The sequence below is a fragment of the Diabrotica undecimpunctata genome, chromosome 8 (genome assembly GCF_040954645.1).
Source record: "Diabrotica undecimpunctata isolate CICGRU chromosome 8, icDiaUnde3, whole genome shotgun sequence".
Taxonomy (NCBI): domain Eukaryota; kingdom Metazoa; phylum Arthropoda; class Insecta; order Coleoptera; family Chrysomelidae; genus Diabrotica; species Diabrotica undecimpunctata.
Window position 1 is genome coordinate 142,923,012 of NC_092810.1, and position 62,723 is coordinate 142,985,734.

At 32.4% G+C, this 62,723-nt stretch overlaps 2 protein-coding genes across 2 annotated transcripts; one reads left to right on the top strand and one right to left on the bottom strand.

The window, feature by feature from the left end:
- The first annotated feature begins 945 nt into the window (after positions 1-945).
- Positions 946-3,679, top strand: LOC140448635 (cytochrome c oxidase subunit 4 isoform 1, mitochondrial-like). Its single transcript, XM_072541733.1, has 4 exons — positions 946-1,071; positions 2,316-2,534; positions 2,968-3,160; positions 3,350-3,679. Exons 2-4 carry the CDS (start codon positions 2,322-2,324, stop codon positions 3,484-3,486), a joined length of 543 nt encoding a protein of 180 aa, XP_072397834.1. The 5' UTR covers positions 946-1,071; positions 2,316-2,321; the 3' UTR covers positions 3,487-3,679.
- A 5,229-nt stretch (positions 3,680-8,908) lies between these two features.
- Positions 8,909-53,071, bottom strand: Adss (adenylosuccinate synthetase). Its single transcript, XM_072541254.1, has 8 exons — positions 52,674-53,071; positions 51,485-51,587; positions 31,657-31,942; positions 19,402-19,607; positions 18,426-18,580; positions 13,248-13,499; positions 12,973-13,093; positions 8,909-11,000 (listed from the first exon to the last, which is right to left on the bottom strand). The coding sequence occupies exons 1-8, from the start codon at positions 52,836-52,838 to the stop codon at positions 10,945-10,947; spliced, it is 1,344 nt and encodes a 447-aa protein (XP_072397355.1). The 5' UTR covers positions 52,839-53,071; the 3' UTR covers positions 8,909-10,944.
- Between the last annotated feature and the right edge of the window lie 9,652 nt (positions 53,072-62,723).

The window sequence follows — 62,723 nt, forward strand, 5'->3', positions numbered from 1 at the left end:
TAAATCCGAAGAACATGTTAGGGATGAGATGAAGAACCCTTTACGGAGTCATGTTTCCCAAAAATTTAAGAGAGCTTCGCGACATATTGGTGCAGGAATAGAACAATCTTCCGCAGAAGGTAATCCAAAATCTTACCCAAGCAGACCTCGTCGTTTGAAAGCTGTTATCACTACCAGAGTAGGGAGTACTTACTAATTAAGTTCTTAAAATTTCTTTTGTTTCAACAAAAAGCAAATCAATCTTTAGTATATCAAAGAAAAATTGTTTATTTTCATTACTTTCAATAAACTTTAAAGGGCAAAAACGTTGCAGTCCGCTAGTTACCTATGCAACAACTGAAAATAGTAAAAAAATAATAATAATTTCTAAAATAAATTCAAATTAACAGGTGACCCTAATTTTAAAAGTTTCATTATAAAAAGTGCCAAATGTGTGGGAAAATGAATGGCACCAGTCAAAATCGTTTCTACACACTATTAAGCCTACAAAAAATTCATGGTGTTCAACAAACATTGACCGTCAGCCAATTGACCAAAGAATATAGACGCTTCTATATTTTGTGGCTATACGTTAAGTCGCTAGTTAGTCAAATCGCCCCTTATATGAGTATTGTAACTGCAGTATGTCTGTAGCACATATCATGGTAGATTGTCTCAAATACACCGACGAAAGAGACAAACACTGAATACCTGACAATACATATATCACAAGTTTTAGGACCTATAATATAGTTGTAATTTTAAAAATTTAAGTAACTATCTAAACGACATCAATATCCTTAAAAAATTATAAATTAGTTTTAAATTTCATAGATTTTATTTAAGAACATTTATTAGAATACTTTATTTATAGAAGTTTAAAGTACTTTGAGTTTAAGTAATTTCCTAAATTTTGTATAAAATTTTCATTTTTGTTACGAGTTTTGTTGAAAATCGTTTAAAAGAATCGATTAAAAGAGAAGAAGTCAAGCTGGCAACCTCGTGCTCGTGCATTGTGCTGACACCTTTCTGTCATCTGTCATTTAAGTCGGCACCATCTTGATAATTGAGAACAACTAGTGAAATAAGGAGGCAAGTAAATTAACTTCTTTTAAATCAATTAATGTACGATTTTGTACCTTATATTTTTCTGTCCAAGAAAACTTTTAGATTTATGTACAAACGTTTTTTGTGAAATTAATATCGACATTTTGTGATACAATGGGTTTACGTAATACTAGTCTTTCCAAATGCTTATCTGCATTGAATTTATATAACTAAACATTAAACTGATTTTGTGAATGTCTTACATTTGTCTATCCTATTTTTTAGAATTAAATAAACGTTAGATATCAATTTTATGTTTAGAAAATCTACTTATATTATTTTGCTAATAAAACTAGGAATACTTTTTTTTATTTAAGATAACTCCCTATGTGTAATTCAGCAACATGTTTGAATACTCTTAATTTTAAGTTTTTAAGTCGTATAGATTCATTTTTATATTCATATTTTTTTAAATAAATCAACATCAAATTTTATTATCTATGTATTATTTGATTTTAAATAGTATTCAGTGCTCACTTGTTTTCATATATGAATTATACTGTAATTATTTAGAATACAATCATTGCCAAGTCTCCAGTTTTTTCACACTCTCAAATAATATTAAAGAAATGCATATAAAAATTAATAGGAAATGCATTGAAATTATATAAAAATTCATAGATTTTAGTTAAATTAAAGATAATCAAATGCATATACAATAAAATTGATTACAATGATATAAAAAATTATTAGTATTAATTAAATTACCGTATATAATAGAAATGCATTGAAATTATATAAAAATTCATATATTTTAGTTAAATTAAAGATAATCAAATGCATATACAATAAAATTTATTACAATGATATAAAAAATTAATAGTATTAATTAAATTACCGTATATACTATTTGTTTTATACTTATTTAAAACTTGTAGCTTCTCATAACACAAATTATAATTTCATAAAAGTAACTTATATGTTAAACCTTCGTATACATTTTACAAAAAAAAATATGGCAAGTTTTATACTTATTTAAAATTTGTAGCTTCTCATAACACAAATTATTATTTCGTAAAAGTAACTTTATATTTGTAACATTCATATACATATTTTACTAAAATAAATACGGCAACACTGTGACGCGGTGCCTTGAGGAAATATATTTGGTTAGGTTAGAGTGCCTTAAAATGCGAAATGCCCCAATCATTTATGTTTTTATTCAAATAAATTTATTGTTATTAAAATTACCTGAAAGATTTTTTTTAATTGAATTGCATTACTTTTAGATCAACATGGCATCAACCTTGTTGGCTCTTACTGCAAGAGCAATAAGAAATGTTCCAAAAACTTCTGGACAAAGTGCTGCTATGAGCAGCTATGCCCGTACCTTAATTGGAAAAAGGGAAATAGTAGGTTTTGGATACAATGGAGAACCTAATTATGCAGATAGGTCAGATTTCCCAATGCCAGCTATTAGGTGGAAAGAACCCTCAGCTGATACACAAGTAAGGACAGTCTTTATAGCTAACATGAACAATTACGCAATTAGGAAAACATGGTTTTTATTAATAATTCAAAGAAAGAATTCAATTGTTAACAATAAAATATATATAATGTGTCATAATACATATCTGTATGTATTGTAATAATCAAAAGTATCTGGATTTATAAAATGTAGTATGTAATATATTTGGGCATAGAAAAGCTAGTAAATATTTTGGAAGATTATGAATGGTGTTACATGGGTATTAAGCATCATTTGTGAATCATGGGAATGGTTTTTTAGTAGGCCACAAAATATCAGGTTTCTGAGGGCATATAAATATAATTTTTTTTTCTGTTTAATTTCATCAAGTTCAATTTGATATTGTTATGTCAAATTTTACATATACTTGCTTAAATATTAAAGGACATCCATTAAATATACTATTTTTATAGGCTTTGAGAGAAAAAGAAAAGGGTGATTGGAAAAATTTAAGTTTGGAAGAAAAGAAAGCTTTATATAGGGCTTCTTTCTGTCAAACTTTTTCTGAATTTAAAGCTCCAACAGGAGAATGGAAATCAGTTGTTGGCTTGGGATTAGTATTATTATCTGGAGCTTTTTGGATATTCTATTTCTTTAAAGGATTCGGTAAGTACATTTATAAAACTTTAATAATAGTGTTCATTATAATGAACATAATAATTTTTAATTAAAAAATATTAACTTTCTCCTCTTTTTAGTAATTTTTTCTCATGTATATACAATAGGTTATAATGCTATACTTATATTGCTTTTAAAATATTTTTTAATAGACTTCTAATGATGATCATTTTGTAGTGTACAGTCCTCTACCTATTACTTTTGACAAGGAGCACAGAGAAGCACAACTAAGACGTATGATTGATCTTCAAGTAAATCCTGTGCAAGGTCTTGCATCTAAATGGGACTATGAAAAGGATGATTGGAAGAAATAGAGATAATTTAAAAGTTTATATATACATGTAAAAGGATTGCTAGTGTTTGACAGCCACTAGCTCTTCTTTCTTTTTAATAAATATTAGTAATATAATCATCTAGAACCTTATTTATACCTTTCCGTGATATAATGATACAATGTTTAGTGTTGATATAGATTGCTAAGTATGAATAAAGATTTTTTTCTTTAAACAGTTTCTGTACCCCTAATGTTTGCCTTTTAATCATAGTAAAAGTATGAATTGGTAGATATAACATTTTTCATATAAAAATGCTTGGAGCTCATTCAAGATTTATGACTAGAACCCCACAGCGTTGCCAAAACATCAGAATAGTTATGAAATAGTAAGTGAGGAATTTTGAAAATGTCAACTATTTGTCAAAGTATTATATTAACAGTAAATACACTTAGTTTTAAGACTACTGCAACACACTAAAATACATAAGAAAACATTTTAATACAAAATTATATATTCTAAATTTTAAACTTACCTCTAGTTTTAGGGCTTTAATAGTATAAACGTCCCGCCATTATTTCTTGTTCAAAATAAATCTATCTTATATGAAAGCTTATCAGCTTTCTACAGACTATTTGTTTTGGCATAGCACAATCACAATACACAACAATATAATTAGTTTTTAAAGCTGTTAATCTTAATTTAATATGTATTTATAAATAAAATTTATTAATATATATTATGATCAAATTGTGTAAGAAATCAAAACAAACAAAATTCTTACTCCAAAAAAGCGGCAACACTTTAAACAATTTTGCCATACACTGAACTGTAAAAAAATTTGAAGTAATCCCTTATCAGTTGTGTACAATTGTCTAATATATTTAATTTAAATTATTATTTTGTGGAATATTAGACTTTGAGTTATTTCATACAATTTATTTTATTAATAATAACAAATGTTTTTGGTTATTTAATCAATATAATTCTAAAATTCCCAATATAATGATGATTACATTTTTCTAATTATTATACTATGTTGATGCCTATGAAAGGTCAAGCAGTTCCGTATGGGTTTTGTATTATTAGCTGTGTTAGGATAATTTGAACTCTAAGGTTGACGTTCTGGAAATTTTAAATATAAGTGACATGCACACATTTTTATATGAAAAATACTATATCTACACAAGATAAGAAAATTACACTACTAATAAATGGTATAATTCAAATCTTACACCTTTACCATCATGAAATTCTGACTAGGGATGTAAAAAAGCTTTTAATTGGTATAGAAATCTGAAGAATAAGATGGAATACAAAAACTTAAGACAAAAACTCAACTGTGAATTAAAAAGACACAAAAAATCAAGTTGGATGAAATATATTTTTAATATATTATGCAAAATTTCCAATTTCTAACAGTCTTCCACAATACCAAGCCTGAAGGTGAATAACCAAATCAATACATAGCACAAACGACCCTGTTTTTCTCAAAAATAAAATTGTAGTACACTTTCATCTATTAGAGATTTGAAGAATACTAGTTCTGGATCAGATGATATACCATCAATTTGACTGATTTCCCAATTCAGCCATAAAGGTACCAGTACCCCACAATTAGAACTAAGGCCATTGTTCTTCCACTTCTTAACCTTTGAAGTTCCTGTCTAGATCTAAAGTCCTAGAGACCCATAAGTTTGATGAGCTTCATAGTTAAATTACTAGAAAGAATTGCCAATTAAAGTTCTTTAATTGTCAGTCCTATTACCAATTAGCCAGACGATTTTTCTCTAACTATAATAATTTTATCAAGCTTTTATAAGTCTCAATAATTTTGGATAGTACCGGTAGTAAGGCAATAGGACCTTTTTCAAAGGAATCACATTTTTTGGAGGTTTGAGAAATCTTTTATGGATAGTCCATCAGTACTACAGGAAGATACTATTGTATTGTTTTGTATATTGTTTTGATTAGTTCAGATTTATCAGGGTTTGGAAGAGAAAATTTTTGAGCTGTGTTAGTTTTATTTTGAAGATCCTTTATTATGGACCAAGTTTCTTTTGCAACCCTTTTAGAGCTTCCCAGAAGATTTTGATAGTACATTTTTTAGCTGTTTTGATAAGTTTTAGATAGGTTCCTCTGTAGTTGGTGATATATTCAATGACAAAGACGTTGGTAGTAAATTTCTTGATGTACAGTAGTGAACGCATATTCTTGGCTGATATGCGGGTAACCTTTGGTATTTCAGGGTTTATGATGGTTTGGCTTAATTGTAATTAAAGGAAATGCCTTATTGAAAATATAGACAAGCCTATCTAAAAAATCACTGAAATTACAGTCCATAGAAGGAAAGTGCCACTTTTCAAGTTTAACACCAAGTGTTGAACTTGGTGGACACTGCTTCATGATCAGATAGTCCTTCATTAATAATTGTACTTGTTCTTTTACATCAAGGGGTGAGAAATCTAAGACAATATAATCAATGATCAATCAAGGAACTGTCTACAGTTTACTTACAACGTAGAACATTTCCAGTAAGAGTTCAAACTTCACATTCTAAAAAACGGGACTCTCCCAAGATTTTATAATTTTATAGTCTGACGTTATTCCTAACCGCTATAATGGTCAGTATAACCAATTAAAATTTTACAAAAACCTTTGAAATCTCGTCTTTACGCAGATATTTTATAAAAGAGCTAGAAGAATGGCCCTACGGCACTGGATTTACATTTTCTGTATAACAGTGGGAATGACTTTCTCCAATAAACATGCTTTCAGTAAACCAATACTAAAATTTTGCTAAACTAATAATAGGAACATTATCTAATAGACATTGGGGCTGTTTACTATACTCTAATTCGTATATAGAAAGCATTATTTATATTTAAAATAGATTATGGCCCATTGAGTACGCATCTGCGTCCGACAAAAACTTAAAACCATTGCATAGTCTAGAATGAAGTACTAAGACTTGCCCTGGGAGCATTTTGAACAACACCGGAGATCCAACCATCTTTACTAAACCGTCGCATTTATTTGCGCTTGCAACTTCTATCACGTCCAATCAAAAGAAATCTCTTTTTATAAAAGATATTTAAACTTAGAATTTCCAAATTAATGTTCCAAATAAATTTGGACATCCTCAATCTCGGAAATCTGATATCCCCCAAATAAATTATAATCTTACTGCATTTAGTAGGCGTTAAACAAATTCGGCTGTTTATAAAAATAATCTCAATTGAATTGTAGACAAATATGGAAAAAAAATGTTACAGAATATAAACAGATGCATCCAAATGTAATATAGGAGTTGGTGTTGCATATGTAACGACCAATAACCAATTTCAATTTAGACTTCCCAAATATTTCAGCATTTGCAAAACCAAAGTAAAAGACGCAGGAGAACATGCTGCCAAATTAAAATGGAGCTTCGCAGGACACAATGCCCGACTGAAGGATAAAAGATGGAACCTCAAAATACAACAATGGAGACCATGGTTAGGATAGAAAAGCAGAGGAAGACCACAAATGAGATGGGCTGATATTAAGATGATCGGAGTACACAACTGGAAGCAAGATGTCCAAAGTTGGATTACTTAAGGCTGAAGAAGAAAAGAGATGTGAATTGCGATATTTATGCATGCTTCATTGATTACCATAAAGCATGTGATACAGTAAAACACGAAAAGCTGATGGAGATATTAACAAATATTAGAATAAACATCTATGATCTAAGAATTATAATTATTAGCAATCTTTACTGGAACCAAACATCCTCTATCCGTACAGAGCCAGGAGAATTCGATATCAAACTCAAGCTTGGGGTACGACAGGGATGTATACTATCATCCTTGCTATTTAACATATACTCTGAGGAAATCTTTCAAAAACCAGTAGAAGATGTTTGAGCCGGAATTCGAATTAACGGAGAATGTATCAATAACATTAGATACGCGGATGACACGGTGGTATTCGCTGACAGCTATGAAGCCCTCCAGGAGTTAATGAATAGAGTCACAAAAGTGAGTCAAATATATGAACTTTCACTGAACAATAAGAAAATAAAATGTATGATGATATCTAAGAAGGAACAGCAAATTGAAAGAATCAGTGTGAATGGTCAACCAATAGAAACAGTAAAAACCTACACCTACCTTTGTACGAACGTCAATGAAAATTGGGATCATTCCCTAGAAATAAAAACTAGGTTAGAGAAAGCAAGATCTGCCTTTCAAAAAATGGCTAAGCTATTCAAATGCCACGATTTATCAGTACCCATAAAAATCAGGTTACTACGATGTTATATCTTTTCAATACTGCTGTACGGAATTGAGTCGTGGATTTTCACCGACGCTACCCGTTAACCTCCATTGCATGACTGAGAAGATAAAAATTGGCAGAGGGGTGCGGTAGGGAGATACCTTGTCGCCAAAACTATTTATAACAGTTATGGAGTACGCATTTAAACGGCTAGATTGGGAATCAAAGGGTATTAGCATCAATGGAAAGATATTCAATCATCTCAGATGTGCCGATGATATTGTTCTCATAACAGACAACTTAGGAGAAGCCAGAGTTATGCTACAACAACTACAGCAAGTAACCCAGAAAGTCGGTTTAAAAATAAACTTATAACCAAACATGCGAGCTACTCAGAAGAATAAGTCTGGGTTGGGCTGCATTCGGAAAAATGAGAGACGTATTTGAAACAAATATACCGATCCATTTAAAAAGAAAAGCTTTTAACCAGTGCGTTCTACCAGTCCTCACATACGGAGTAGAAACCTTAACTCTCACAAAAACATCAGCCGAAAAATTGAGAAGGACACAACGAAAGATGGAGAGATCAATGCTTCGAATCGTGACCAATTGGATAGCAGAGGCGCAGAACAGAAGCAGATGGAAAAGTCTAGAGGCGGCCTATGTTCAACAATGGACAACTCAGTGCTGATTGATGATGATGATGAATGACCCGTAAGAAAATTGAGGCTTTCGAAATGTGGCTTTATCGTAGAATCCTGAAGATATCCTATACCGACCATGTTACTAACCAGGTCGTTTTAATAAGAATGTAAAAAGGAAAAGAGTTGTTAACCACAATAAAAACAACCAAAATTGAATACCTCGGTCACATCATGATGAACAGCGAAATATATGTGTTGCTGCAATTAATTCTTCAAGTAAAAGTAGAAGGAAAACGGGGACCAGGAAGGGGCAGAATTTCCTGGCTGTAAAATCTACGTACCTATTTGCCTACGAAAAATCTTTTCAGAGCCGCAGTTTGTATAATACATATTGCCATGATGGTCGCCAACATCCGAAACGGATAGGCACTACAAGAAGATTATTTATTTTGAATAAACATTTGTATTGTAAGTAGTATTTGCTAAATTTGTACTCATAGAAAGGCTATCTGAGCCCTGGAAAAGGTATAAAAACACTAAAATGATGAAAAATAAAACACTTATCTGTATAATGTGTATATTTATTTAAAATATATGCAACATAATCACTCAAAACATAACAAACAACTTAATTATTGCATTAAAAATTGTGCTTGCAAAAGCAAAGATTAGATGGTACCCAGAAAAGTATTTCTTAATGAATTATCGAACAGTTTTCATTGTTTAAAAATTGATAAATTATTCAATTTAAATATTTCAAATAAACAAATAATAAGGATATTTATATTGGTGTTTTTTATAAAGGCACATAGTTATGACAAGTATAAAAGAGTAAATTAAAACTGCAACATAACGTAAACGTAAAGTATGCTTTGGAAGTTTGTCAAATACTTAAGTTTCTACTTTTTGTATAACGCAATATATTAAAATGAATTATCTATTGAGGCCATTCAGCTCATTAGGCTTTTTGATACAATTCATGAAATTTTTGTTATGTTCAAACTTTAGGCCTATTATTTAAACAATAATTTTTCTGGGAACCTAACATTTTCAGGCACTAAACGTTATATTTCAACATTTTTATCTTATGATTTAATAACAAAGAAAACAATTATATATTTGGCAAATTACAACTTAAAATAATTTAAAAATGGCTTACTAGAAAGCAATTGATAAAAAAAGTAACATTTATACAGCCAATAAATAAAATAAATTGTTTAATTGTTATTGATAATGTATACTCTACAGCTCTTTAGGTTCGATGCATACACTTTATATATAGGCTACGATAATGAAGTGATTTCTTACTGTGTTAAAAACTACAAGGAGTAATGTGTTAAAAATAAACAAAGGTTTGCTCCAGTTACCAGACTATTGCGACCAGCGAAACAATCGGAAGCTAGGCATTAATTCAGTGGCGTATCTGCATATGCGTTACGCGACAAAATTTCAAGATAATTAGCATTTACTGTACATAAGTTATCAGAGATTGTAAATCTAATAAGACATTATTTTAAGTTTACTGATACCTCTAGTTATCGAAGTCATTCAACCGGCGTAACGATCGGTGAGTCGATATTCATTCGTGGCGTATCTGCGAGAAGTTAGTTAGTGTTATGATTATGTCTGCTGTATGTATGACTCTGCTATATGAATATATACAAGCGCAGATCTGCAGCAACATAATTGTATGTATGCATCCATCCTGTGAATTAAATTTAAAACTTAACAACAACTACATTTGGGAAAAATACAAATATTCTTAATCAACTTCGGTATTTTTGTTGTAAAATTAACAAACAATTATGTAGTATTTAATAAAGACATAAAAATTATTAATGCATTTTCAATTTATTCTGAAGCTATTTTCTTGTGGCATTTTAAAGTAGTTACTATTTAAATGGGAATAAGCCACAATTAAAGGTTAAAGTAAGTTTATTGACGTTTCAATTTTCACTTCGGAAATTGTTCTCAAAAGACAAACATTTTGAGAACGATTTCCGAAGTGGAAATTGAAACGTCAATAAACTTACTTTAACCTTTAATTGTGGCTTATTCCCATTTAAATAGTAATTTCATTTTCAATTTAACATAGAATTAACCTAACCAAACCAGAAAGAAAAGTATGTTCTACTGCTAGCTTGTCGCGTATTGGAAAATGTTGATGCAATGCAATGTGCTTTAAGATACTGAACGTCATACGTCAATTTTTGTCAGAAAATCACATTTTTTGAGGATTATATAAGTTAAAACAGTGCTGCAGTGACTAAACAAAATCCTCTTATTCAAAACGTATTCGTACGTTTCCATACCCAAATGAGATAACAACTACAAAAAAAAATTGTGACACATTGGATTTGGTCCTACTTTAACAAAATGGAAAATTAATCCAATGTAAAATGTAATAATTGATATACCATCAGGAATCAATGAAATAAAGTATCACATTAAGTACCTAAAATTATTGAAGTCAAACTGTTCAAATAAAAAAGTGTTTTAACCAAAACAACAGATAAAATACTATCGGTTTTCAATTTCTCCCGTTACACTTTAAGCTTATGTTAACTTACAATTTGACTAATGTTGAATGAAAGGTTTAGTCATGTATTGTTATAATAGATTCTCTTCCTTTCCCGACTCCAATCCATTTAACTGAAAAAAAAAGAACAAAATAAACATGTACATATATACATAATCTTTCAATATGTTCTTTTATTAATGTTTATTCTTGATTTAATAATATTTATACAAGGAACGAATCTATCTATATAAACGGATAGAAACGCAGTTTTCACGTGACGTGTCACACTAGCGCCATCTAGGAAAGAAATCTGAACTATCAACTGGCATTTCAACCCATTAAGTCGAATCATATTTTGTTCTCGAAACGATGCGTTTAATTAATAATAATAATAATATTAATTACATATTAATATAATTAATATTTTGACCAATTTTTTCACAAATTTGCCAAAAATATAGGTTGCTGTAATTTTAAAGCAAGATTTATTAATCAAAATAATTTAAAGCTTTCTTATTTTATATTTACTTGGTTTAGGGCCAGTCTTTTCACCTCCGGTTAACTGTTTACCCGGAGATTTATCCGACAGATAAAAAAAGTAGCGTATTTTCATTAGCGTGTACCCTCTTTATAAACAAAAGGGAGGTTTACACAAACAACGGTATTAAAGTCCGGGCTTTAGTCTGATAGATGTATCTTGGTCGGGGTTAGACAGGGCTAGACTACAGAAGATAAACGAGTGAGATGGAGGAAGAAACACGAAAGAAGAGAATTTTAGGCATCACCCTATTTTTGAAAGGAATATGGAAACCTAGTAAATACGAGAATGGGCAGAAAATAAGATAAGAACGATAACGGGAAAGATAAGAAGTGACGAGAGCGGAAAGAAATATATGGAATATTGATTTTAAATTTTGAAAATTTCGCGATCCTTCCTGGATATGCTTTTGTACGTACCTACCAGGTAGGTATAAATAATTCTGTATTCTTGATAAGAATTTTAAATGGAGATAATAGTGTTGGAGATTCTGATTATACAGTGAAACCATTTTTAAGGAGTCCACCAAATAATCCATGAAGAAAATTTCTATATTGTATATTTTTTTAACACAACTTTTTATGTATAGAAGAGAGAAATTAATATTTTATCTAATGAAAGTGGATGTGAAGTTGAAGAATTAAGAATCGGTCGTAATCTATTTTTCATATCCCTAAGAGGTAAGGATGATCCATCCCAAACATTTTTTTTTATTTTTTGGACATTGTTTATTTTTTTTATGATGTAGCATTAAAAAATAGATACAGGCCTTCATTTTCACCCTTCTATCACCAACCTCTACTTTTAATAGCCATATTATTATCACAGAGTTAGTTGCCATACTCCTTCAAAACGGCTTGACCGATTTTTATGAAAGTTTATATGTATATTGAGTTAAATATACTACTCTGAATTTCCTTCCAGGAAAGTTGCTTTCGTTCAAATCAGTTGACACAGTTATAAATCAGAATGGCGTAATTACCTATCCTACAGAGTATTTGAATTCATTGGAATTGCCTGGACTCCCACCTAACAATTTACAATTAAAAGTAGGAGAATTTATCATTATGCTGAGTAACATTAATCAATCTATACCGTATAATGGAACCAGACTTACTGTGAAAAGGATAATGAATAAAATTATTGAGGCATGATCATCAAGGACAAATACAAAGGAGAGTCTGTCTTGATCCCGTGTATAACAATGATTCCAAAGAACGTACCATTTGATCTTAAACGTTTATAATTTCCCATGCTTTTGGCTTTGTCAATGACAATAAACAAATCACAAAGCCAACAGTTGGAAGTTTGCGGTATTAACTTACGAGTGTCACATGTTTCGAGCATGGACAATTATTCGCGTGTCGGAAAACCATTATCGTTGTATATTTATGCAACGCAAAAAAAATAAATATTTTTAACAAAAAGCATTCAATTGATTCAATGTTGTTCATGCATATGTTTTGGTGTTTTTTTTTGGTTTTATTTTCTGTTAATTTTTTAGACACATTATTTCTAAGGCGGTATAAAGTTCGCCGGGTCAGCTAGTTTTAAATAATATTTACCTGGTACGTTAAGGAGTTCCTCTATTTTATTAACGTAATTTTTAGCTTCTTCAGGTAACTCACTGAATTCTCGAACTTTTTCAGTGCTTTTCTGCCATCCTGGCATTGTTAAGTACTCCACCTAAAATTAACAAGACACACTGTAAATATATTATTTATTTTAAAACTAGTATAAATAACTAATATGCATTCACATAATTTTCGTTTCGAATATATTCATTTAGTATATTTAGTCGACTACATTAAGATATCAGCTATAAAAATATTAATATTACCTCAACTTCTGATAGATCCGATGCAGTGGAAGGAAAGTATTCGATCTTTTTTCCTCTCAAGGTGTAGCCTACTGCTAGTTTAAGTTCAGGTAGACTGTCCAATATATCCAACTTAGTAAGACACAAAGAAGTATAGCCGTTAATCATATTCGTGTATTGTAGAATAACGATATCCAACCAACCGCAACGTCTTTTCCTTTTTGTGGTAACTCCAATTTCACCTCCACGAGACTGCATCAGTTCACCAATGCTCTGAAAATAAACATCGATTATATACAACACAAATAAAAGTCATCTTAAAATTTAGTATTGTTAGAACATACCCCATACAATATAAAAAAAATCAAAATGTAAGAGGGAATCAAAATATAAAGTTCTACTTGAGTCCAAGGAAGTCAGAAGTCGTATTCTTTACGTGAATGCGCAAATTCCAGTTGGAACCGCTCATCTTAGAGACTGAAATAATCCCAATACAGACGTCAGTGCGATATCTGGGAGTAGGGATAGATAGTAAACTTATGCGGAAATGTGGAAACCACATTTGGTAAACATGACTTGCAATGCCATAGCGATTCTGACACAATGCAGAAGATTTGGAAGAGCCTTATCTAAGGAGCCCTTCGAAGTACTCTCAAAATGACCATAAAGTTTTTATTACAGATACCGCTTATATATATTTATCAAAAAGCGAGGCGTATAAATCTTTTAAGAGGAGTTTCACTTTTCAAAAAACCGATTTTTGATTTTTTTACGTAAAAACATTCCTTCGTATCATAGAAATACTGTCCTAAAATTTTAGCCCCCTTTCAGACGAGGATACTGTATCCGAGATACTGTATGCGAGATACAGAATTCGTGTCTGAAAGCGTTCATTTAACGTAATGTTTCTTCTGTATCCGAGATACTGAATTCGGTATCTCGCATACTGTATCTCTCGCCCGTCTCGTGTGAAAAGCTCCATTTGAGTCTATGTAATATCTGCGTCTCGGATACGCGTATCTCGGATACAGTATCCTCGTCTGAAAGGGGGCTTATGATTCGAAATTATTATAATTCGAAATAGAAATTAAGTTGTAGCTGTATTTATAACGGTATGCACCTGAACTAAAACTTGTTTTTATACAAAACCGCGCGCCCCGCTTCACCTATGTACCTGCAACTCGACAATTACTTCCTAAAACTTGTTTTATATTATTGAAATTTATCAAAAATTATTGTTTTGAAAATCGGAAAAAAGACCTGGATCTGGTAGTCATTTAAAAGGCATAAGGCAAGTAAGGGGACGCATTGAAATAATTTTAATATTATGAAAAGAAAATTCAAAGGTAATAGCTTACTGCAGAAAACAATTCTGAATTAGTTCCTCGGCAAAATTGGATAGAAATAAAAATTTGAATCAGAATGACGGTATTAGATTTTTGTTTTGATACAGTGCAGCAACAACCGTTGATACGTATTTCGACCTCCTTAAGTCTCTTCAGAACGGTATACTGCTCAGATCACTGCTCAGAGCAGTGACTATACCGTTCTGAAGAGACTTAAGGAGGTCGAAATACGTATCAACGGTTGTTGCTGCACTGTATCAAAACAAAAATCTAATACCGTCATTCTGTTTTGTTATTTACTTCGTTGGAAGTACGAGAAACTGAATTCACTACGAATTTTGACTAGGATGAACGGCTTGTGGAATGCAATTTTAGATTCCCTTGCCGAGTAATTCATCCAGCTGTTTGTTTCGCAAATTTTAGGAAACACAGTGGTTAAGATTTGAATTCGGTTTCGCTAAGTAGAAATCGTTTGATTTCTCTTTTTGTTAAAAATTTGAATAAAAATTGGAGAAATAGCAACGAGTTGTTCTGAAAATATCGACGAAGCTTGTATTGCTCAAACAAACAGAAGGACCATTTAAAGCTTTTACTAGACAGTGCGGGCACCCAGGAATCGCTGATTAGAGGTAAAAAAATAAATATGGTTATTTTATTTTATAAAAAGTACAGTAAACATATTTTAAACGCGTTTTTCTCGAAATCAAATTTTTCAAAACTGGGGGACGTTTTTTCCAAATCTACTATACCAATCTTAGTAAACCAAATTTTTTTGATACTTCATATTTTATATACTAAATAAACATCTAAAAAGTTAAAAAAAATCCCCACCTTTTTAGTACAGGGGTAAATTCACCCCCAAAACAGGCGTTTTTTGGAACTTTTTATAAAATCGCATCTTTTGTAAGACTCTATCTGCAGTGGTGAAAAACAACTAAATGTGTCAGAAATTTTTTTTTGTATACCTCAAATTCTTAACAATGAATAGAAATAATTAGACCATAAATATAATAGTTTTTTTTTGTTGTTAATATTTAAAACTCGTCTTTTTTCCAATTTAGAAAGTAAAAGTCCCCTTAACAACTCAGGAATAACAGCTCAACCTGCAGAAGGTAAACTGTCGAGAACTTTTAAACCAAGGGAATGATGAGGAGAAATTCTCAGAAAATACAGAGGCTATTCCGCCAGAGATATCTCTGGAGGTCGGTTTTCGAGATGAACTAAGGGTGGTTTTAAAAAGAATGAAGAATGGAAAGGCCTCTGGCGCAGATATTCCTACTGAACTGCTTAAGGCAGATGAAGATAACACGGTGGAGGAAATGTCACCCCAAGAATGGAAACAAGCTATTGTTGTCAAATTTCCAAAGGAAATGAGATATAACGTACAATACGTGGAAAGTATTATTGGTATCTTGAGTCAGACAAGGCTGCATTATTTCATCCACTTTGTTCTACAGTCTATCCCACCTTGACTTTACAGTACAGGTTCTTATGACAAACAGTGATGCCAAATTTTATCAGAAATAGGTTTGAAGCAAATATACTTTTTTCTATAGGATAACTATAAATCACTTGGACATTAATATTATTGACATTTTGTGTCTGTCAGGGGTTCTAAAACATTTTTTTTTTCGAAAAATACCTTTATGTAAATAAAATAAAAATAATTATAAATAATGTTAAATCTTAATAAATACGTAGGTACCTACATAAATGATTAAAATGTATTTAAACGGTGTATTCTACATTTCTTCTATACTCCCGTCTTCCTCACTTTCACTGCCACTGTCGTCATTAAGGTTTATTATAATTGGGTCGATATCGTCCAGTAAATTATCGATATTCCACATCTCTTTTTCTATGCTAATTACGTGTTGTACGTAATTATTTCATTTTTGTGGAGTAACTTGAGAGGACGCTTCGTGTATTAGATTTTTTACTTGTTCCTTCATAAACTTTGTGTTATGTCTTGCCACGAATCTTTTTATTTCATTCCATACCAGCTCTATCGGATTTAGTTCACAGTGAGATGGAGGTAATCTTAGTAACTTAACATTCTTACTTTTTGCAATTATATCTACGATACGCTCATCATACTGCGATTTAAAATGAGCTACAACGTCCAACAGATTTTAGGTTATCTTCTTCGAAATAAATATCCTTTGAACGCAACCACTCCTTTATTTCTTCCTTATTATCAAATTTTTCGGAATTCTTTCCAACTTACTGGACTGATACGACGCATTGCCCATTACTATTACAGTTTTCTCGGGAATATTTGGAAGAAGTTTAGTTTTAAACCAATTTTCGAAAAGAGGCCCATCCATTTCGTCATGATAGTCTTCTGTATTTTTCTTTGTTAAAAAAGTTAGTTCGGCGCCATTAATAAAACAATCTTTACTTCCTCAATGCAGTAAAACGAAGCGTGGGCCACGTGCAGTAGTATCCACGTGTAGTGAGTCCACGAAAAAATGGATCCCTATGTGACGATACGGAAGTGTCCTTCCATTCATAATTGACACTGTGACCAATATTTACCCATAATTCGTCCAATGATACAATGTCGTATCTCACAAAAATTAGGTAGACATTCGTCTTTATTTACTACTGCTAATAGAGAATGTAATGTTGCGGGTGTATTCTTACGAAAAAAATCATGCACTATTTGACGAATGTTACTCTTTGTTCCTTCATCGTAAGTTTTATCACGCGATAATGAAGTTAGCTTGTTCTTGGATCGTCTCTTTGCTGGTTGTAATCCAAGTGCCGAGGAATTTTCTTTTCTTACAGAATAAATTGTTTTTTCGGAAATGCCGGTTTCTACTGCCACTGTTTGTATTATTTTTGAAAGTGAATCATATCCTTGATTTGCATTGTTGTTTACTTAATTCACCATGTTGACTAAGATTTGTTTCTCCCCTAATGACAATGCCTTCTCCTGTGGATGTTTCAGAGTACTGTTCTCCATTAATAAATTCAATCTTTATAATTCATTCCACTTGAGAAAGGCAATCAGCTGAAACAGCTGTAGTAATAAGAATTTAAAATAAATTTTGTGGAAGTTTTGAAAACAAAGTTTTCAATGTTTTATTGTTACATAAAATGAATTTCCATCAAGTAACGGTCGAATCCATCAATCTTTATAACACCAAAAACCAGAATAATAACTATAGTCGATATGATCTTCAACGAATCAAATGAACTAACTAAAATTAATTTAAATTTAGAATTTATACTAAACTTTAATGAGGGTGTGAACACATTAAAATGACATTAATTTCAGGTTGGAATTAGGATCCAAATTTTCCAAATAAGCAATGAGTTAGCTAATACAATGTTATTAGTAATAATTATGGGTTTATTTGATATTCTTTGTTATAATTGATTAATTCTCAACTGTAGGACAATATAAAACTTTACCATAGATAAATAATATACTCTTTACTTAAACTTGACTGACAATCTATTTTATATTTTTCTTGACATTACTTCAGAACTGTCTATACTGTCAATACATAAATTAACAACCATAGAACAACATCCACTTTTAATGTTGGATATTCTAACAATCTTTACCAAAGAAAGTTATTACGCATATCGATTATAAAATTGCTGATTACTTTTCGAAAATAACTATCACTCACAAAAAACAATGAAAAATATTGTTTTACTACAATGCTATTGACTGTAACGAGTTAGTTTTAACTTAACATTTTTAGGGCCCTACATTTTTAGGACCCTGGTAATGTTCGATTGAAAATTATTTTACTGACATGAAACCTAAATTAAATGTATCTATTAAAGCATCCAGAGGGCTAAAGAAAATAAAATATGTCCTATAAAACATACTTACATCATGCAATTCAGTTGGGAAAGGTCCATCACCTACTCGTGTAGTATAAGCTTTAACGACACCCACAACGTCGCCTATCCTATGGGGAGAAATTCCAAGACCAGTGCAGACTCCACCGACACTGCAGTTAGATGAAGTAACATATGGATAGGTACCTAAACAAATAAATTTCAAATATTTTATGTTAAACATAAAAAATATAAATAAGGTTAATAAACTTTAAACCGATTCGATAAGAAAAAATATTCATCTGAAATAAGTATATTTGTGATATCAATATGAATGAAATAATAGAGGTTCTTAAGGTATAAAATGGGATACAATAATTATTCAAACATACATTATGTTTAATTAATACGAAAATATTAAATAATAAACTCCTCCAATGACATGAGACCTTGTCGTAGTAGAATGAGCTTCATTGAACATTGGAACACATAAGTGTAATGGTTCAGCATTTTTTTAATCTTGCATCATCATGCAGCTTTAATTACTTCACTGTTATATGCAAACCTTTTGAGAATAGGTTTGATAGCTTTAGATGTTGTGCATTTCTCTGAGTTTTCTCTAAAAGTTTCTCTGAGTTTCCTGTCGAGAATCCTCTAGTTTAACTAATATTGTCTGTTCTTGCGGCATGTTCTGTCCAATTCGATTGTATGGTAGTTATTTTATATCCTAAAAACCAACGCATCTCAATATGGACACTGATAGATGCCAAGAATCCAAAATGACAACATTTTATACACGCTAAATAAATTAACCGATTTAAAATAACAAAATAAAACAAAAATACAAAAAAAAAAACCAAAAGCAAACTAACTCAAGTTTGGGATTATTAAAGACTACAAGCTAGGACTATGAATAGACAAATACATATATATGTATAATCAAGAAAAAAATAATCGAAAGACTACCAAAACCTATCAGAGAATTAGAAAGTGATATGGGTGTACAAGTTGACAACTAATTTACTTACCAAAATCTATATCGAGCATTGCAGCGTTGGCGCCTTCAACTAAAACTTTCTTCCCACCTCGTATGGCTTTGTCCAAATAAGACACGGTATCTCTTACTAAAGGTCTTATTTTTTCGGCATATTCTTTATACCGTTTTAATTCAGCTTCTATATCAACCTTTAAGGAAGGAAACATTCTTTGGTACATGTTGGCTAATTCCTGGAACCTAAGAAACAAACGAGAATTATATACAACTCAATTGTTACATTTTTAATTATAAATAAAAAATTTACTTTTATAAAAAAGTACAATTTGCACGCATTTCATTTTATCGATGTTGCCGCTGGTATTTCTTTTGAGAATATGCTTTGTCTTAGTGTAGTCGTCTGATAGGGCTTACATGGAACCTAGCTAGTTAATCAGCCTTCAAGGAGTAAACACCAAATAGCGTTACCAGATGTTACGGCTGATTGTGAAAGAGTTTCCCTTTATCGGTTATATGTGATGAGACTCCAAATATTTGATTGAGGGAGTCAAAACGTAAAAAAATTATCTTAACCTTTAGTCAGTGGATATTTTATAGAAGAAATTCGATTATTTTTTTCTATTAGATAGTATTGTGTCAAAAATCTGACGGAAACAGGTTTTGCGAAGATATTTTAACAACAAAACGGTATTCAAATAAGCGTGTACTAGATTGAAATTAGTTGTGATTGTCATTCTTAAACTTTTTTAAGCACAAGGAGAAACAGCATAATGATATCAATGTTCAAGAAAGGAGATAAAGAAGACCCCAAGAATTCTAGAGGTCTAAATCTACTGAATACCGCACTTAAGCATACCACAAAAGTCCTAACCAACAAAATCAATAAACTAACAACTTAATCAGATGAAAAACAAGGATTTAGATGCGGAAGATCCTGCGTAGACTCCATATTTGTACTAAGACAAATCACAGAAAAGGCCATCTAGTACAATAAACCAGCATATCTATGTTTTATAGACCTGACAAAGGCTTTCGATCGCATCCAAGTCGAAGACGTCTTACACCTACTGTATAAAAGAAACATACCAATCAATATTATACAAACCATCGAAAACATCTACTTACGTAATCGAATACAGGCAAAGATAAATGGAAAATTAACACAGTGTATACCAGTACAAAGCGGAGTCAGACAGGGTGACTCGTTAAACACACTTCTCTTTAATATAATAATGGATGAAATAATACAAGCAGTACGTAAAGGTCATGGTTACAGAATTGGGAACAAAGAAATCCAAATATTATGTTATACAGACGACGCCGCATTAATCGCTGAGACAGAAGACGAGCTCCAAAGATTAACACATATCTTCAATACAACAGCCAAGAAATACAATATGATAATATCAGCAGAAAAAATCAAATGTATGACAATATCTAAATACCCACTACGATGTAAAATCGAAATGGGTGGGAAAATAATAAAGCAGGAAGCGAGGTTTAGATATCTGGGAATAGATACAACTAGTTACGGAGATGTTGAAGAAGAAGTACGACAACAAAGCTTAAAAGCAAGTAAAGCGGCGGGATCTCTTAATGACACAATCTGGAACAACAAACACCTAAGATAATACACAAAAACAAGAATCTATAAAGCAGCAATTAGACCTATATTAACATACACGGCGTCGGAGGCAAGACCTGACACATATAAAACGAGACGACTACTAGAAACAACCGAGATGAAAATACTTCGACGAATATCAGGGAAAAGTCTGTTGGATAGGAATAGAAGCGAAAACATAAAAAGAGCATGCAATATAGAAGACATAAATGGATGGGTGACAAAACGGAAACAGGAGTAGAACGAACACATTAGTAGAATGGCAGAGGATAGGATAGAACGAATAGCACGAGATAAATCCCCAAATGGACGAAAAAGTTTTGGCAGACCAAGAAAAAGATGGTGAGATAATTTAAACAATTTAGGAGGCTAATATTGAAAAACAAACAGGCTTTAAAGCCTACATACAAGAACGAAGAAGAAACTTTTTTATAATATTACGGAGGTACACTTAAAATATGGCATTTTTGGTGAGACAATTGTACCGTACCCATACCACTGGACGCTTTTAATCAACTGGAAGATTTACCAGGCTGTCAAGTAAAACGTAAGCGACATTTTCAGTACCTAATTTATATTTAAATGGGAATAAGCCACAATTAAAGGTTAAAATACGTTTATTGACGTTTTAATTTCCACTTCGGAAATCGTTCTCAAAATACAAACATTAGTAAATTTTTTTTTTTTTAATCATCGTAACGTTGTGCATGGTCCATCTCCATAAATCGCTCTCTCTAGTCATTTCTTAAAAAAAAAAAATTTGTTTAATTTACTAATGTTTGTATTTTGAGAACGATTTCCGAAGTGGAAATTGAAACGTCAATAAACGTATTTTAACCTTTAATTGTGGCTTATTTCCATTTAAATATAAATTAATTTAAAATGCCACAAGAAAATAGCTTCAGAACAATATTTTCAGTACCTCTTTAACGATGCCAAATGTGCTGAAAAAGTTTATGAAAGATTCTGTTCTCATTCATATAAATCAGAGGCAATTATAGAAACAAGCATTTTAACGAAGGTGTTAAACCCGACCATTTTTATTTTTCCAACTTTTTTTATTTCGAATTAACATGTATCGACATCTTTGGTCATTGACACGGGAGCAAAGGTTTACGACAGTACCTACAGAGTTTACAGTAATAAAGAAAAACAATATTATGTAAATTTTATTCTGTTAAACAATTGCGTAGTCTTTAATAAGTCTATTAGGCTCTTGAGTAGGCTTGAACAGTTCAGAAGTTCTGTTAAACTGTGGGTTATATTGTTGGCAATACGAGTGACCTGGCAGTGTTGACATTATGTGAGGTTGTGCCTGACGGTAATAGGATTATCGTTGCAGTGGGAGCATAACTGTTGGTCTGTCGAGGATATAAAATGGCCTATTTCCAACTATTAAATACATTATAAATGAAGTGGTTTGAAAAGACATTTTTTCTTACTCAAAAAATAACACTTCGATTATTTCTTAAAGCTAATAATTTTAAGAATAAACAGAGTATCTCTCTCTTCAGTCTTAACTTCCTGGAAGAAGTGTAGTTATCATCGTAACGTTGTGCATGGTCCATCTCCATAGATCGCTGTCTCTAGTCATTTCTTTTAATTCGTGCATTGGTCTTATGCAGATTCCTGTGATTTGGTCCATCCATCGTATTGGGATCTTCATCGTGGTCTTCGGCTTTCTACCTTTCCTTGATTGATGAGTCTCTCCATATTTTCTTATCGAAATATGATAAATATAGAATCGAGAAATGATACAAAACAATTTTTAAGTCACGGATTGAAGCAAACTTCTTGAAAAAATTGTCTAAACATAGGGTAATGGTCATAAACAACGCTTCCAAATTGGAAGCTGCAAGTGTTTCATGTAAAGCAATAGTTAAAAGAGGTACTGGCGGACAGGATGGCCGAGAACATGGACTGATAAGTGAAACATTAAGCTGATGACTGATTTTCTTAACGAAGATCGTCGAGCAATATGTAAGAAAATATCTAATGCTACCATAGAGGGAACTTCATTTGTTTTCCGCATTTTGAAAAATCGATTGCACAAAAGAAAAATTTCGGCTCGTTCAGCACAATTTTGTTTCTGACATCCTCGAAGGAATTGGACCCCATAAATATCGAATGAATAGTATACTAGCTATTTATGTACCAAGGGCATTAAGTAGATGTTTATGCCCGAGAGCGACTATCTTACAAACACGAGGGCTTCTCGCCCGAGGGTATACACATCTATTAATACTTACGGTACATATAAACATTTACGTCATACTAGTTTGTTATCGTATTCACAAATAAATAAACATCTGCTGCTCTTAAACCTAACAAGTGAAAATGCAGGAAAGTTTTGAAATTGAAAAAACAACTAAAAACTTGCTACCGAAGAAGTCGAGAGACGCATACTACACAGAATACGACAAATTACTAAACTGGGTGGCAGAAAACTGTACAGAAAATAGTAATGAAACTTGGATACTTCGGTGATCTCGCTGAAACGTTTTCTCTGAGTTCCTGATGGTCCAAATATTCAATAAGAATTAAATAAGAATATCCACATCACTAATTACCATACGTTAAGCGAATATTTGAAGCAAGGGTCAAAAGGATACCAGCCAAAAAAGTCTAAAGTTCTGTCTAGAGAAGATGTTTTAAAATTTATCCATGAAGCACCGAATCAAACGTTTTTAATGAACAAAGTTGCATTAATATTTGGTGTATTTGGTGGATGTCGACGACAAGAACTGGTGAATATGCTAATTACTCACGTAGAAGATAGAAAATCAGTTTTTGTGGTAAATGTATCGGATACAAAAACCGACAAAAGGTTTTTATCATTATATAACAATAAAACGCTAAAAACATTGTTTTCAATACTTATTATAATGATTTACAAATTTTCACAAAATTTATTATACTATTTTATCACTACAGCTATTTCGGCAGAATGCCATTCTCAATTGGTACGTGTTTACACTTTATAATCTTTAACGAAATAGGTTGAGGAGGGAGGAGAATTATGTCTGTGGCTGGAGCCAGTATGACAACCAGGGCCGCCCAGAGCCAGGCCGGGTCCCGGGGATGAGACCCGGGGCCGGCCGCGGTTCCCGTGAACGAGACCCGACCCCCCCCCCCCCAAACCCAGTTGAACGAAAATTCCCAAAAATCAGATAACTCATAAACTGGGATATGTCATAGTGAATACTCATGCTATTGACACAGGAAGGAAGAAAATTAAAACAGTTTTAACAATTAAACTTTGTTTTTAATTATTTACAATAGAACTGTTAGTTACAACATAACTTTTCTTGCTTTCATATCCGCAAAGTTTTGGATCACGTGGTCGAAATCAAGAGTTTTTGCAAGTTTCGACTCTACGCTTAACAGTCCCAAATCAGATAATCGTTGTTGACCCATAGTAGATCTTAAACAATTCTTAATTCGGCTCAAAACACTAAATGATCTCTCGGCTTCAGCAACGGATACTGGTAGGCAACAGAATATGCAAGAGCAATGCACACATTGGGGAAAAGATTTGTCACATTAAGGGATACGAGCTTGTTCAAAAGTTTTGCTGGTTTCAGCGACGTATCTGAGATGTTTGTCACAGTAGTAACAGTTTTCAAGTAAATCATTTCATCAACTTGATCCCTGCTTACATCTGAATTGTACTCTTCAGCGAATCTTACACAACTTTCTGAGATCGTATTCTCGTCCATTTCGTTATACTTCCATAAAAATGAAAATTTCATTTCGATTTCTCTCAGTGCTGTAAACCTCGTTTTCAGGTTGGCCACCAAAACATCAATTATTGTGTAAAAAAACTTCTGTTTTGAAGCGTTCTTCCGGGGATAAATTTAACATTACATCTTCTGTAGCTGTTTCATCGTGAAAAGTCTTCCTCTTTCTCGCACGGGAAGTGGAGAGTTCCGGTTCGATACCATAAGCATTTGCAACATGTTTGCATTCAGACAATATCTTGTCCCAGTTATTTCTTAAGGCACTTAAATCATCAATTAGGCTCTCTATATTACTACTCTCAACATCCAAAGTAGCGTCCATAGTTTGAAGTGGTTGACTTCTGTAGTTGATGGGTACCAACACTTTCACGCGCCAAGGTCAGCGCTTCTGCGAATCGTGTGACAGTGGCCGATAGAGCGAGCTTCCGATCAGGGGCTCCCACGCGCAATGTATTCCTAATATATTTTTATTAATTGTAACTTATGCAAAGAAATAATTTCTTGCATATTGCCTTTTCCAAATGCATAATATTCGTTATAATAATTTCATAATTAAAACCGCAAGCAAATTCAATCTGTTTTGTAAAATGTTTTAATAAAAGGATTTTTTTTAAATTTGCTAACGGCCGGGCCCGGGCCCCGGGGATTTTGCCCCCGCCCCCTCCCCCCCCCTCTGGTCGGGCCTGATGACAACGTTGAAGCAGCATGGTGGATGGAAGAGTACGTCAGTTGCTGAAGGATATATAGAGGTAGTATATTTTCATAGAATGAGGATGCTGGCCAGGTATAACTTCTGGATCTGACTTGTTCTTACATAAATTTAATACACAAACAATGATAGACGGATCTACATTTGCTGCTGGGAATCCATCTAACATCGGATCTTTCCAGAATTGCCAGTTTTATGTGAATTTTACTAAATCATGTTATGCAGTTATAATAATTTAATTCGATATTGTGTCACTTTAATATAATAAATGTTATTAAGAAGTTATCAAATTTTTTTGTCTTATTGCTGTGCGGGCCATTAAGTGCACTTTATGCCCGGACGGGCCTAAAGTCTAGTATTATGTAGTCGGTAACTAAGCAATAAAAACACAATAATGAACTAATATGACATAAAATAAATTTATATATTGGACATAAACAAATTTGGAAATTGTACTATGAAACTCATCAAATACCCGAAAGCATCAAATTAAAAAAAAACATGGATAACACAAATTAGGCACGTCAAGGACAAAATACTAAAACAATGGACTTAAAAATACTAAGTAACCAAATAATAATAATTTAGACAGTTTATTGACCACTTTTATGTAGATAATGTTTCAAGTTCAAATTATTTATGATAATGTTAACAACCAATTTATAGGAGTTGAATTTAACCGAAAAATATTGTACTTATCAGTATTTTTCCAGAAGGAACTAAGATTTTCGTACAATAAGGTCAAATAAAAAATATCAGTATATAATAATCCGATATGAACAACTGCCAATAGTAGACACGCCTCGGTAGCGCAGTGATAAGAGCACTAATAACTTGTAAGTGTAAAGCAGTCTTTCTGATATAATAAGCAAGTCTTTGAATATATTTTTTTTACGTATCGGCTCCTTTTTTAGAGGGTTGGTAATGATCACGGTTATTTTTACTTCAGCTCTGAATAGGTCAATGGAAATACGTACAATATTGAACAAAAGTAGAACAACAAATTGCTTCTTCTTCTGAGAGTGCCGTCTCCCTACGGAGGTTGGCAATCATAATAATTATTTTATTAATACTATTATTTAATTCTATTTACCTTTACTTAATTTAATTTAATCTTATTTAGTTTTTATTTTATTTTATTTTGTTTTAACTTCATTTTATTTTTATAGTAAGAGTATGTTTATCTTACCCAATGACATATAATAAATATATATTATATGTCATTGATCTTACCCTACATTACAGTAGCCTATTTTTTTAAAATTAATTACTGTGAAGTAGTAAAATTTCTAATTAACAATATATGAATCATCAATTTGTAGAATGAATTAGCAATTAATCAATCGTATCATTTCAAGAACAAAATATGATTGAAATGTTAAATATTGGCAGTTCAGATTTCTTTCCTAGATGGCGTCGTTACCTTACTGTACAAACGGTGTGACTTATTATCATAGCCTTTTATATAGATAGATTCTTTGCAGAAAACCGTCAATGGAAGTGAACAGGCTAAAACAACTACAGTGGTGGCGTGCCACGACCAACCTTGATTACCGAGAGGGTGCTACATTCTGGCAAAAAAGTCCTAAAGAAACAAAGAAGTCAACCACGATCTCATCTCATAGTTAATAACGTCTTCCTCAACAATTCACAAGACAAGGCCGAAGCCTTCAAAAAATACATTACAGGCCGCCCTCGTTTCCCCTAATAACCCAAACTTCAGCGAAAGATCCAAAAGGGACACCTAACGGAGAGTGGAAGATATATTTTACTACCCTCAGGCACATTTGGGACCTCATCCTCACCATATGATGGCCCCTGTGACTGAGGACACCGTCAGGCAGATGTGTAATATTGGAAAAAACACAACTCCTGACCCTGATGGCATCCACAGAAGATGTCTCAAAAATCTTCCAGAGAATATTACCCCGTTGCTCACCAATATAATCAATGCATCTCTTACGCTGACCTACTTCCCAATCCCATGGAAAGTGGCCAGCACAGTCATGATTCCCAAACAAGGGAAAACCCTCACCAACCCTGAATCGTACAGGCCTATTTCATTATTGAGCACTCTAGGTAAAGTCTACTAGAGCATCCTTAAGGACAGACTCATAGAATTCCTAGACGCTCACCTAGCCATTACAGACTACCAATTCGGATTCGGGGCTGGACATTCCACTCAAAATGCATTGGTTAAAGCAACAACTTTCATCTCACGATCACTTAACGAAAGGAACCACGTCTTAGGCATATTCCTAGACGTCCAGAAGGCATTTGATCAGGTCTGGCATACAGGCCTGGTCGAAAAACTCCACTTCGCTGGACTGCCCGCTCCTTTCGTTAAACTAATAAAGTCCAATCGGACGATCATGATCAAAGTCGACAACACCCTATCCACACCCTTCACTCCACAAGCTGGAGTCCACCAGGGCTCAATTCTTGCTCCAATATTATACACAATCTACAATAGTGACATCCCCGCCCACAGCCCCGCCCACAGCCCACAGATCGGAGACCCTTGTACTGTACGCTGATGACACTGCTCTCCTCACATCAGGACCACATAGAGAGCGTGGACAATTGCCTGTATTCGAAAGAGCCCAAAATTTCCTAGACAGAGTCATTAGGTGGTGCAATAAAGAGACTGACCATAAATCCCTCCAAAACACAACTAATTCTTTTCAAATCCTCAAATGGCCGCAATGCCCGTGGCCAAATAGCTCTGTTAAGAGAGGACCTTATTCTCAGAAACTCGGTTTCCTAGTTGGGAGTTCATTTTAACAGGACTCAACAGGAAAACCGACATTCACCTTGATACGGTGAGAAAGAGGTTTAAACTCCTTTCAGTGCTATCAAGCAAATTGGGCAGGACGGCATCTAAAACACTATTGCACACCTATAAGACATTCATCAGACCCATCATCGAATACAAGGCATGCATCTACGCCTCTCTCAAACCATATGAAATCAATGCCATCATAGCTACCGAAAGAAAAATCCTTAGATCCTGCATGAGGGTGAGCAGTCACTACCCATAAGCACATATATACACATTGGCAAACATAACACCAATTAAGGACAGAATCCTATCCCTCAATAGGAGGTGTGTCCTTCGCACCATCGCAGGCTCGAATAACCGAGCCAAACAAGTACTAAAGACTCCTTGCAATCGCCGAGGGCAAATACTCACCAGGTTTCCACAAAGAAAAGTTCCGTTACCTCCAGCTAAACTTCTACAAAACACTGGACATGAGCTTCCTGGTGAATATTTTGGAAATATTAGAAACAACCCCCATCAAATATCGCAGCTAATAACTGCACGCCAAAAATGCTGATTAAGAGCCGTTCCTACTGTATGGCTGGTAACCCCTGAAGTACCTCCTTCGAGATGCTTGGCAAAGTTCACCCAAATTTCTCTTGTGCGCTTCTAACACATCGCCCACACAAACACGCCATCTTCTAATCCCCATCTCCTTAGTAGTCCACTACTTCTCCACACAAAACGTCATTCATCACGTTTCTCACACCACCACTACTCCTGAGAAAAAAAAGAGGAGTACCCGTTCCTTGAGAAAACGTAAAGCTTAAACATGGTTAAAACTCTGGTTCCAAAACCGTCAAATCCTAGACTATGATTAAGAATATTAGGCAGTAAAAATAATGAGGAATATTAGAGGAGGTTGTCACAAAAAATTTGGAGAGCCTACAGAAAAGAACAGTAATCGAATCGTAGCTCAAGAAAAACTAATAGTATTTTGTAAAGAACATGTTGGATTTGTTAGACATTGGTTACCTATTGATGGCATCATTTAAAATATTATATTTACTAGAATCCTTCTGTTCAAATATTTTGTATTTCTGCAGAGTCTATTTCCTTATTTTGTCTGTTTCGGAAATCAATTGATAAATTTACAATCATTATTTTATTTAGTAACAACAATGTTGTTGATGTTTTTACTGCTTGTTTGATAAGTTTGACTTGACAACGATTTATCAAATATTTACGTATACACAGGCAATTTGTAATTATCTCATTTGTATTATTCCCCCAAAATCCAAAGTTTGACTGACTGTTCCAGGGTCACCAAACTATATTTATACTAAAGACAAACATGTATCGTAGAAATAATTTAATGTGAATGCTGTTGTTACATATTAAAATCGTAAAAAATCCTCCAAAACATCCCAGAGGACGCACAAAAGAGCTAAGACCATCGTATCGGCTCTAAAACTGAGATACGGTAGTCAATATTTCTCAAAAAAGATTTTACAAGAAAAGACTGATGCAATGTATACATATCATTAAAGAAATAAATTAATAATAAATAACAATAGCGATCTAGTTCTGCAAACGCAAGTTACTGTTTCTCATGTATTCCAGTTGTGTATTTTCAAAATAAACGTAATGACCCGTAGATAAACTCGTATTGTATGTAACATTTTTGAATTTCCCCTTAGATACCGCAACTGCCAGACTATACCGATAAACGAGGTTAAAGATAACCGAGTTGGGTTTATAAATGTACACTACCAAACTTCCTGTAGGTCAAAGGTGAATTAATTTAAATATTTTTATTTGATTTGAATTTTTTTCGATTTTTATCTGCTTCTCGGGACCAGTTTTCCTTTAATTATTTATACCCTACGTTTCTGGAACGTTATTACAAGTGAATAAATTCATTTTTTATCAGTAAACGTTATTTAGTATTTTGTCAACATAATTAACAAAACAAGTACACTCTACAAATTAGGATTTTAGGTTTTTGGGTTGTTGTACTGAATTGTGGTCCATGCATTGTTAAGTGCAATGCAAGTCAAAGGGAAGATGATAATATTGGGGGATTTTAAAGCTCGAATAGGCAATCAAGTCATACCCGGAATTAAGCAACAACATAACGAGGATGTCAAAAACGAAAATGGAGAACTGATGATAAACTTCTGCACGAATAACGAACTAAGAAGTAACCCTAGGTAAAAAGGATAAATAATGGGAGAAAAACAACTTAAAATAATCTGATATGCAGACGACGTAATACTACTCTCTCAAAGTGAAGATGATGTACAACGTATGCTGCACCAATTTAATATAACCGCCAGAAAATGTAACATGTTAATTTCCCAAAAAAAAACTGGATCTGGAGCTGGATAATAGAACAAGTGATGGAGTTTAAATATCTGGGCATCACATTATCTAGCTACGGAAAGCTCGAAAATGAAGTGGATAACCAAGTGAATAGAGCAAACAGAGTCGCACGCTGCCTGAATGATACAATATGAACAAATAAAAATATCGGAAAAGAAACGAAACGCAGAATTTACAAAACAGTCATCAGACCAATAACGACATACGCGGCAGAAACAAGACCTGGCACAGAGAGGACAAAAAGGATGTTAGAAACAGTAGAGATGAGAACACTTAGAAAAATTGATGGTAAGACACTATGGGACAGAGCTAGAAGTACAGATATAGGACGTAAATGCAAGGTGGAGAACATCAAGAACTGGGTAATAGAAGAGTAGAATGGAACTATCATATAAGCCGAATGACTGACTACAAATAGAGTAGTAAAGACGGCAAGTAACGGTTCCCCAATAGGAAGACGATCAGTAGGAAGACATACTAAAAATTAAAAAACAGACAGTCATGTCTATATAAAAAGAAAAAGAAAGAAGCATCGTTAAGTCAAACTTCAAAGTCCAAAAATGAGATATAGACCAGTGCTGAAGCCTTTCAAAATTTCATTGACATTTAAAATTGCCGGTCAGTTCAAGCTTTTTTTCTGAGAGTACAGAACAGTTCGTTCTGCACAAAAAGTGATAATAAATATTTTTGTTCAAAATGATCTTACTACATTTCTTGTTTGAATAATTTTTTTGCGCACAGATTCGTGGTAAATCGATATTTTCTGTTTTCCCCTACGAGGGGGGTTTTAGGGAAAAAGTGGTAAATTTTTTGCATTTGTATTTTTTGGGGTCACAAAATTGACATTCTCAGCAAAATTCAGCTTGTTCGTATGATTTTTAGAGTAATTGGCTGTCTATTTCTAAATCATACCTAAGTAAGTGTATCATACAGTGAATTTACTCCAGATTTTCATAGGCCAAACTCTACCTTTTGGCAAATGATTAACAAGGAAAATATATCCTAATGTTTAATATATTAAAAAGCCCGAATGTTTAAACTAACTATTTATAAATTAACGGATTACTTACTTTTTGGTAAAATGGGCAAAATTTCCTAATAGATCTCCTACCCTAATTCCATTTCTAGTGGCTTTAGAAGAATAAGTTGGACCTATCCCTTTTTTCGTGGTACCCAAACCTTGACCCTTTTGATTGTTTTCTTGTTCCTGCAATCCATCAACTTGCTGATGGAAATCAAATACCAGATGAGCTCTATCTGATATCACTAATTGTTCTCTCCAAGTTTTTAATCCCTTTTTCTCGTTCTTTTCAATTTCATCAAACATACCAGGCAAGTGTATAACAACGCCATTACCTAAAATATAAATAGGTTAGTAAAGAAAGATTTAAACAAAGCACTACATGTTACGCAATATTTTATATTTATTAATGCATTATAGCATTACTTGGTATAATTATAGTTCATTATATTAACCTCGAAATGTCCTCATCAACTTAAATACCTAAGTACTAAAGAAAGAAGTGCCAAAGATTCAGGTATCTATTATCCTGCCTACCAACTAAAACCACCCTCTCTTACTTGTGCGCAGCTGACTGTCGCACGTACCGTACTCCAAAAGTGGGGTGGCCGCTGTAAGGATGACGACATTTTTGGAACACTCCCTTCTCTTATCTATTGTTCTAAAGCTATTTTCTTGTGGTATTTTAAAGTAATTACTATTTTAATAGGAATAAGCCACAATTGAAGGTTAAAATAAGTTTATTGACGTTTGACATTAACCCTCCTCCAAACCTCTCGATTCCATCGCTCTTCTAATTTCTTCATTCCATGAGCGTCGATGTCTACTTCTTTTTCTTCTTCCAGGGGGGCTTCCATTTGTGAATTAATTACTATTTAAATGGGAATAAGCCATAATTAAAGGTTAAAATACGTTTATTAAACGTGGACCAGCGGCGGAGTCCACGATTTAAATAGTTTTAGAGTTTTAAACAGGAGACATGAAGTTTCTCCGTTACATGTTAGATGTGTAGCCAATTTGATCCAGTTTAGCAAAACAAGAATCGAAAGTTCTCCTAACCCAGCTTTTAAAGCAAATATTGCTAAACAATGAAATTGTTAAAAGATATATCGTTAGCACACTTATAGATGCCGTATGTTTTTTAGCCAAACAAGAATTAGCGTTTCGGTGTCATTTTGAGTGCGATGACTCTCGACAATCGAGGCGATTACAGGGAATTGTTAATATTAATTGCCAAAAAAAGATCAAAAATTTTGCCAATATCTAGAAATATCAACTGTTTTTTCGGAAGTTTCAAGTGATGTACGAAACGACATTATTGAAGCCATATCTACATTTATGATTGATGAAATTAAGTCAGAAATTACCGAAGAAATTGTTGTAACTGTTATATTCGATGAAAGCACTGATGTTTCAAACCAGTGACCTTTACCTTTATGTAGTATTTAGATAAGTTTGCCCCGACGGTGATGTTTGTGAAAGATTTTTGAAATTTGTTAATTTTAGTGAAGAGCGTTCAGTGGGACCGTCATCGCAAATTTTGTTCAGTGTGTTAAATGAGAATTAGTACAAAAACGTTTACCCACATTAGCAGCAACAAGGTGGGTTTATGCTGGTAGACTCGTTGAGGCTATTTCTTGTATTCGTTCAGAGCTTCTCTAAATATTTAAAGAAATGCATACTGACACAGTAACTTATAATAGAGAGACACGAATTTGTTCGAAAGTTTTTTACATTACATTGCAAAAATATGATTTTAATTTCGTTTGAAATTATTCTACGAAAATCATAAGTTTTGTTTGATATTTTACAGAAAAAAATGTATGACATTGGATTTTGCACGAGAAAGGTTAATGAATTTCTCGAATTTTTGCAATTAGAGCGGAATATTTTGAAAGCCTATGGTTAAAACAGAAAGATTTTGTAAATGATGATGCTCCCAAACACAATAAGAGGCAACAAATTACCAATATTAACGATGATAAAGAGACAAATTCCCAGATAGCGCCTTTCGACAACTTGTAAAGCTATATGGACAAACAATTGATACAGTAAAGTTAAAAACAGAATTGACAGTTCTTTATAATGATCCAGACTATATTTAAAAAGTACAAGAATTGTATCAATATTTAACAATTCCGACTACAAATGAATCTGTTGAAAGAAGTTTTTCAGCAATGAAACGGATTAAAACATGCCAAAGAAATACCCAATTGCAAGATCGAATGTCGTCACTTTCTTTAAACCAAACCCTCTTTCTGTTATTAACCTTTTGGCAAATAAAGGAAATCGCCGAATTGAATTAAAATATAAACAATACTTTTCAAAATAAGTTTTTCGTTTTCCTACTTGTTCGTTTTTAATTTCCGTGAATTTTATAGGCGAATAATCTATATATATATATATATATATATATATATATATATATATATATATATATATATATATATATATATATATATATATATATATATATATATATATCTTTAAGGTATATGACCGTTTAATTTAATATAAAAAATGTGCACTCGTAAGTGAATGGGATGTTATCGGTCTGGAGATAAAAAAGACAAGAGTTGTGCTACTCTATCTATTTATTGAAGACGTTTCGCCTATTGTTCAATAAGCATCATCAGTTCATCTAAAAGAGTGTTATTAGCGATACATCTAATATGAAAAAACAATTAAGTAAATGATCTTACCTTTAAAAGATCTGTAGCATTACAATGTTGTTATTGCAAAGAAACATCAAAAAATTAATATAATAAATATAACAGCAAAAAATATAGAAACACAGAACGCTGGATTTTTTTGTTACAAAATTCTCTTTTGTTACTCAGAAATATACTATCTGACAATTCTTACCCTACATCTCTCATAAATAAATACCTTTTTTCAACAAGTTTTGGGTCTTCTATTGATGATTTACCTGATGGTGATCAACTAAGAATAATTTCTAATAATATTATGAACAACAGTACTCTACTTTCTCCTAACATTGCAACTTCCACCACCCATTACTCTTCACTACCCTATTTCCCATATGTTACTGAAAAGCTTATTAAATTGTACAAACAGAACAATATCCCGGTTAAGATTGCTATCAATAATGCTAAGACTGTCAGGAACTTGTTTTCTAAAATTAAAACACCTCTTTCCTTTTTGGAACAAGTGAATGTAGTCTATCACATACCCTGTTCTGAATGTGATGCATGTTATATTGGTCAGACTGGCCGTTCCCTTAAAGGACGCCTTACTTCACATCGTAGTGACATTAAACTTTCTAAACATACTTGTGCCCTTGCAGAACATGCAATCAACACCAAACATACTGTTAATTTTGATGATGTTAGAATTCTCTGTAGAGAACGTAAACTTAATAAGAGACAATTTATGGAGATGTGTCACATTTTGAAACAACCTAATGCATTAAATAAGAGAACTGATATCAGCAACTTAAGCCAAATTTACCATGCACTAATACTACAAAATTGATTCTTCCGTATTGTACTTTTAATTATTTTTTCTTCTTCAACTTCTTTTATTATATCATAACATTTATGTTGACATCTATAAAACTTTTCCTTCAATCTCACCAGCTGATTGTCATTTCTGACAGTCGAGCTTTCAAATACTTCAGTTTCATGATATGATCATAACAGTCAAGAACCCTAGCCGTGCCGTTGTTTATATAACAATTCAAAATTGACAATTATATTTTTTGATAGATTTAATCAATCAATGTTTTCAAAAGTGAAATTTAAAACAAATTAGTTAAATTGGGAATCTTCCAGCGTTCTGTGTTTCTATATTTTTTGCTGTTATATTTATTATATTAATTTTTTGATGTTTCTTTGCAATAACAACATTGTAATGCTACAGATCTTTTAAAGGTAAGATCATTTACTTAATTGTTTTTTCATATTAGATGTATCGCTAATAACACTCTTTTAGATGAACTGATGATGCTTATTGAACAATAGGCGAAACGTCTTCAATAAATAGATAGAGTAGCACAACTCTTGTCTTTTTTATCTCCAGACCGATAACATCCCATTCACTTACGAGTGCACATTTTTTATATATATATATATATATATATATATATATATATATATATATATATATATATATATATATATATATATATATATATATATAGATTATATATATATATATATAGATTATATATATATATATATATATATATATATATATATATATATATATATATATATATATATATATATATTACTATTTTACTATTACATATTGTTTGGAAATACCTAAAATAAATAAAGTCGTATATTGAGGTTCAAAATAATTTTTTTAAATAATATTTTTTTACATCTGATTTTGGTAATACATACTTTTGAAAAAGTCACGCAATGCAACTGCGTTATACTCTTTTATACTCCCAGGATACTCATATAAATTTTTTAAAGCGTGAGTAATTTTTCAACTGCTTCTACAAAGAATCTACCAATTTTTCAGTTTTTTGATAAATTATAAAAGTTTCAACTTACAGAAGATAATTCTAGAAATCAGCCATTTTTATCAGCCTTACTGTTAATAAATAAAAAAATAGGAACAAAATTTGGATGAATTTGCATAACTTTTGTTATTCTACTCGTACAGAACCTAAAACAATTATTGTTGATAGTAGTTACAGCAACTGTCTTGATAAACTCTCATTTTCTGGTCTATGAGCACTAGTTTGTTCTGGATAAAATAGTGATAATGATGATAATATATTTTGCAAATTGTACTAAAACATTCATGTTTATAAAAAGTATAATGTTTCGCTTTAAAATCCATTTTACAGCAATTTATATATGTATTAATATTTTAGCAACGTACACATAATTGAATTACATATTTGGAATTAGCAGCATAAATCTTGCAAAATATTGTACAAAAAATATCTAGCCTTGCAATATATTACTTTACACAGGCAATAAACCTGGCTTAGAAATACGTAAATATTTTTTATTTCTATGAACAAGCAATCTCGGTTGATAAAACTGAATTTACCACATCATAAAAATCAAAAACAACTACGATGGCGTAATGCCAAGAAACAATTGCAATTCAAAATTAGTTAAACAGAATTCTACAAAATTTGAATTTAAAAAAATTTATACAAAGAAAAATATAAAAATGAAGCAAAATAGTAATTACAGCAGTTATTGTGACATTGAAATTGTTTATCCCAGAAAGCTTTTATCTACAACACTTCAGTCGTCAGAGACGAAAATGCCACTGAACCTCTAAACATCATACGAAGAAGCTTAATTTTGCTAATAATGTCAATTTTGGGACCTAAAAAAGATAAAAAAAAAAGTTGACCACCTTTACCCCCCCCCCGCCTTTCCCCTAAAACCCCCTCCGTAGGGGAGAAAAAACGGAAAAAACCGTTTTAATAAGAATCTGTACGACCTAGAAAAAAATGTTTTAAATAAAAAATTTAGCTAAGATAATTTTAAGCAAAAATGTTTATATCAAACGATTTATAAAAATGTTTTTAATTTGTGTAAACTATATTTGTAATGTGTATGGGAAAAAGTAATTGTGAAAATAATAACCATAAGTCGAGAAAAATTAACACGTATAGATTTGATATTCAAATAAAAAATTAATTTTTTGTAAAATTTATAGTTAAAATATATTATTTATAACTATAATACACAACTATTTAAGTTGCTTATTATTTCATAACCTTTTCTACTAATAATAAAAAGATAAGAGTAAAATTTTGCAAAATAAATATTTATTTTAAATTGTAAAAACAAATTACTCGGTTAAATAATCAATTCACAAATTAACTAAATACATTTTTTTGATCTATGCTACGAGGTACCGGAGATATTGCGACAAAAATACTTGTTGATAGCAACTCAGTAACTTGAATTGCTATCAACAAGTCCTCGTAGAAACTTTGTCTCAGGAGCAGCAACCTCATGTAGAGACTTACGTTGCCATGTCATCAATTCCACTTGTAACTTTAACATCCTAACATATACGACGGAATAATGTAACCTAAATTTGGATTAATACCATTTAACGGGTTTTTACTCAAATATTTAGTAGCTCAAAACATGTACACCTAGACAGACTGATGATGGAATATACGTAGATTCCGAAAACGTTTTGTGATTGTGATGTAGCCCGATTAGGTGTTTTAATTATATACCTTTTATAAAGGATTTTAAATAAATTTTTTAATTATTATTTCTGTGGGAAATGAAGAAACTGATGATGATGTCTTCTTATCGGAAGAAGACAACTTAGTTATTTAGGTGTGAAATTATATATTTGTATTACTAATTATAAGTTTATATGACGCTACTACCCGATATACCTATATTTTTTCTGCAGCAGTCCCGAAAATAAAACTTTCGGTATGATTTATTAAATCGAAAGTACCATCTTACAAAAGACGTACCGAAAGTAGCTACTTTCGGGACTAATTTTTTCACTTTCGGGACGATTTTGGGTAGCTAGGTAACGGCTTTGACAAAAACATCAACTTTGAATTTTATTATGACAACGCTTGTCAATTAAGATTAGTGTGTTTTCGTTTTTCAATTCCAAGAAAAGGAAATCAGCAGTGAAAGTGAAGCCGAAATGATTCCAGATTAGATTAGGGAAACTGCTAAAGCCGCTATTTATGAATTATTGCCGGTAAAGTCATGAAAGATGTATGAATTGGTCTACGATTTATTTCAAAAATGGAGCAATGATAAAAATGTACGTAGTACTATAAAAAATGAAGAAGTTATTCTTGCATATCTAATGGAAAAATCTAATATCTTGAAGCCATTACTTTGGAGCAATTACTCGAGGCTAAGTCCACACTTAACATTAAAAATAATATAGACATAAGCCGCTATCCAAAAGTTATTGCTTTCCTTAAAAGAAAATCCATCGGCTATAAACTAAAAAAATCGAAAGTATTGAATAAAAAAGAAATAGATAAATTTTCATCAGAAGCTGAAGATAAGATCTACTTAATGACAAAAGTTTTTTTTTGTAAATTTTAGGTTGCATTAATAATTGGTTTGGCAGGCGCTTGTCGTCGTGAGGAGCTTTGCAAAATGAGTTTAGATGATATAGAAGATAAGATAACCATGCTAGTGATTAAAATTCCTAATTCTAAAACGAACATGGAAAGAACCTTTGTGGTTATTGGAGAAAATAACATTTCTTTATATAGAAAATATTTGTCATTACGTCAATCAAACACACCGCATCGTAGATTATTTGTATATTACAAAAATGGAAGGTGTACTATACAACCTATTGGTATTCACATTTTTGGAAAAATCGCCTGTACTATTGATGAATTTCTTAAATTACCGCATCCCAAAGAATACACCGGGCACTGTCTACGAAGGAGCTCAGCCACTTTACTGTCCGATAGTGGTGGTACCAAAGAATATTAGCCAACTTGAAAATACACGGACGATGGATCAACTAATGTAGCAGAGGGATACGTAGAAAATTCTTTAAGAAATAAAATTCACATAACTTCACAGATTGAAAGTGGTCGCAACCAAGTTAATATCTCAAAAAATGGTAAAAGTACAGACACGTCTAACACTAATTTCAATACTGCCACTTCTGTTAATATTCCTAACAATAGCAATGTAAATAATTGTTATAATTGTGTTATTAATATTCACAAGTAGGTTTTTCTAATGTTGAATTCACAAGAGTAACTTTAAAGTGTTTAATAAAAGTTCATAAGTAAAGTTTATCCATATATTCTTTTTAACATATAAAACGGCTGCAGAAAAAATATTGTACGTAACACGATCCAAAAGTATCTTTACGAGACTCGCAGGATTCCAGAACTCGCCTACGGCTCGCCCTGGAAACTTCCTACTCGTCTCGTAAAATATCACTTTCGGAACTTGTTACGTAAATTACTATATTATTAAATTGTAAGGAAATGTCCTAAACCAATATTTAGTATTTTTATAAAAATTAATGTGGGTACGTAATGTTGACATTTTAGTTTTCTTATATTAAAGTAATTTTTTGTTCTCCTTCACTGAGGTACTCATTTATTGCTTAATCCTTTAAGAGTTTCCTCATTTGCATTTTATGATGTATTGTATTTGAGGTTTGTCGGGGTGGTCATAATATTAAAGTCGATTGAAAATTCAGATAAGAAGGTGTCAATTATTACGTTGTTTCTGCCTTGACCAACCCTGTATTTAGACCTTTGCTATAAAATGTGATCAATCATTTTCAAATGTAATACTATGGCATCAGATCAGCATTTATGGTGCAAATGGTTGATGTTCCAAGAAGGGACGTTTGAAAAATAATTCATAAAATCCTTATACAATAAAAAAAAAACACACAATTACAACAGTATTCTCGAATCCATTTTTAATAGATACTTAGCGTATGTACGTCAGGTTTTTATAATTAACTATAACTATGTATCTGACGTTTAATTGTTTACACTTCGAAAATATCAGTCTAAAAATAACTACCTGTTAATCTCGTGGAAGATCATGTGACAAGTTAGAACTATAAAGAACATAGTTAAAATTTCCGATGTATTTCGTAACAACTAAATCTCACAACAATTCTAAAATTCCATGTTATTCGGATGATACTAGATGTCTCTACAGTCTACTATGTCATTCTTATATTTTTAGAATTTTTACAAGGCATGTTCCAGTACATCTGTTTTTATTCTTGGCAATGAAATCACGAGGAAAATCTTAGCAATGACCATGATATCTTTATTTATAAACAGACTCCAACACAATTATTTTTTTTTTCGCTACGACTTTTTAAAATTATAGGATTCCTACAAATTTAATTGTTGTTATACAAATTGTTGTGTTTTTTTTATAATGGCAACGACGATATTTTGCAACAGTTATTCTTTCAATTTAATTTATTCTTACAATGCTTTCTTTCTTCTTTCCGAGAACGACTGCAGCCGACAGTTGCAGTTGCAGCCGCGGCATACGTCATGACTTTGCAGTATGTATGAGACTTTGTATGATACTGATTCCGATATCTGACTGCAACTGTTGCCCGGCACGGCAGAACGTCATTTGCTGTGCCGCCCGACGACACACTTGAACAAAAATAGTCACAGTACTGCTGTTAGTACCGTCGTGAAGATGGACGACATGGAAGTATTGACAAACGAAATAAGTGATTAATTTATTGATTAAATATCCCTGTTTATTCGACTGCAAAAACATGAATTATAAAAATTTACATCTCAAAGAAAATGTTTGGAAGGAGATCGCCCACAAAGTGAATAAAATCTTTTGATAAACGTTTCATAAGAGTCTTCTTCCAGTCTAGTTAAGTACAAGGGTTGTGTAAGATTTCTCCTAAAGCAATAATACAATAACCATTGATCGTAATCTTCTTCGTCTTGCAGTAAAATTTGCAGCGTTTCATAATCCATACCTTTTATGTATTACCCAACCTCAACTGTTAAGTCACCAAGTAACTAAAGTAGCTGCTGCTGTCACTTGACGTCACTTTCCGGCAAGGATCTATTGAGGAGTTTAACCAAGCCACAAGTCTTTATCGTTTGTCATACTTCTCCATCATAGGCCGATCAGACACCAGTGTAATCTAGTCTAATTCAGTAAACAAACAAAAACAAAATGTCTGACGATAGAGCTATTTTAAGTTTTCCACGAATGTTATTGCACAATAGTATATGTTACATTTATATATTCCTAATGTTGAAATAGACACTGGTTCTACTTTTATCATCTATTCAAAAAAGCCCTCGAGAAGAAAGTTATACATATTATATGCATACCACAAAATCAGGTGTAATGAAAGTTTGTAAACGATATCATAACACTGGAACGAAAAAATCAGCAAAACGAACAGGCATAAAACCGAACGTTAGTCAATACGATGAGCTTAGAATAATATGCTGACTTTCTTTAGAAGATCGTCGCAGATCCGCAAAAGAAATTAATGCTATTGTCAAATCAACTGGCTTACTAATATCGGACCGCACTATCAGAAGAAAGTTGGAAATGGATTGCTAGCACGAACTCCTAGAAAGAAGCCGTTCCTGATCAAAAAACATAGACTAAAACGCATTGATTGGGCTTTGGTACACAGAGGGTGTACAGAAGAACAGTGGAGTAAGGTAATTTGGAGTGATGTAACCAGAATCTCGATATTTGGGAGAGACGGAGTGAAGTTGACACTATGAAGCATCCTGTGAGTGTCATGGTATGGGCTTGTATAATCACTAATGGAGTTAATCGTTTAGCAGTAATAGAGTGGAATATTAATGCAAAAAAATATCAGGAACAGATACTGCAAGCCAAACTGCTGACGACTATTCAAACACTATTTGTTTGAAGGGGATGCCCAACAATGCATCTTCCAGCAGGAAGGAGCGCCTTGTCATACGGCTAAGACTTCCATGGATTGGTTGAAAAACCATGACGTTACTGTCCTGCCTTGGCCTGGAAATAGTCCCGATCTAAATCCAATAGAAAATTTATGGTCAAGGCTGAAAGTGTAGTATCACGCCGAAACCAAAGAAACAAGAGAGAACTGATAAAAGGCATTATTCAAAACTGGTTCGGAGTTATTACACCAAAAGGTTTGGCTCGTCTCGTGAACTCCATCCCTTCGTAAATCCCTTTTCTATCTAAAGCCAGCAGATACATAATAGTATACGGGCTTTCAGTTTTTAATGTAGAAGTTTCTTGAAGAATTCAATAGATTGCGCCCTATATTTTATGCACACAAAGAAAATTTAATGAAGCCCTCACAAACCTAGACATGGAAATCCGAGTGAACGGTGAATACATCAATAATATCCTCTACGCCGATGACACTGTGTTACTAGCAACCAGCCTAAACGATCTGCAGGCCTTACTAGACCGAGTGCGAACTGTGAGCGTATCATACGGACTGAACCTTAATATTAAGAAAACTAAATTCATGGTTGTCAGCCGTACAAATTTAGATCCCGGGGCACTAATGGCAGGTAGCGAAGAGATCCAGAGAGTCGACAGATTCACTTACCTCGGAACTACCCTCAACGTACAATGGGACTACGCTCAAGAGATTAGATCCAGAATTGAAATGGCACGGTCTACATTTATTAAGTTGAGATCCTTGCTGTGCTGCAGTGATCTCAGTTTGGGAACCAAGATGCGGATAGTGAGCTGCTACGTTCTTCCAGTGTTACTATATGGAGTTGAAGCCTGGACACTGACGCAAGCCACTGAAAAACGAATCGAAGCCTTCGAGATGTGGATATACAGAAGGATACTAAAAATATCTTATGTGGACCATGTCACCAACGTTGAGGTCCTACAGCGCATGACAAAAGAAAAAGAAGTGCTTAATTTAATTAAACAACGTAAGCTTGAGTACCTCGGCCACGTGATGCGGAACGAAGAAAAATATCGAATTCTTCAACTTGTTATGCAGGGTAAAGTATTTGGCAGAAGAGGACCGGGACGCCGTCGTATCTTGTGGTTGAAAAATCTCCGACAATGGTTTGGGATGACCTCAGCGGAGCTGTTTCGCAGAGCAGTCAACAAAACCATGATAGCCTTGATGATCGCCAACATCCGGACCGGATAAGGCACTGAAGAAGAAGAAGAAGAAAAAAAATGGGGTCCAGATCTCCAATTCTGTTACAAACCTCGCAAAGGTTGCTCTATAGTATTTTAATTTTATGCAAATGTGCTGGATAACATGCGTGGCCAAACTTCATTTTACAGATAGTAGTTATACTTGTACGATTGTAATCGTATTTGATGTACTAAGGATTTCTTCTCAATTTGGTTTCTAAAGGGTGTTTTTTAGAGGTATAGAAATGTAAGTTGATAACACTTTTTTAACTTTCGACCGTTTTGACAGCTGTTCAAAATACGTATCGCACACTACGTCCAATTTATGGTCAACATAATCCATCAGAGCAACTAATTCGATTTACCATGGAACGTTTTTGCACCACGTTTAGTCTAACTGATAATATTCATTCACAGACACGTCGTACAGTGCGTACAGAAGAACTGTTTGCTGCTCCTAGAGTTTAACATACAGTAAGAGCCGAATCAGTCTATCTGCCATCATGTACAGCACATCTTGCTTTGCGAGCTACAAAATCCAGCTCATGCAAGAATTGAAGGTACATCATCACCTAGCAAGGCCTAGATTTGGTGAGTGGGTCCAAAACGAGATTGCCGTTGATTCCGATTTCCATAAGAGAATTTTGTTTAACAATGAAGCTCACTTTTGGTTGAATGGCTACGTCAACAAACAAAACTACCATATTTGGAGTTAAGATAATCCTCAAATGTATGTTGAGAAACCATTGAAACCCCAGAAAACTGACTGTTTGGTGTGCTTTATGGTCTGGTGGAATCATCGGATGGTACTTCTTCAAAAACTATGCTGGACAGAACGTTACAGTCAATGGTAACCGCTATAGAGCCATGATTACTGCCTTTTTTATTCTCCAATTCAACAGCCATGATGTGCTGGAGCTGTAGTTTCAATAAGACGGCACAACATGTCACACAGCTCGTGCCACGATTGATTTATTGAAGAAAACGTTTGGTAACCGCAGTTTCGGACCGTGAATTGGCCTCCAAGATTGTACGATTTAACACTGTTAGACTATTTTATGTGGTGATATGTGAAGGTGCTAGTCTACACCGGTAAGCATGAAACGATTGACCACTTGGAGGACAACGTGTTATTGTTGATATACGTCGACAAATATTGGAAAAACTCGACAGAGCTAACCATGACAGTCATATGCCAGAAATCATTATCATAAAAAGATTATCTTTCGAATAAAGTTAAAGTCATATCAATTTAAAAAAACCAGTTTTGTTTTATTCCATTTTAAAGTTTTATACCTCTAAAAAAACACCCTTTATTTTATTATATCCAGTTGGATTTGTAAAACAGTACTCTTGCCATAAAATGTCCACTTCTTCAACATTTTTTGTTTTGATAAATTTATATGTTCTTCTGTAGATAATTCACAATTTATATCTCCTCCCATTTGTATACTTTCTTTGGCAATATTATCTGCGACTTCATTGTGTGTACCTGCGTGTGATTTGACCCAGTAGAATTTAATATGTTTATTATGATCTTGTAAATTTTTAAGTATATTTTTAATGGTGAGTATAAAAAGAATTATTTCTGATTTATTATATACCAGTGACCAACATAAAGTAATAACATGTCTAGCAACTTGCTCATGAAGGAATTATATAGATAAATGAAAAATTTTGTGTTGATAGTATTCAACAAATGGCGGTCATTTACTTATATGTATAAAATACTTAAAAATTTCAAGAACACACTATCAAAATAGATAAAATTGTAAGTAAATAACGGATTTATTAATTAAGATCCAATTACCTCTTTCACTATCAGTTAAAAATAAGTATACACTCAAAATGTTAATATGTTGTGTAAATATTCCCATTAAGCATCTTTATCTTATTGACGCAGAGCGACAGACTTTCCTTAAAATTTATAATAAAGAAATCAACTTAATCATAAGATACAAGCAATAAACGACAAAAACAATTGCAATATGGCTTTATTTGGACTATGATAACTATTTCTAATTTTTTTATTATCAGATATAAGTATTTACAACTGATATAATAAATAACAGATCATTAAGTCTGATATTGTATAATGGAGTCAAAATTACTTGTTACAACAAAAAGCTTTTTAAATGAGCAAACTTTAGGTTATACAACATATATAACAAGATTCCTAGATAACATAGATCAAGATATGAGAAATATGGAAATACGTGCTTGGCGGAGGAAGGCGATGGATAGGGACGACTGGAGAAAAATTCTTGGGGAGGCTAGGACCCACACAGGGTTGTAAAGCCAAAATGATGATGATGATGACATATATAATATATATATTATATTTGTTTTATATATATATATATATATATATATATATAATATAATATATAAAACAAAAGGTTATACACAAAACAATCAGAAGTTGATCATGATTTTAGTTCCTTATTTGTACCATTAGGGAGCGGTCATGTCAGCGCTATTACTGATTCTAAAATAAGACAGAGTGGGGCAACAAATGCAACTTTAGATATTTTTATATGTAGATGCTGCGTGGTCGTAGGGTAGCATTAAATTTTTGCGCTTTATAAAATTTTTTGAAGAAAATAAAATATTATTTTAACTTTTAATAAATGAATCTTTTAGAAAAAATATTATGATTCAAATTTTTAATTTAAATATGTATAAATCTACAAGATTTATACATATTTAAATTAAAAGGGCTACAGGCTAGCCCCTTTCTAGTCATGGGCTACAGGTTAGCCCACGACTAGAAAACATAAAAAAAATACGGACGCTAATAAGGGCGGCTTTTATACCTAAACCTGGCAAAGTCAGACATGAGTAAATTAAGTCCCTGAGGCCGATAAGTTTAATGGAATTCGTAATGAAGACTAGGAAAACTGCTCGATATACATATTAGGAATGGTGTATTGGTTGAAATTCCGATACATCAGGGACAATATGTATATCAAGCAGTTTTTTCGTAGTGTAGGAACAAACCTATTTTTAATTCAAAGTTAAAAAAAACTTAATTTACATGTAATAAAAAAAATAAATACTTTGAATATTGTAAATTTCATACCTTTTTAAGTTTTAAAATTAAAACTTATAACAATTTAACCCTTTTCCGCATCATGTGCCATAAATGGCACAAACCAAAAAAAATTTTTTTTAATGTTTTAACTCAATTTTTGTCGTAGCCCCATGGCAGCCCATATGTGACACGTACTAATTGTACGCGAGATAAATCTGGCATAGTTCTGACGGCGAGATAGGCAGCCGTGCGCAGTTTCAAGTTCATTCTTGTTAAAATTCTGAACCATGTGAAACAGTGGAGGTTATTTTTCATAGTAAAAACGTTTTTTACGACGAGAAAAAATTTAAATTTATTGTATTGTAATATTAGATATCTGCTTAAGTACTAAAAATTAGGAATGTTGAAAGTCTCTCGAAAACCCCAAAAAGGGTTTGTGCTATATATGGCACACTATGAAGTTATGGACTAATTGATTGTTTTTGTAGATATGGATCCTAAACTCTTTTATGGTACAATGAATGCAGTTAGAATTCCAAATAGTACTAATAGTGAAGAATCAGATCTATCCGATGAAGACGGCACAAATGAGATGATATTGTGTCAAGATAGTGACAATGACGAGCGTGACAATTTACCAAGCAATGTCAAGGAAACTGTCATTGCTGCCACATCCTCAGATTCCTCAAATGATGATACCCCTTTGTCTGAAAGACTACGATATAAAAGGAAGAAATCTCATAATTGGGTGAAAGGAAATCTGAGGAGATCAGAAAATGATACAAAATTTACTGGTTCTGAAAATTTACCTTCTTCGATTTTACAATTAGATTCTCTGGTCCAATTTTTTAAGTTTCTCTTTCCTGATAGTCGTATAGAGCATATCACACACCAAACAAATTTATACATAGTGCAACAACGTCCAGATAAACCGGCTAATATAAAAAAATATGAAATAGAAAAATTTATAAGAATTACTATTTACATGTCGATAATTCAACTTCCATCAACAAGACACTATTGGAATGCCTATATTGGTCACCGTTAGCGATGTGATGAGCTGTAACAGATTCGAAGAAATAAAATGTTTCGTGCATTTCAATAACAATGATGACATGATTGAAAATGATCAGCCTGGATATGACAGATTATTCAAAATTAGACTTGTTCTGAGCCAAATCAAAGAATTACTACTCATGGTTCCGAAAGAATAATGTATAGCTGTAGACAAACAGATTATACCAACAAAAGCGCGAAGCCAGCTAAAGCAGTATAACCCAAAAAAACCACATAAGTGGGGCTTCAAAAACTTTGTGCTGAGTGGTATTTCAGGATTCAGCTATGACTTTAATTTGTTTGCTGGTTCCCAGAGTAATATTGTACCTCTAGGAGCACCAAATCTTAGTATGAGCAGCAACGTGGTTGTCAAATTAGCAGATTCGATAACAAAACATCCACATTTCAAGTTGTTTTTTGACAATTGGTACACCAACATACCTCTTATGATATATCTGGTCAGATCCAAATGTCACTTTTACCTTTGGGAACAGTAAGACTTAATCGTGTTCCTGGAGTTGTGATGCCAGCTGAGAAAGAAATGAAGAAGCGCGGCAGAGGTCATATGGTAGAGAAAATAGACAACGTGGATGTCAGTGTAGTGTCGTGGTTTGATAATAAAATCGTTACTACAATGTCAACATATGCTGGAAGTGAAGCAAAGGGAGAAAAAGGAAGATTTTTCAAATAAGAAAGTATACATAAAATGGTACCTTGTCCTAACAGTGTCCTAATCTACAACAACTGGAAGGTGTAGATCTTCTTGATTCCATGTTAGGATTTTATCGTATAAAAATCAGATTGAAGAAATATTATTTACAAATATTTTTTCATTTTATTGACATGACAGCCGTGAACTGTTGGTTATTTATTAGCCAAAAGAGCGAAGAAATTTGATTTACCCCTTTTGGATACCAAAATAGCAATAGCCGATGCTCTATGCAAAGCCGGAAAACCAATTAAACAGAACAGAGTAGGAAGACCGTCAAATAGTAGCATTCAGCAGATGTACGAGAACAAACGCAAAAAGGGACCCACTAAAGAAATACCCCAAGAAGACATCCGTAAAGATGGGCTTGATCATTTTCCCTATTGGGATGAGAGCACTAGGTCAAGATGCAAATTTCCAGGCTGTACAGAGAAAACATATATAGTGTGCACAAAATGCACAATACCGTTGTGTATTAATAAAGAAAGAAACTATTATTTGCAGTTTCATACTGTATAGTGTATAGTTTATGTAAAAATAGAATTAAAATTCTTATCTGAGAATTTATTTTTGACAAAAAACAAAAATTCATGCGGTAAATGGTTAATATATTAAAAATAAAGATTTTATTGTGTAAAAAACAAAAGACAGTTTGCAAATCAATGGCGTCGAAATTTGTTTAGGAGTGGATGCATAAGTTAAATAAATAACTCCGTTCATACTCCTTTCGCACTTCCCCCTAACTATATTTTTCATGATGGTTTTAAGCCGACCGACGGCCACGGTTTGAGTTTATGCAGTCGCCCTCTTAAGGATTGTTTTGAAGTATAATAACCGTAACCAAATCGTCTTTTTGAATTGTTCTTCTTTATGCCTCGTAACTGCTCCATAAAAAAAAGGTATTACAAATGTAAGGAGAACATAGTAATAATTTTTTAATAATTAAAAAATATATACCAATCTTTTCAAGTTGGTGAGTTTTTAAGTGAAAGCCAAAGTTTAAGCTGAAATTTCAAGAGTTTCTAAATGGAATATCGGTGTTATACTACTTAAATTTGAATTAAGTTTGTTTATAATTAATACTTACAGCTTGTCAATGTAAGGGTATGCGAAACAAGCTCACATTGAAGTTGTGGTAGAGAAAATTTACTTAAAAAATTGTGTTTGTAATTTTTCTTTTTTTATAAGCTTTAGAATGACTTATCTTGTTTTTATTGAGGATTGAAAACAATTAACTATTTTAATTGATTGTGTGCAAAAAAAGTGTTGTTTAGCAAAGTATATTTTCAAAAAATATATTATTTTTAAACTGTAAGATACAACTGGTTTCAAAGAAAATAAGATAATAATGGATGTTTTACTTGTTTCCCCAGAAATGTCAATTAAAAATTATTTTTTTTTACATAAGTAAATCAGAAAAATAATAAGAAGTTTTGAAAATCTACTATACTAATTCTGCATGTCAACGATTCTTTGTCACTGGTTTATGATATTATCAGCTGTGTCATAAAAACTGCTTATCAATATTTTTTTGGTAGATCTTCGTTAATTATTAATAATTATAAAAAAACGGGTGTGGCAGTCCAGTGGGACTGCCGGTGGAAGTTACACTTCTATACACGCATTCGCCGTTACAAATTTATTTGGGAGTCAATCTGCAAAATCATTACATATGTAATTCTATAGGTAAGACATATCAGAAAGAGAAACAGAATTAATAACAACTTACTAACAATGAAGGATTGAATCAATATTTTGATGAAAATGTATATTTTTATTTTCATATATGTATGAAAGAAGTTGAATGCAAATTTTTTTTACACATACTCTGCAGTAAAATTCATTGTTTATTTTGTTATTAATATAATAATACAATTGTCTTTTCATCTTGTTCAGCATTTGTGTTTGGGCATAAAATGTAAATGAGTATTATTGTAGATATGCTTTTCTCGATTTGAACTGTCTTTTAGCAAAGCAAGCTCCATATATGAGCTAGGCTTTTGCTTATATTTAGTACAAGTTTGTTTTTCGTTGTTAGAAAAGTCTTCTAATTTTATTTTAGAAAACGGTAAAATGATATTTAAAATACCAAAATTTAGACCTAAAATAATACAATATAAATTAAACTGCCATATTAATAAGTATTTAAAAATGACAATAATATATATAAAAAATACACTACAATACAGTGCAACATAATTCCATATAATAATACAATACAAATTAAAATGCAATATCCATAAGTATTTAAAAATGACAATAATGTAATAATATTAACAAAAAAGTCCTCCCCGACTGGGAATCGAACTCCGGTCTCCGCGTGAGAGGAGGGGATACTGACTACTACACTACCGAGGACATAACACAAATGTATTTCAAAATTGACAGTTCTGGTTCATACAGTGATTTATTGAGATTATTATTTTGAAATACAAAAGAATAATATAATTATAAACATTTAATAAATAATATAAAACATATCACATAAATAATAATATTAATAAATATTTTACTATAATATTATATGTATATATATCTTTATATAATATTAAATTATATATATAAAAGGAACATTTTTATATTCGACAGAGGAAGAGAGAGAAAATATATCTTCTGTCTCTCTCTTACTCATTATGTTTCATATGTAATGATTTCACAGATTCACTCCCATACAAATTTCCAACGTGGAGCGCGCGTATAGAAGTATAACTTCAAAAATTCAATTTAGAGAAACAATTCAATTTTCGCATGAGCTTATTAAATATTAACTGTGCCAATTTGAGACTGGGTAGTGAGATTTCTGAGCGGTATTTGGTGCAAGACACAATAGGTGGGCGAGTTCTCACTCCTGATACGAATTTCCTAATAGTTAATAGAGAAAAAATAGCTCAAACTTCTACTATATTTGAGGTGGTGCATTAATTTTGTAGAGGTGTGTACTTAATGGAAGATGTCAAGTAAGCCAATGGATTGTATTAAGCCCAGTGTAGATCTGACAGCTTCCAGGAAAAAAAATATTATATTTTCTACGTAAATTTTCAATAATTTTTTTGTTTATGGAGCAACTTTAACTCACAAAGTTTAAAACTACACCTAAATTCCTCCATCTAAAGAATATTTTTCGATACAATACATACTTTTCTCTCAATATCACAACAAATAAAAAGTTACGATTTCTTAATATTTTTCTTCTTTATTTTCACAAGTTTTAGGTAAGCATTTACAGATTATATTGATAAAAACAAAAAAATAATGACATACCCAATTTTTCATGATTCACAAGATAAGATGACTCCTAACTTTAAGACTTAACTCTCTTAAGATGTTACAAAAAATAAACAATTTCCAATAATTTTTATATTTTGATGATTTGACACTATGATAAAGATAAACCAAAAAGGAATTTAATTAAAACAAAGGGCTTCAACATGAATATTAAATTTAAAAATAATAAAATGTAAGCTGATCTTACCTATAATTGATTTTGAATTGGGGTGGATGATACCACTTGGAAGAAGGTGGAAATCATATTCAACTCCATCAGTTACTACTGTGTGCCCAGCATTGTTACCTCCCTAGAGAAAAAAAATATACTAAATTATTCGGATCTTATTTTCATATTACGAAATAAATATATGAGAATTCTTTGTTCCTTATTATTACATCGACTTATATTCTTGCCATTTTTTTCCTTCATATTCAAGGGCAGTTTTACACAAATAAAATACTTCGAAAAAAATAATCACATATAAACTATTTTTAACATCTAAATTGTGGTGCACCTTTTATTAATCATACTTATCGCATAATCAAAAATTAATTACAAATAAACACAAATTGCCAAGGTTGATGATATTTTAGAAGAGTTTTTTAAATAATAAGGCAAACAACTGATGTCATGCACAATATAATTTGTAAAATCTGGTCAGAATAAGAAATAGCAAAAGAATGGATCATATGACCAATATTCCCATTGCAAAAAAAGGAAAACCAACTGGAGTTTGATAAATACTGAGAAATAATCTCTCTTACTCAATACTATTTGTTAAATGTTTTCTATAAGTTTTGGAAGCCCTAGGGTCAAGCCTCTATAGGAGTGTCTGAACCCTTATTGAACCTGTCTGTAACATGTAACATATGTTAATTATTCTAAAAGTATTCTAAATACATCCCCCAGTTTTCTATTTTTGTGTTATAGGTCACTCTCCAATAAGTAATAAAAAATCTAGGCCTTGAGAGATAGTTGGTTGTTTTCAGCACTTGCATTTAGTGTAGTATAAACTCCCTCATTTATTTAGTTATAAAATAAACAATAACAATAAATATTTAAACCTGACACAATGTATTAGCAAAATTGTATTAAACATTAACAACAATGTAAAGCCTACAAAAAATGAACAAGAAGTGAAATCAAATTAAAAGAATATGTTAATTGATTATCCAAATTTAACTTTTGGGAATAAATGCGGGATGAAAGGATGCCAGAAGTTGCTAATCCCAAAAAAATCAGTTCATATATACTGGAATAGTTTTTAAGTTTTGAATATGGATTAATCTACCACCCTACCCTGAACACAGAAAACCTGACTATAGTTATAATTGACAAACAGTAATATTTTAAAGTATTGATCAATTTATTTTAAATATATAGATTCAAGTACCTGGCACCGGCAAACAACATCTACATCTGCAGCAAGCATATCCACAACTTTTCCTTTTCCTTCGTCTCCCCATTGGGCCCCCAACACCACCGTCACCTTGGACTCACCATCCGTTCTGGGTTTTTTTCGGGGTGATCCGTTTATACCATTTGTTGTACTGGACATGGTAACTCTTTTTATATTTAAAATATTTTATATTAAATGTAAAAAAGATGAAAAATATTTAAATAAAGTGACAAGTTTTTGCGAATATTCACAGAACCAATCAGCTGTAACAAACTACACTACTTCACCACTATCCGTAAAATACACCACGAGGGAAACGAGCGAGGATCGAGGATTCCTTTAATCTTTATCACAGACTTTTTCAGCTGATTAGCCTCTATGATTATAAAATGAAATGAAATGAAATAAGAAATGACAAGGACAAGCATCTATTATCCTACTGTCATAATAACACGCATGTGTATGGAATATTTGGCGCCAACATTTTAAACAGTTTGTTCAATAACAGAATTGGATCAGTTCAGTTGCTATTCGACAGTGTCAATGAGCCCCGGAGCACTCTGAGAGCGAAAAGATAGGGATTTGTTATCAAATAGAGAAAGATACTTAGTTAGATAGCAAGTTTAACCTTATTTTAGATATGCTGAATATTAAGGGAGAACCCTTATTATATTTTGATCTAAATTCTGAGGTTACTATCAATATTTTAAAAGATGATTTACCGATAATGATACGACAATGTAAAATTATATACTTTCGAAGAAATATGTATTTACGTTACACCACCATAGCACAGAATAAATAACAATTGTTTCTTATTCTGTGACTAAACCATGACAAAATCCACGATTCGTAGACTTACTACGAACCGTGGACAAATACAAAAACCACTTATTTCCAAATCATATCCATGAGTTGCGCCAATTGTAGGCAACTTACAATTCAAAGTGTTGCGAGAGATCCAATATTTTCTTAAAATAACACATACAACTCTAACCAAAATCAAATAAATCAATAACAATTTAATTAAAACGGTAATTATATTTTAATAATGTAAGAAATTTAAAATAGATACCTACCACACTTAAAATAAACTTATATAAAGGTGAGTGACTTCCTTATACTGCGGTGACACATTGTAAAAATGAGGAAAACCTATTAAATTAGCCACTAGTCTTCGTATTACGAAGACTAGTGGCTAATTTAATAGGTTTTCCTCATTTTTACAATGTGTGTAGAACAATTCATAATTTGAAACTTTAAAAATTTTTAATGCCCTTAGTAAGACGTAAATTATCATTTTATTTGTTTAATTGATCTTGAAGATTGTAGATTTAAAAGAGGTAATTTGGTTGCTTAGACCTTTCCGCATTCAGGCCTAAAAAGCCTTGTAGGTCTTCCCTTACTATGATCTGATAGATCTTTTGTGTATATTACTCATTCATGTTTGGTTCCAAACACCAGGAGAGATATTTTGATATCTGTTATCTGGTTAAGTTTTAAAAAGACCTATTTTAGTTACTTATGACATTGGAGAATAGTTGACATTTAGTTTCAGATAATATGTTTCTCTGTATTTACTCCGAAAATAGAAAAAGAAAGACAAATAATTCTAGCGGAAACGAAGATTTTGATGATTCGGATCAAGATGATGGATTTGGTTTCAAACACAAGTTGGCTATATTATTTCCTAAAAACATTTTTTTTGATGAAGAAGACGAGTATGAACAACTAATAACATTACCTCGACTGCCGATAAAGAGAAACAAGCTCCTGCTCCTTCAAATCAAGCTTTTGTGTAGTCCAAGAAAAACGTCCCCAATCTCCTTTTCGAATCATTTGATTTTACTAAGTCTTCAAGCATCAATGTTGACATTAATTCGAGTAAGCCAATCGGCTTTTTCAGAGTTTTCTTTAGTGAGAGTATCTGTCAAACAATTTCCACAGAATCGAACTTTACGCTACCCAGAAGAATTCGCAACTTTTTATGGATATGGAAGAACTCGACGCTTTCTTGGGAATACTTATAGTCGTGAGGTCCCAAAGCCTTCCAACAATAAGGTCATACTGGTCCAGCAATGAAAACTTCCATGTTGAACGTGTGACTAAAGTATTTACATTTAAAAAGATTCCTGAAAGTCTTGAGATTTTTGCATCTCACAAAAATAAAAATATGCCCCAACCGGAATCTAAAGAGTTTGATAGGCTCTACAAACTTAGACCACTCCTCATAAACCAACTTTCAGAGACCTTTCAAAATGCTTTTCCGGCATATAGACACCTATCTATTCTATTGACGAAAGCACGTGCGCTTTCAACGGGCGTACATCACTAAAACAGTACATGCCAATGAGACCAATAAAAAGAGGCTTTAAAATTTGGGCATTGGCATGTGCTAAAACGGGATACCTTCTAAATTTTCAAATATGTCAAGGAAAAGCCACCGAATCAACGTCCGATATGTTGGGAGAACGTGTTTTAGAACTTACGTCGAAATATCAAAATCGTGGTTATTGCGTATACTTTGATAATTTTTTCACCACAATACCACTGATGCAGAAACTACTGGAAAAGAAAACTTTTGATAGTGGCACTGTAAGGCAAACAAGAAAATATTTTCCAAAACAACTATTATGTTTTGATAAAGAGCTTTCTCAAAATTAGTCAAAGTAGGTTAGTACTGAGGAAATATCTGTGTAGAAGTGGAAAGATAGATGCGTTAAGTGTGTTAGTGTTGTCAGCAATCTACATAATTTTCAAGAAAAAACTTAGGTTTTGAGAACAAACAAAACCGTAAAATAGAGATCAAGTACCATGTCCTCAGGCAATAGCCGATTATAACAAATACATGGGTGGTTAAAAATCATGTGCTAAGCCTATGACTGCATTACAGTTCCGCAGTGAACTAGCTGATAATTTGATTAGCACTTTTACTTTAAGAAAAAAGTCTGGACCTCTATCAAGCTCAACTTTGAATGCTAGTTCACACTTACCCACCAAAGGAACTTATAGGCGCTGTGCCTTTTGTGCTTCATCTAAAAAGAAACAAACGCCCAGCAACTTATTTTGTCAAGTTTGTAACGTTGCTCTATGCAAAGACTGCTTTGCACACTATCATAGCAGATAGAAAGTTCTTAGATAATAAATTTAAAATATTCCTCTAAAAAATAGTTCTGACTGTTAAAGGGTTAATACATGGACATTTACTAATTGTGAGATCGTTTGATCTTGGCGGAAGAATTACTGAGAATTGGAGTGGGATGAAATATGTTTTGTACATTCTTAATAAAACGTTTACCTACCTCTTGTAGGTTTCTTACGACTGTACTGGAACGAGCTGAACCGAAATCAATCAGCGGCGGACTGTTCTGTGACCGACAGTTGTGGAGGTGGTTTCTTAAAAACAACGATCTCCACTGAATTGTATTAGCTGTGATACCACCTCTAACGATTTTTCTGTTTGAAATTTCATTTACCAATCTACTGCGAATACCTTATTTTCTACCGATTTTTATTCTTCGGATCATTTTATCTATAAAGTAACTTTTAAGATAAATTACCCTATATTCAGTAAATTTGGGTATATGGGGAATTCTATATAAAATGTGTACCTCCTAACGGCGGGATACGGGCAATACGAGCCCCTTCCCATATCAGTTGGCCCAACGTTAGATTGATAAAAAAAATTAAATTTTAGAGAACAAAAATAAAAGCGCAGCGTAAATTTTAGAAGTTTTAATGCATCGAACATTTTTGAATTTCCTATACCGCTCATCCGCAGAGATCTTTCGCGCAGCAGTTTCCAAAACTACAATTGCCATTTGGATCGCCAACCTTCGAAAGGAGACGGCGCAATGAGAAGAAGATTGTTAATTTCTTGATCGGCACTTGTTCAGCTATAAAATAATAAAAACCAGTTTTACGGCTATTTCTGGGTCGGAATTGTAAATCGGAGTTTCCTGGCTAATTCCAAAGTTGCCAAACGATTGAAAAATAATGTTTTAAAATATCGATTTTTATTTTATAAACTAAAATATGTAACGAAACAGAACATATAAATAAAATTTATTTCATTACAATTTTGTGCTTAATTTTTACTATTGAAAAAATCATGTTTTTTTTTTGGTATTTTTATGACGATAATAGTCGCTGCGTGGAAGAATACAGGTTTTGTATGACTATAATTACTACTTGTGAACAAGAATTAGCTACACTGTACGACAACTTCTGGTCAAGTCTTCTATAGAGAAGCACAAATATATATACTACTTTATATATTCTGTAATTTCTTATGAGAAAACGCAAATTGCAATTGAGAAAACTGGTAGTTTTCGAGAGCCGCTGTGTACATTTAAATTTGAGGATATTCGGCGTTTAAACTATGAAATCACTCTTCTAAATTGAGGATTTATAGTATAATTATAGAAAATATTTTATAACGCAATGAAAACTATTAATTAAACAGAATAATAATAAATTTAAAAAACGCATAGAATATGTAATGTTAACAAAAAAAAAATGTGAAGGTTTACCACTGAGTTACATCCCCTTTATTTTTACTGACATCCACAATTCTTCGAGGCATAGTTTTTACCAAGTTCTGACAAAATTCTAATGTAAACTAATCTCATTTTTCTTGCAATTTTTCCTTCAATTCGTTGACGGACCTGGCATGATGTTTTCTCAAAGCTTTTTTCATTTCAAGCCACAAAGTCTCTACCGGGGACAAATCGGGACTGTTAGAAACCCATTCCAGAAGTGGCATGCCATGGTCTTTAATCAATTTTAAACTTTTTTTTGGGGTATGACAACTTACGTCATCCTGTTGGAAGACAAAATCTTCCGATGATGTTAAACGGTGTTCCATAATCGGTAAAAGAGATTCTTCTAAAATATTCAAATATTTGTCCGTATTTACAATCCTATCGATAAAATGCAACTTTTTCGACGACATGCTGCCCCAGATCATAGGAAATTTGACTTCATGAATTGACGGTTCTTCAGACAGTGGGGATGAAAAGCTTAATTTTTCCTGCGAATGACGCGACTCCTACTGTCTCCAACACACACTTCAAATCTGGACTCTTCACTCCATTGTATTGAATCCCATTGCGACTGAGTCCAATTTTTATGCTCTTTTGATGATCTTAGTCTATTTTTCTTTTGTTGTAAAGTAAAAAGTGGCTTTTCCTTAGCCCAAAATAAAATAAAATTTATTAAAAACAATTCGTATTCATTTTTTCAACTATAAAACTTACTTTGTAAGAACCAAATCCTAATTTGTATGCCTCTCGGTGACATGTTGATTTAGAAACGTCTTCCAATAACGTCACTCCATATAATTTGCTCGGCGATTTTTCACTATACCTAATGCGTCTTAATGCCCTTCGGTCTACTTCGATTATTTTACTTTTTCGTACATTTCTAGGTTTTGTGACGACGGCACCTATAGTTTTGTATCTTCTTACTATATTTCTTACACTACATTACTATTACAACATATTCGCGATTTCCGGATTTTCCAGAATTAAAAAATCTAATAATGATTGAACAAATTTTCTCATCAATAACTTCGACAAATACCTCGACCCATTATACTATCTATTTAAACAAAAAAGCTTTACAATACTACAAAATACATTTGACATTAACTGACAACATTATTGTTTTGATCTCATTTCTCCATAGCTACCTCTGGATTTAACGTAATTATGAAAAAATCAACGTATGTTGACATAAGTGAATGCATAGCCAGGGTTTAGTAAAACTTTTTTTTTATTGTTGAAAATAAATAAAAAACCATAAGGGTACCTAATGTTTTTAATCAATATTAATAAAAATACCATATTAATTAATATGGGAACTTATAACATGCAGAATATAATTTGTTTATGGTAATCGACTTAAACTGCAAATTCCATAATTGGACCAACTGATATGGGAAGGGGTTCATATTGGTGGCAATCTTTTCAACAAGACTATTTTATAATATTTCATATAGTGACTACTATTTTACAGTACTTATTTGTCACATCAGAGCAATATGCTAATGGTTTTGGAAAAACAGCATTTAACAAAATTTAATTTTCTAATCGAAAACAGAATCCTCCTTTATTTTTTCATCAAAGTTAGTAACTACAAAATAACTATTTCTGTTATAAAATAATAACCATTAATAAATACTAATGACTTTTAGCCATAGACGACGATTTGCCTTTCCCTTTCCAAAATCTTCGATTCAATTTACAATTAACTGCTTTCTTTCAAATTTGTTGATTTCCATATACATAATTGATTCTTTCTTATAGAAATGTTAATTTATTAAGTTGGCCAATGTGACCTACTGCCTGGTCATGTCTTCCCACTACATTGTTAAGGTTGTAAACTTGTATGTTAGCCACAATTTTAATAGAAAAATAAGATAGAACTAACAGAAGAAAATAGTTTAGGAACGCTATGTATACTTCGTGTGAACTTGAGTTTAATGACAATATTAAAATTGTGGAAAATATTACATCTATAATAAACTACACTGCAAATGCAAAAAAACGCAACGGAGAAAATTTTGGTCAAATTTAAAGTATTTCAATTTTTTTATTTTTAGCCCTATTTTGATAATGTTTTTATCACACTGTGTATAAATTTGTAAATTTTAATTTGGTATAGTCAGTTTTTTAATAAAATTTTGTATTTGACTTATTATACGAGGTTAATCAAAAGGTGGTTTTTTATCCTAACCTTGAAACATCCTGTGGAATAATTCCGTTAGCGGATTTTCGTAAAACCTTGTTTTTCGGTTGCAACCATGTCTTCTAAGTATTATGTTTTTTGTTTCATGTGAAAATATGGATTGGTTCATTTTTAGTAGCTAAATGACTTTGCCACCCACAAGTTACGCCTCTACCTATTATTACCATTATCTTTTGTATTAATTTGTACGACGTACGACGATGAGGGCTTTGGTGATTGATATCGAAGGAATTTCATATCGACATCCCAGAAGCACTGTATTTAAATAATGATTAAAAGCAACGACATAATCTTAGTTTTAATGAACAATGATAACAATAACAAAACATAAAAAAACAACTTAAATGGAACTTTCAATTACGTTATTTGCGTACTCAAAAGTACGCAAATAACAAAGAAAAACTACTAAAAAATAACTTAATACTTTGTATTGCCTCCCCTAGCTTATAATATATAACTGCCTGTACACGTCGGCTAATGCTGTCTATTAGGTTGCGAATATCATCTTGCTGGATGTTTTGACATTCCTCTTCTAGAGCCAAGCAAAGTTCGTTAATTGAGGCTGGTGCGACTTCGCGACCTCTCTTTCTACAAAGCATGTCCCAAACGATCAGATCTGGAAAACACGCTGGCCAGTTCATTTTATGAATACCAACTTCATCTAAATATTGCGTGGCACACATTACAGAGTGGGGTCGAGCATTATCATGCATTAATAGAATACCATCGCCGATATATTGAGAAAAGGGTACTACGTACATCTTTCTCCAGATCGACGCCATACTCGTTCTCTCCCATCTGATGAGTGAAGACAGTATCTCGACTCATCCGTAAAAAGAACATTACTCCATTGTCCTAAATTCCAATGTAAATATTCCCTGGAAAATTATAGTCTAGCCACTCTGTGCCGTGGAAGTAATTTGGGCCCAGTTGCTGGTCTGCAACTTTGCAAACCAAATCCATGTAATCTTCGACGAACTGTAAATACACTTACATTATTGCCTCGAACCTATTGAAGCTGATTACTTGTTTTCACACAATGACAAACCCGCAAAACGTTGACTCGTATAAAACGATCATCTAAAGCGGTAGTTTTACGCTTTCTCCCACTTCCCGCTTCCACATATTCATAATTTAGCCCATCTTCAACCAGAACAACGGCTTTCGCACAATCCTTGACACTAAGAGTAATGATCAATCATAGGTAAACAAAATGTAACTGTCAATATGACATAATGATAACAGTCACCAAAGCCACCTCGTCGTATTACAAAATAACTCCAAAATAATCATAATTAAAAAAGTCCTAAATTGTGGGTGGCAAATTCATTTGGCTCTAAAAAATAAACCCAGGAATATTTTGACATGAAACAAAAAACACAATGCTTAGGAGACATGGTTGTAATTGAAAAATAAGGTTTTACGAAAATTCGCAAACGGAATTATTCCACAGGATATTTCAAAGTTAGGATAATAAACCTACGTTTTAATTAACCCCGTACAATAAATCAAATATAAAATTTTATCAAAAAACTGACTATACCAAATTAAAATTTATAAATTTATACATAATGTGTAAAAAAATCATCAAAATAGAACTAAAAATAAAAAAATTTAAATACTTTGAATTTGACCAAAATTTTCTCCGTTGCCTTTTTTTTGCATCTGAGTGTAAAATCGGGTCCATCGGCAAATTCAAACAGATAATATTTGTATGTTATGAAATTCGAGTAACCGATGTCCAGGGACGTATCGCGATATTGGTTGTTTCACCTACACAAAATTAAATCATAAAATAACAATGTGTAATGTGTATATTATAGTCAAAAAGCAGAAAATCTGATTTTGGAAAAACAAACAAAACGTTATATTTCTTTGTTTTTAAATGGTTAGAAGTGGAATGTAAAAAAAATTTTCACTCTACCACCCTGTCGGAAAAAATACTAGGTGATACAACGGCATCTTCTATAGGGCTTTTCAATGCTTCTCATTTGTTTCAGGTACTTGTTATATATGTCATACAATTTTAATACATCTACATCATAAGTCTTTGGTATGTATAGTTATTGGTATATACTCATGGTAAACTCGGTTCGCTATTCCCAGTCCGAACTGTCTAGTGCATTTAGTAATTATTTTTTTGCGAAGTTAGTTACTTTTTGACAGACTAAAAGTGGCTGGAAATTACTATACAACCAAGCACACGTACTCACAGCCAATATTAATAGTAAATAAACTAAATAGTAAATAAAATAGAACTTTGCGAATTACCGACAATTAATATTTATTTATCTGCACCATATAATAAATGGTTATGTTAAATTATAACGACTAAAATATATTTTTTAAATATATACTACCCAAAATTTGATGAGTTTAGTATACACTTCCACTATTTAGAATAATTCTTCTTTTTTCAAAGAAAGAAGTCTGCAATAGTAGGATACTTGAGCTATTAATACTGAGAAGTAGGAATTGTTGTGTTGTAGGTTTCCGACAATGAATCTGTCAAAATATGCCCGAGCTAAGCGAATGGAGTTTACAAATACTATATACCAATAACGTATGACGTAGATATATTAAAATTATACGACATATGACAAGTGCCTGAAACATATGAGAAGCGTTGAAAAGCCCTATTAGCGTTTAACGATGATGTACATAGATGAAACTGTGGAAAAGTATTTTACATTTAAGAAAATATTGTTTTAAACAAAGTTAGTACTTTATAATGAAAAACTGAGTGGTTTGAACTGAAATAATCATCATATTAGCGTACCTTGTCTAAAATATTTCTTCTGCAGACGAGCTCTCATCATCGTCACTATCCACCAGATTAATAATAAGTTGTCCACTGTTTGAAAATAATTGTCGTAGTCTTCTGTACTCATTTTCTACTTTCACTACATGGCTTACTGCTTTTTTCCAGTCGGCACTTGTAATCTCTGATAGTTCATATCGAATTAAATCGACCACTTACTTGTCCCCAAATAAATTCGATAGGATTGAATATGCAAAAATAAGGTGGTAACCTCAAAACCATGTTGTATTGTAATAGTGTCCAGTATATATTGTTTCTTACAAGTTTTAGTACGAAGCACTTCAAGTAACCGTTTCTTATTATAGTTGTCAAAATACAAATCATTATCTGAGAGGAAATCTTTTAGTTCCTATTTTGAAGACGAACTGTTAGGATTTGTTTTGAGAAGCCCACTGCCCACTGCAAAAAAGCAAGTTCATCAGCGGAACGTAATTCAAAATTATTCTGTACATTATATTTGAAGCATTATTTGG

Bases quoted from the DNA above. Each gene is read 5' to 3' on its own strand.
- LOC140448635 (XM_072541733.1), top strand. From the start codon at position 2,322: ATGGCATCAACCTTGTTGGCTCTTACTGCAAGAGCAATAAGAAATGTT. The intron at 2,535-2,967 runs GTAAGGACAGTC...CTATTTTTATAG, and splicing joins AACCCTCAGCTGATACACAA to GCTTTGAGAGAAAAAGAAAA. The intron at 3,161-3,349 runs GTAAGTACATTT...ATCATTTTGTAG, and splicing joins CTATTTCTTTAAAGGATTCG to TGTACAGTCCTCTACCTATT.
- Adss (XM_072541254.1), bottom strand. From the start codon at position 52,838: ATGTCCAGTACAACAAATGGTATAAACGGATCACCCCGAAAAAAACCC. The intron at 19,608-31,656 runs GTAAGTAATCCG...TTTGTTTCTTAG, and splicing joins TTTGCCCATTTTACCAAAAA to GTTCCAGGAATTAGCCAACA. The intron at 13,500-18,425 runs GTAAGTATGTTT...GTTTATTTTCAG, and splicing joins TCCCAACTGAATTGCATGAT to AGCATTGGTGAACTGATGCA.